General features: G+C 42.7%; 1 protein-coding gene and 1 long non-coding RNA gene across 2 annotated transcripts in view; both read right to left on the bottom strand.

The window, feature by feature from the left end:
• DLX6 (distal-less homeobox 6) overlaps window positions 1-1,802 on the bottom strand; it is a 4,157-nt gene extending 2,355 nt beyond the window's left edge. Inside the window, exons 1-2 of the mRNA XM_057549501.1 lie at window positions 1,364-1,802; window positions 1-116 (exon numbers count right to left, since the gene is read on the bottom strand). The exon at window positions 1-116 is cut by the window's left edge and continues 78 nt beyond it. Of these exons, the coding sequence (XP_057405484.1) occupies window positions 1-116; window positions 1,364-1,802 (555 nt within the window). The remainder of the gene's footprint in view (window positions 117-1,363) is intronic.
• Window positions 1,803-45,828: 44,026 nt separating this feature from the next.
• Window positions 45,829-66,864, bottom strand: LOC130708553 (uncharacterized). Its single transcript, XR_009008773.1, has 4 exons — window positions 66,810-66,864; window positions 66,144-66,464; window positions 49,120-49,241; window positions 45,829-45,906 (listed from the first exon to the last, which is right to left on the bottom strand). It is a non-coding gene; the product is annotated as an uncharacterized LOC130708553 (long non-coding RNA).
• Window positions 66,865-72,089: the final 5,225 nt, after the last annotated feature.

Genomic DNA, 72,089 nt, shown 5'->3' with positions numbered 1-72,089 from the left:
ATGGTTTAAAGCCTGGAGCTGCAGGCTGGAATAAATGGTCCGAGGTTTCCGAATCTTTTTCCCTTTTCCATTGAACCTGATTTCCCCGTTTTCAATCACTGTGGTTTTTTGTTGATCTGCAAACAAAGGATACAGAGGAGCGGTCACCCGTGAGGCTACTGCTGCAGTCTCCCTGAGCTTGGCCTGGCCTGCGCCGAGCCTTCCCAAAGCCAATAAGGGTTTCCTCGAAGCGTCCCCACGCCACCCTGACCTCTCTGGGTTCACAGTGCCCGGGTGCTCCCAGCGGCTGCAAAAGCCTCTTTCCGACCCTGACTCTGTCTCTAATAATGCGCGGTGGCTGTACGGAGGGAGCGCCCTGGGCCCCGGGGCAAACAGCCTAGCTCTGCCGCAGCGGAGGCGGCGCCAGCCGCTCTCTGGGGCGCGCGGCGCCGCTGGGTGGCTGCTCTCTCCGCGGAGCGGGGCCCCTCGGCCTGGCTGTACAGTGCCCTAAGGTGTGCTTAAGCCACCCTAGTGATTTTGCGGCCAGTTGGCTTGATGTCACTAGATCCAAGCCCGTTGCATCAAGATCCCTCCGTGTGTTCAAAAATGATTCTGCTGAGAGGGATCAAAACCCCAAACAAAACACAACGAGCCGCTCAGACCAGCACCCGAACAGGCTGAGCCTCACGCGGCAACTTTGTCCCCCAGGGGTGCTGAGCCCTGGGCTTCACCTCCACGAACAAAGGAGCAGCCAACAGTGTACCGAAAACCCAAGGGAGGGGGCCCAGTTAGGGGTGGGTGTGGGAGACACCTCAAAGCCTGCGGGAAAGAGCCCAGTTGTCACCAGCTTAACCAGAGCCGGAGGCCACGCCAGCTTCTGCCCGGGTCACCGAAGCGCACCGGGCGCCCCACGCAAAGTAGGCCACTGGCCGCCCAGATTAGGCTGGGGAGCAAAACACGCTCCCCAGTTCCGGCCCAGAAATGTCCCCAGTCCTGCCAAAAGCGGTTCACAACCCGGAGGGGTGGAGGGAGGCAAAGGGCGCACGGACCCAGCGGGCTGGAGAGCGCAGTGCGGACCAACAGGTCGAGCGAAGCCCGCGCCGAGCCGGAGGCGCGGCCCGAGCGGCGCGCCAGAGACGAGGCAGCGAGACGGGTCCAGCCGCGAGGAAGCCGAGGGTCCGCGGCTGCGGAAAGGGGCCCGGCCGGGCGAGGCCGGCAGGCAGGCGCCAGGCGAGCGGGCGCGCACGAGGCCTGGCCGGGGGCGCGCCGGGCCGCTTGGGGGAGGGGGCCGGCGGAGGCCCGGGCGTTGAGGAAGTAAACGGGGCGGGCGGGGTAGGGGGCAGCCGGGAGGCGGGAGAAGCGAGCTGCCCCAGCGGCCTCTCACCTGTGTCGTCCCCTCGCGTCTGGGCGGCCGCGCTGCTGTTGTGGTAGGACTGGAGGTAAGGGCTGTGCTGCGAGTGGCTCATGTAGGGGTAGGCGGCGAGCGAGCGGTGGTTGTAGGAGTTGCCGCCGCCCGATGCGTAGGGCGAGCCGTGGTGGTGGTGCTGGTGGTGGTGGTGGTGCGAGCCGGCCGCCGCCGCCGCCGCCGCCGCCGAGTGCAGGCAGTGCAGAGGGTAGTGCGCGCCTGCCATGGCCGGGGAGCTCTGTTGCGAGTGCGGCTGCGGCGGCGGCGGCGGCGGCGGCGGCGGCGGCGGCGGCGGCGGCGGCTGCTGCTGCTGTTGCTGTTGCTGTTGCTGCTGCTGCTGTTGCCCGAACTCCATGAAGGCGGATTTGGACGAGTCCTGGCCTTCCAAGCCGTCAGCCATCGTAGTCATGGTCATCATCAAAACTTTGGGGGCTGGAGAAAGCCTTCTCCCGGGTTTCCTCCACCCTCCCCCACTTGGCTCGCGCCGCTCTCCCCTCTGCAGCCACCTTAGCTCTTGGGATCCTTGCAAAAAAAATAAAAATAAAATAATAATAATAATAATAATTTTTTAAAAGAGAGAGAGGGGGCGAAGGTGGTTCTCCCTCTCCTTCGCTCTTCTCTAATATATATATATATTTAATATAAAGAGAGATAGTGAGCGGGGCCTTGTTAACTCAAAGGGAGGAGGAAGGGGGAGGGATGGGAGAGGAGAGGGGGGAGGGGGGAATCTGCTCTCCCCCCCTTCTTTTCCCCCCTTGGATTTTTTGGGGGCTGGTGCAGTTTAAGGCAGAGATTTTAAGGTGGATTCTGCGAAAGTTGCGCGTCTGCTTTCAGACTTGATGCAGACGCCACGAGTCGAACGGTTTGTCTCCAAAGGGCAGCGCCTCCCCATTGGTCAGTCGCCCCCTGACGTCACCGGCGCACGGCTTCCACTGGTGTGTGCGCGGCTCGCCGAGTTCTTCGCCTACCTTCGGCAACTCCAATCCCAGCCCCGAGCTGCAGCCGGGGGCCGCTCAGCTCCGCGCACAGGGCCTCCGGGGAGGGAGGTGCCTCCGCCCGGCCTGTCGCCGACGCCTCCCGCCGCAGCTCGCGCCCCCAAACCCGGAGCCTCAGTTCCCAATACCGCAGCCCTGGAACAGCCTGGCAGAGGGCTGCTCTCTCTCAGTCCCCTTGCACCCCAGCAGGCTGCCTGTGCTCAGAAGCAGTGTCCTCTGCATTTAAAGCAGGGCCCCCTCCCTTGACCTCCTCCCCCCGCCCCCAGTCCCACTGCAGTCCCGCGGGAGCGCCCTGTCACCGTGGATTTTTCTAGACGTACTTTATTGAAACCACAGAGGGAAGAAGAGCCCCCCACACCTGGGCCCCACCCCATGGGGGGGGGGTAAAGAAAAAGAAAAATCAGACCCTGTTCTGGCGAGGTTCCTGCCGTTTCAGGTCGTTATTTCTTATATAGTGAACAAAAAAAGGGGGGAGAAATCTTTTTTTCCCCAGAACGCAGCAGCTTGTTCTTAAAGCAAATCGTTGGAGGACTGACAGTAATGCATTTTTTCCTATTGAAAACAGAAGCTACTGTAATGCTTTCAAATATATGCAAATGATACATGCGGTTAGTGGTTTGGCAAATCTTGATTACAATATAAACTACCCAAGTAAAAGTGCCTTCGTCCTAAATTTGTCTCTCGATTACAATTCCAATTGATTTTATTTTATTGTCAACATTGTTAATGATAAAAATAGAGTCGTTTTACAGTTATTTTTACTTTCTGGAAGGAGGCAATTAGAGTTCTAATCAGGAATACACAAAAATCTCCCATGATTAACTGCAGTACTTTGTTCAAATTGCTGCTATAAAATTCAGAACAATTTGCCTGTAATGATTATGGACTGGGTTTATTTTGGGAGGTGGAATAAAAGTGGATATAGCATAAATTATCCTCTAATTATACACCAGTGTCGCCTCAATTATCCTCTTATCAAAATGGTTGTCTAACTGCCGCATTTAGTTTCAATTCTCTCCTTTTTTTTCTATAAAAAGAACTTCATACCTTGTTATTATTAATCCATTTATTATTTGCAAGGGGATTTATATCCGCACATCCAGGTGGTAGAACCACTTCTCTTTCAAAGATGGACTGGGGAAAGACATTAAGTTCGGAGCCGCCCAGGGCTGCGGATCTAGCCTTTCTCCCTCTAGTCTCCAGACCCACTGAGGTCGAGGCAGCCGAGCAGAGACAGAGGAGCCCCAGCGTGCCCGCTCAGGCCCGGCCACCAGGTAGGAGAGCTGGACTGGGGACCTGGCGCCGAGGAGGGCTGGCCGGGCCGCGCCCGGGTCCGGGACCTGGGACTGCGGGATGCTCCGGGAGTCGGCACTGCCAATGGACCAGGACTGGGTGGGCAAGGCATGCAGACCCCCATGGGCTCGGCGCCAGCTTTCAGTCTGCGAATAGATCCAAGCCGCGAGCCTTTGGCCACACCAAGAAATATACAATCTAACAACTCCGGGCCGAAGTGTCTAGAGGTTGCGGGGACGAGTGCGGGTCTCCCTTTGGGAAGACTACGGGGGCCTTCTTTGCACCCTATTTGCTTGGACTCCATAGGATGTGTGACCCAAGGAACCTGAGAAATGGAGAATTTAGTGGTGCCGCTTGCCCCCGTAACTGCAGAAAAGGTGACTGCAGATAGGCAGCTCGGACCCTATTTACAAGTTGCGCGGAGCGATAGCAGCTTATGCTAATTGATTTTCCCAGCTCCCAGCCCCGGGTCTCAAAGCGTGGCTAGACTAGTTTGCCTTTTTCTTCTTCTTTCTTTCCTTCCTTCCTCCATTTTATCAGATGACCTGAAACTCGCTGCCCGTGGGTTTTCTCCAGGGTTCCCCAGGCAGCAGCGTTTACTCTCCTCTCCCCCTCCCTTTCCTAGCCTGCCGCGCTTAACTTTTTGAGCCTCGGGAGCCGGTTCAGTAACTCTGAATTCATTTTTAAGTGGCGTGCCTTGTTCCCCTCCTTTTAACAAGAGGTGCACTTTAACACGCGAACCAGTAACCCGATCCATGCGTTTACAAATCGGCATTAAAACAACAACAAAAAAGGCTTCAAGGAAAATGAAAGGTGGGCTGGGTAAGGGGGAGATGTGTGTAGGGTGTGTATCTGGGGGGGTAGGGGGTGGAGAAGGGAAAGTCATAAAAAGAGAAGGTTTCCCCCCTCCGCTGGCGTGCTCTCGGTGCACCCGGGCTGCGCGTCGAGCTTGTTTGTAATGTCCTCAGAGCCAGCAGGTAGACGTGGCAGTTTTATTGCTTTATCCCCTGCAGCTTGCTGTTAACACGGTGAAGCCCCCCCGACCTCGCCCCCGCCTCCGTACATGTGTGTTTCTCTCTTTCTGCTCGCAGGTGCACTGCTTTCCTCGTCTACTTCCCCGACTCTGGCCTCACCCCAAGCGGGGCGAGTTGTGGCCAGGCCCCGGAAGGTCCCTGCACTGAGCACCAGATCCAGGGCGTAGCAGCCTCTATTTGCAAAGTTGTTGGTTTTTTTTTTCTTTTTCTTTTTTTCTTGTTTGCTTAATACCCAAGGAAGCCCGGAGGGCTGGAATCGTCCGAGTAGTAGTTACAGGGCTCTCATCCCTCCCCCATTGGATAGAGGATAAAATCCCAGGACCGTGTTCCAGAGGAGCAAGTATGCAGCTGCACCGAGGCAGCAGTTTTTGCATAAGGTAAAGACCTGCTGAGTGACCCAGAATGGGCTCAGACAGCCAGGGGTTGGGGAGTGGAGCGAACGAGGGCGAGGGGTCCTTCCCGGCTTGATAGAGGTCTCTGTGCGTGTTTGCAGGGTAGAATCCAAACTGCAGGCTTGAGCATCCGGCTTTCCGGCTAGTCGTGGGAATAGCTAGCGAGAGAGCTAGTGTGGTCCCACACAGTGCGCCAAGGTGGCCCGCGGCGAGTGGCTGCCACGTGTGGCCTCTGCCACCAACCTCGGTGCGAGGAGTTCGGCGCTCAGTGGCTGCTTGAGGCAGGGGGCCCGCTGCCCTCGGCCTCTTCTCTCCAAATGAACCGGCATCTGGGCTGCCAAGTCCTTCGCCCAGTGTCATGGGCGGCGGTAATGAGCTAAGGCGAGTTGCCCCTGGTTTGTTCGTCCAGCCGGCACCTCCAGCCCATCCTTGAGAGTCAAGAACTCCCGGATTCTTCAGGGCTTCGAAGCGAAGGCGCACACTTCAGGGGCTCCAGGCCCCTGCGCCCTGCTGGCCGCCAGCCGCCAGCCCGGTCCTGGCTCCAACCTCTTTGTCTTGCTGGCTGGGGAACCCGAGCCAGCCCTGGGGGGTGGAGGAGGAGGGCAGGTGAGGCCTAAGAAGTTTTTATCATTCAAAACAGAAGTAAAGCCAGCCATCTGGAGACCTAAGTCTCTTTTAGGGCCTAAAGTAGGTGAGGGTCATATTCACTAAAAAGTTTTAAGAGGCAGGGTTTGAGGCCTAAACTGCCTTTTGCTTTTTAAGACGTTGAGGTGTTGGGGCTTGTATTCCGGCCGTCAGTGTTATTTAGAGAGAAATACCAACTGATTGCCAACACTAGCCCCTGCGTGTGGGTCAGCGCACCCAGGGCCACCGTGGGAGAAGCAGTCTCTATGGGTGGAAAGTCCCCTGCCGTTCTATCTATGGACCAGTGTTTGCAGCGCGCATAGGTCAGGGGGTAGATTGGGTGCCGGTGGAGGGTTTGCAGCCTCCTCAGGCTGTAGAAGTACGTTCAAGCCAGGCAGGGCCTGGCTGGGTTTGGTTGCTACGTTAGGCTCAGTTATCACGTTAATTCTAAAGAAATTAGACCTGGATAAATAGCCTTTGAATTCAAAGAAATAACTCGGTATTGATTTACATGACCATGCTAAGAACCCCCTTCTCAACGGGAGACATTGGTGGAAAAAAAGAAATTCCTGCTAGTCTTTACCCCATTCAATGTAAAATGCTGTTTGTGTATGTGTGTAGGAAAAGAGTGCTCGATATCCTGGAAACCCAGGCACCTTTTCCCCCTCCCCCAACACACACACCTGGGAAAGCGTGGGGGGAGCACGAGAGCTGCCTCTGTCCCTTTCTTAGCCCAGGCCAGTGATGTCATCTTCAGGAGTAGTCAAAAGTATCAGACTTTTCAAGAAAGCACTGATATTATGGCATTGTTTTCTCTAGTGATAAAACTATAATGCCATATTAGCACCCTCCCCTCCCAGGCTCCCCCAAATGCAACTAAAAAGTGGTCCCTGTTTACTCCTCACTCAGAAAGAGGCTCACTGAAGTCTGGGGACAACATCTCTCTCATCTATCCAGTCTTGGGCCCAAGAACAGACAGCTAGAAAACCCCAACATGGATGGCAAGGGCCCACCAGGGCCAGTGATACCTACTGGGGGCTTCACAGACTTTTTCTAGACTGTCCAATTTGGAGAATATTAACTAAGGATGTTCCAACTTAGAGGCTCCTCTTCCAGGTCTTTTTGAACCTGGAGTCCAACCAGATTTTCAAATTCAACACCTTTTGCCTCTCCCTGACCCCATTTCCAGGCTGTGATCATCCAAAGCTCTCCTAACAGAGAGAGTCAATGTGCTGGGCCTAGAATGGATTGGGGTGGGGTCGGAGTGGAAAAACACATATTTCTACTTTCCTCATTTCTGAGGTTGAGGTTGTATACTGAGTCTCCCTCCTTCCCTCCCTTTCTTCCTCTCTTTTATCAAGCATAGGACCCCACTCTCTAATAATACACAAATACTCTTCTTTCTCTCTGTCCAGGAAAAAAAGAACTCAACAGTGTTTGAATACTTAGATTAGAACAAGATAAATGGTGCTGTTTGTCTTTTTAATCTGTCAGATAAACCAAAGCTGAGCCCCCCATATTTGCCCTGCTGGGAAATGTAGCTGGGGAAGGCGGAAGGCAGAGGTGTTACAAGTCAGCTTTAATCAAGCCAGTCTTTGGAAACCAGGACCCCTGACCATTGGAGGATAAATGCAGTCCCGGAGTGGCAGGGAGCAAGCATCAACAGGAAATGGCTGACTATTTTTAGGCATAATAAGGAGTTAATATAGCTGGCCAAGCATCTTCCTAAATGCCTCGAAGCATCCTCTGTTTTAATTCCTGCATCCCTTCATCAGCAGTAACAATAACAAAGTCACAGCAAACGCCTGAACATTAAGGGAGAGCCAGGTTTGGGACAACTCCTCAGAAAACCTGGGATGGAGCACATCCTCTTGCGATCATGTGAGTTCTTAGATGGTTCTCTAGTTACAATAGAAAAAGAAATGAAAACCATTTTTCATTATAGAGTTGTTCTGTACCTGACTACCCTTGAGATGTCAATGCTCTGGTGATTTTCATGCTCATGCCTGTACATAGGCACTTCTTATTCCCTTTATTTTCTAACATCCCAATAAGTGGAAAGGTAATTTATTAGGTTTTAGCAACACTTTCCTTAGAGGGCAACTAGTTTGAGAGCCCTTAGAAGTGAGGGTTGTTAAAACAAACTCATTCCCCTAACTCTGCCCTTTCTCTTTTCTTTTGTTCACAATAAAATCCCTTTTACATAACTCTAGGAGAAAGAAAGCCCTCCCCATCCCACCCAGGGGAGTGAAATAGTATTTTTCTGTAGGTTTCACTAATTTTGTGCAGAGAGCAAAAATTCTCCCTCTCTGTCAAGCGAGGCCCCTCCCTCAGAGCTCAAAGTCTTTGCTTCTTTACACACTGAGAGTTGTGTCCATTTGGACACACATCTGGGTTCCTATTTGGGTTCACCATCTTTCTTCCCACATTCTGTGTGGAGGTGAAACAGAGAGAGTGGAAAAGCAGAGGATACAGAAAGAAAGGGAGTTTGAGAGAGAAGGAAAATTAGAGTGAACAGGAGAGAGAATGGGTGTGAATCTGCTTCATTTTGAGATTAGCTCTCTTCAAGTTTTCTTTCCATCGTGTTCATTAGGGACCACTGCCCCACAGTGTTAGTTGTTCAGCGAACAAACAAAACTAAGGCTGATAAAAGCAGCCCTGTTTCCCCGCGGGCCGGCCGCACCTGTATTTACTTGGGGGCCTAGGGGGATGGCTAGACCCCAAACCTAGTGGCCCTCCCACTAGTTTTCTCTACCACTTTCTCCCCTCTGCCCCCTGTCCCTTAGCCTGCTTTCCCTTCAAACACCTAGACCACGTTGCCAAGTCGAAGCTGGAGGACCCTTTAAAAAGTTACAAAAGGGGTCACCCTCCCCGGACAAACGAGTCATTTTAAGAAGGAGGCTCTGGTGGCACAAAGGTCTTGGGCCCAAGAGTTTAAAAGCGAGTACAGCGATTGGGGATTTCAGGGCAGCCAACAGACAGGCGGGCGTCCAGGGCTCCCCTCGGGGCTGGGGTGAAAGAAGGGACGGGGGAGGACAGGAGCCGGAGGGCGGGCAGAAGCAGAGGGCGACAGGAACGCCCGCGCCCGCATCTGGCTCCCACGCGCCGCTGTCTGCAGGGAACGTGGGGCCGGATAATGGAATTCAGGAGGCAGAGATCCTCCCAGAGCCAGCCACTGTCTTGTACAGATTTGTAGAGAAAGCCTCACTGTAATTAAAACCGTACAGTCAGATTAATTCAATGTGCTGCTCGGCAGCGATTTTAATAGTAAAAATCCGCTTTAAAATTGAATTAGGGTCGAAGAAAATTTCTGCGAGACTCGCCGGGCTTGCCAGTTTTCACTGAAGCCAGCCCAAGCTGGACTTGGACGGTGGCTGCACGGTGTCGTCCCCACCCTCTTCCGTGGCCCTAGAAAAGGGTGGGGGGAGGGGGAGGGGACTGATCAACTTGGGGCGCCAGTTTGGGCGCGAGGCTGGGCAGCCTGAGCCAGGCCCAGGCAGAGGCGCAGGGCCTGGGATTAGCCTTCAGATCTCCAGGTTTGAGGCAATGCAGATTTTTGACACCCAGGGCTCCCCCTTCTCTCCCTTATCGCGAAGTTGACGGCTCAGGTAGGGTTTAGGGAAAGAGAGCCCTACTGTATCTTGAAACAATTTCCCACTGTGTGTTCTCGCGTGCGGGGAGGTTGGAGCCCTCTCTGTTTGGACGCTCCAGTGACAGACAGGAGAAAGCTGTGGTCCTCTCCATCCCCACCCCCTTTCTCTTCTTGAAAGCCTTCCAAAAATTAAGAGTAAAAATTCAAGCGCGCTTTCAAAATGTCTCCCAAGCTTTGATTTGGCTAACCGCCCCCCTTACCCTCCCTCCTCACCCCCTATCCTTTGCATCTCTGGTGGTGGTGACATAAGCGTTAGTATTATTATGTTTTTACCCTTTAAGGTTAGACACCTTAGAGCTGAAAACGTGCCCCAAAGTTCCTGGAAGAGGTGGCTGCCGAGGGCTAGCCGAGAGGATCTCGCTTGAGACCGGCTGGCGGGGCAGGGGGAGGGCTGAGGGAGCTGGACCCGGCTCTTTCCCGAGGACAAATGGGTTTTCAAGGGCCCAGAAATGGTCCCAGGCTGACCCCCGCCCCCACGGGCCCGGCCCTTGCAGTGGCCTCCTCGGCTGCTGAATATACGCGCGCGCACACGCACGCACGCACACACACGCGCATACACACAACCTGAGACGAAAATTCCCTAACGAGTTAGTCACATCATCAGACCTGTGAAAACAAAAACCACTGTGGGTCCCTGCTCCTCCGGCAACATGCGCAGACGCTTTAATTGCGGCAAATTGTCACTCTGTCCCCTTTTCATTTTCTCGCTCCTCCGTTTATTTTTAGTATACTTCGAATGCCTACACACTTCCCTAGTAAGGAGAGCGCGGAGCAATTATTGCCTCTGCCTTCAGGGTCTGTTTTGCCAATCGCTGAATGGGGATGGAGTAAACAGGGAGAAAAGCGCGGCTCGTTATTGGTCTTGCTTATTTCAGGTGGAGGACGGTAAATAACTCTCCCTACAGGGCTACCCCCTCCTCGTTTCGCGGGTCCCAATTATCAGGAAGAAAGGACATGCGTCCCCCTCCCTTTTCCTCCCATCACACCCCACTCCGCGTGCGCCAAGTTTTACTGGAACCCAGCAAATCCCGCCAGAATTGGCGGGATCCTCAGAGAGTAGTTAGGAAAAGAGAATCGCACAAGGGCCCAGCTCTTAATTCTGTATGGAATAGAGAGACGCAACGTGAGCAGGCTTCTTCCCCGCCCCCCCTCCCATGCAAGGAAATAGGGTCCTTTTTTTCTGAGGGCTACGTGGGTGTTAGACGCCCCCAGGTAGGTGACAAAGAGCCTTCATGGGGGTCCTTCTCCGTCCAAGGAAGCTTTGAGATTGGTTTGGAACAGTTTTGGACAGTCTGTTAGGACGGCTATCGATCAACATTGCTGATGTTCTAAATATTAGCCAGGAGTTCTTAGAGGAGAACTTTAACTGTCGAGATATGAAGTGCTGTCTGGAACGCTGCTGAGGGCCATTCTACGCCCAACCGTCTCTTCTCTCCAACTTCATGCGACAGGCACTGCGGCCTGGGGTGGAGAGGGAGGCAGGTGTCTGCAGCAGCAGCCGAAAGCGGTATCCGGCGTCCTGCAGATGGATCCGAAACAAATCAGTTCAGGATTAACTTGTCTGACTGCTGAATTGTCTCCAACTGCCAAAGCTGCTGGGCCGCGCCTGCCGGGGCGGGTTCGGTTACTCGCGTGTCCTGAGCGCGCTGTCTCTCCTCTGTCCCGGCCCACTGGCGGGCCGACCTGGGACCTGTCCGGCACCGGGGCCAGCTGGCAGGACGTTTTAAAGGAATGCAGCGAGTATGAACGGCTCCATTCTCTCACACATACCCTTCCTATTTCTTTTTTATGAAAACATTTACAAGGTACCTAATTTCAGATCGTGGAAGTAAATTTCATGCTAGGATATATTTTACAAAACGTGTACTCTTTCGTGGCCGGAAGATGTTTAATTAAAACCACACTTTGACAAGTTGCGTTTCAAAGTGAAGTCACACCAGCGCAGAAGGCTAATTCATATTCAGGATGCAGCCTGGCGTTGTTTGAAAACGCCAGCCCAGGCAACGTGTGCTCGCCCTGCTCTCCTGAGGACTGGCTTGGGTTAGCTGCCTAGTCTTGGGAAGATAGAAGAAAGCTTCCTGCAGCACCTTTAATGTCCTTAGAGTAACGCCTACAGCATGGTAAGAGGGTCCCAGGCGCTGGAGTTTAATCAGGAGATCAGACAGGGACTGATGTTGAGGCAGGGAGCCTGGAGAAGAAGTCTCAGTGGGACTGAGAGTCCCAAGCTCCCTAGCCACCTTCTTGCTCCCTGGCTGACCTGCACTAGAGGAAAGGGAATCTCCCCCACCCCTCTAACTACCTCGGTTCCCGAAGACCCAAAATACGAAGGAGTAGGAAGTTTCTCTGCCCCAGCTGACTTGTGGGCATAGCTCTCAGGGTTCTTACGAAGGAGGCAGCATTGGTTTCCGGAAGCCTTCGCACTATCAACTGCATTTTTGTAGTTGTCCTCAATAATCTTCCTTTTTACCCTCTGCCATTTCCCTATAACTTGACAAGTCCCAACTTAAGTAAGAGGGGAACAGTCCCACATGGGAAGGACGTGCTCCCAGCTCAGCTGGTTTACCAACACGCCAGCCGGCACAAAGTGCTAATGGCCAGCCTCACCTGCTGGGATGGGCAGGAGCTAGAAAGTACCCTAAGGTCAGCACAGATGGGAGACAAAGAGACTGCAGGGCAGTCTGGGTTAAAGCTGAGAGGATCCCTGGAAACAGCAGCTCCAGAGGCTGAAGCTGTGATGGAGGCTGGGCTCCAGGTCACTGTCCTGTCTGCACCTCAGTGTTTCCCACCTGACTCCCAGTCTGCTAGGCTTGTCTTTTCTCCAAGATGACAGTGAGTTGTCATCAAAGTTCTGGGACATGAATTTGAGACTTATGTTAGTTCAATTCTACCCAAAACCCCCTTCACTTATCACAGCCACTCCCAAGACAGGGATTTTGCTTCAACTGGGGGCAGTGAAAATTACTGATTGGCTGATGGACTTTTTTTTTCAGATTTATATTTTCTTTCAAATACACCATTATTTTCCTAAAGCACAACAAAAAGTCAGTTTAAGAAAACCCCAAATTTAGTGTTCAAGAAGTATTTTACACAACATGGCTATCTCATCTTGAAGGCTCTTTTGATTTTATTGGGCCAGTTCAGGAGAAAGCTTGATTTCTGCAAAGGCAACCCCAAAACACAATTGTGATAACCTGTTTTTCTCTATTCAGAGGCTACCAACCAAAACTTCTGAAGGTTCAATGGGTATCTCCTTCACAAATAGACATGGATGTTGGCAGCTAAATGTTTAACAGTATGTCAACTTAATGCTTATTGGTCAAATAATACTGATCTTAGATTAACAGATAAGACCTTGAAGTCACCCTTTAGTGGCTTGCACTTTGGAGGGCTGGGGTGAAACTCTGGTTCACACCCTCCAGGAAAAAAAAAAAAAAAAGAAAGAAAGAGGCTATGTTATAATGGAAGGGTCTGGAGGATGAGAAAGACCTAAGAGACAAACAGAGGCATTGCTGGGATGGTTTTAAGCATCACATTGTTTGAAATGAGCACTAAAAAGTATGTACCTGACCAAATGCATTTGAAGCCTAATCCTACATTGGAGGCTTGTGAATTACACAAAAGGGGAGAGGAACTGCAAATAATAATCCCCACCTGTTTTATTTCAGTGATATGAACAAGCAGTTTTCCTGTCACAGACAGAAGCACTCTAAGGGGTGTTGAAGGCCCATTTGTGGGTAGTAATTCTGGCAAGGATATATGGCGGGAAGAGTACAGGGTGGTTGGTAACTGTCAGGATGGTGCTGCAGTGAGGGCAGGCAGCAGTGTGCAGATGGGGCAGGATAGGTAATATTTCCCAGCTGGCCCACCCTTTCTGCAGCTCCAGAGAATCAATCTCATCTTTTCCAGCCTCAGAGCTTGGGTGGAGGTGGAAGAGGCCCAGCAGGTCTGGAGATCCATGTCATGCCTCTACCTTTCTAGCTCCTTCTGCCCTTCTATAATTAGCCCAATTTCACAGATGTGGGAGCTAACCCACGGATCTCGCCACGCAGACCACTTTGGTGTCTGGGAAAGGGAGAGGGGTGGAGTCACAGGTGTTCTGCCTGCCCAGCAACAATGAGGTCTGGGGATGGGGGTGGAGAAAGAGTCAGTTTGGGTTTTTTCTCAAGCCAGGCCTGTACATGTAATGTTTTTGCTTCTGAGACTCATTTGGTCAATGAGGTAGGAGTGATTTCCATGTGACCGATCAGGCTCAGGAGATAAAACACTGACACAAATCTCAGGACTCTGAAGGCAGCAGTCCTCAGGAATCCTTGACCTCCCGTCATTGCTCTTTGAACAGACTCCTGTCTTCTTTTTCTTAAATTCTGACTACTTTAACCCTTGCTTGTAGTAAATGTATGTGTAGTTATAAAATATGTCTATTTTCCACAGGAATCCAGCGTGCCAAGGCGAGAATCAATACTAAAACACTCCTTTTATTTTTATTTTTTTTATTTTTTATTTTTTTTAAAGTTTTTACTTGATTTTATTTATTTATTTATTTATTTTTGGCTGTGTTGGGTCTTCGGTTCGTGCGAGGGCTTTCTCCAGTTGCGGCAAGCGGGGGCCACTCTTCATCGCGGTGCGGGGACCGCTCTTCATCGCGGTGCGCGGGCCTTTCTCTATCGCGGCCCCTCCCGTCGCGGGGCACAGGCTCCAGACGCGCAGGCTCAGCAATTGTGGCTCACGGGCCCAGCTGCTCCGTGGCATGTGGGATCTTCCCAGACCAGGGCTCGAACCCGTGTCCCCTGCATTAGCAGGCAGATTCTCAACCACTGCGCCACCAGGGAAGCCCCACTCCTTTTATTTTTAAAGTGGGTTTCAAAGGCCTATTGTGGGGGGACCGCGTTGTCAATGTGACCCGGAGACGCAGGAAGAGCAGGATTCTATTGGCCGCCACCGCCGCCCCGGGCTCCGCCATACTTGGCTCACGTGTGCACCTTATCATGCAAATCCGACGACTGGGGCATGCGCACTGCTTCCCTGGGGGGTTACCCGCCTTCAGCTCGTAGTTGGGACCAAGGCTTCCAGATGCGCAATAATTAGGTTTCCTCATTAAGCAAAGGTTTCCCCATCATTGCCCTCCTCCCACCGTTCTCAGCCGCGGAGCTCCTTACAAAATAAGCTGATTACTCGCCGCCCCGCCCTCACCCCCACCTCATCTCTGCCGATCCCAACTTCGGTCCACGGCTCTTACTTCTTTTTAGGATCTCTGCATTTTAGGGTGCTTTACATACCTCTCCATTATTCTGTTTCTTTTCTTTTGACCTGCTTTAAAGGATATTAATATCTGATTCTCTCTTAGATCCCTTCCATCATCTCTCCCTCTCAACGAGGTAAAAAATCCCTAGCGATCGCTCTGAGAGGACGAGAGGGTCAACACCGCTGTTCCCCATTGCACTGGGCTTTGACAACCCCCGCCCCCGGGCCGTGGGGGTTTCAGTGCAAAGCGCAGGAGCGTGGATGGGCCTGGAACTCGGTAGGCTCTAGAGCCCGTCACCAGTCAAGCCCGACCGTCCACCCCCAGGCATCAAGCCGCTGAGAAAAACCAAGGACAGCATTTGGAAGCCCGCCTGGATGTGTGGGGTGCTGCTCTTCGGCTCTGAGCACCCCCCCTCGCTGGAGAAGCGTACAACTCGGGGAACTCCTCCAGGGTGTCCTCCGAACCTCTCCAAGACCGCCTATGCGGGCACTGGGACCCCAGGGATCCATCTCCTTAGAGCAGAATAGCCTTTTCTGGAAAGAAATCGCAGTAGGCGAGAAATAGCCACCATTACGTTCAAAGTCTCCCGCGGGAAAGCTCCGTGGCTCTCTCTGCTGGGAGCTCTGCTTGACCCGCGTGCGGCGTCGCGGCGAGGACGGCGCCCACACGCGCTCCCGGAGTCGCGGTCAGCTCATTCTCCCTGGTATCGCTCCTTTGGCTTTCAATTACTCTCAGCTTACCTGCAGGGCGAAACGGATTTGTATTTTTCCACCAAAAACCCTCCTGCCCTGGATTCCCCCAGATTCCCCCTTCCCCCTCATCCGACCTTAACCAAGAGAAGGGCGAGAGAGGGGTTTGATTCTCTGATATGACACGAATAATTGTTGCATCATGTAACTTCCTACATCTTGGTTTTAATTTGCAGTGAACCAAACAAAGATATTTGCAATTTAAAAGTAAGCACTCGATTTAATAAATGGGAACATTGTGCACGGAAGACTATGTTCCCCACCCCCCCACCCCAAGCCCCTTCAGAAGACGTTATTAGCTCTGACAGCATGCCGCTCAGGTTTGCGGAGAGGATTTTGTAAAGGGATGACAGACAGGAAGGCCAGCAATCATGGGCTCCTTGGGCTGAAGCTTTTTTTTTTCTTTCTTTCTTTCTTTCTTTTTTTTTTTTTTTTATCAGAATGTTCTGTTCGATGCCATTTATCCTTGATGATAGAAAATTGCGCTGTTGCCAGGACGCTGCTGCTGCCGCTGAAATAGAGGGCAGGAGCCACATTTCCATTTTCCGGCTTGAAAGCTATTCAAATGAATTTGCAGAGAGGGGGGGACGTCTAGCGATAAACAAATGAGAATAAATCGAGTTCCCCTTTCCATTCTTTCCTTTAAATGGGAAGCTCTTCATTTCCGATATACAGATTTTTATTCATCAGTGTTTGGGAATACCTGGGAGATAGTGTAAGCCAACGTACAATTTATTTTGATGCTCTTAAAGTGACTAACCACATAAACATTTTAAAAGAATGTATGTCTAAATATATATAAAGTATAAGAATTATATATACATAGATCCCGTACATACATGCCTTCACACAATTCCAAACTACAGTGGAGGATAAACTCTTAGCAGAGTTTCAATTGAATATAATTTTCAGGCAATGCTGGCTAGCAATGGTAGTTATGGACTTCTTACTAGTTTGCATATATGTATTGTTAGATGGGATCGATTTTAAAGCCCTCTCCCCGTGTTATATATTTTAGGACACTATGTAATTTAATTACCCTGTAGATCTTAACTGATTTAAACACCTTCCCTTCCCCCAATAGATAAAAGTCACCCTCTTTCTTTCAAGTTAATTTTCTAAACCTACCTTTGAAGTTTTGTTTCTAAGTTGGCAAATACAAGTCAAAAGAGCTAGTGCACAGCGCCTTTAAAGGATATGAAACAGAGAGAGACTGAAGCCTGCGCTTCCCTTCCTTAAAATTTAGATTCTTTGCTAGATTAAAAAGATCATATATTAATAGGAACTTAAGGGATCATGCCCAAAATATGACATTTTAAAAATGAACACTTCTTAAAAAAATCCAAACCACTAGAATACATATAAAAACATTAGCAATGTCCTGACAGAAACTATAAAACTTGTGGGACCACCACTACGTTTTAACAATTAAATAACTTTTATTGAATTCTAACTTTAATTTTTTTTCCAAAGTCAGATCCCGGCGTTTAGAAAATTTTCAGTAATATAAAGGCTTTTCAAATACAGCGACAAATTGTATTTAAGATTTCAGCTGGTACTTTAAACTTGAAAAATAGAAAACCCACCCGACAATATTTTAAAACTTAACACTGTTTAACTGAATCGTGGGTCTCTAACTACTATGTTTTTAGCTATAAGATTGTTTCCGAGTAATAGGTAACCGTTGGCCAAACCAGGATTGCAGAGAGAATAACAGTGTAAAATCAGAAAAAGAGAAGGGCGGAGAGTGAGTTCATACTGATGTTCCGAACTTTTCCAGTTGAATTTTCGGGTAACTCCCTCCACGCATCCTTGATTTCTAGTTACTGATTCCGAAACAATCCTAGTTCCAGCTGAAAATGTCCTCGTTAACAAATTCGCATGATAATGAGAAAACAATTAACAACGCCGTCAGATGAAGCTACATAAAGCAAAGAAACGGCCTAAGAAAGTCCAATTTGCTTGTGTTTGTTGTGGTTAAAGCAACTGGAGATGAATGTAGAGTGTTTAGGCACTGAAAGAGATTCTTTTCCCCTTATCCTTGGCCCTGGGAATTGTGTTCCGGACAAAAAGCTTCACGGGCCGGCTGCTTTTCCAGTTGAGGCAATTCACGAGGTTCCCCGGTGAATTCCCCTTCAGGTACGAGCTTGGGGCGGGCGGCGGGAGTCCGGCACCGCCGGGACGCGGCGTGGGCGCTGGCGCGGGGCGGCTGGGCTCCAGCAGAGGGGACTCCCACCCCCACCCCCACCGCCACCCCCACCGCCACCCCCACCGCCACCCCCGCACCCCTTGCTCTGGAAAGAGCCTGGCTCCAAGCTCCCCGCGGCTCCGCCGGGACTGGCGTAATGGACGTTACGCAGCAGGAGGTGGAACCCCTATGGGTGCCAGGGCGGGGGTGAGCGCGGGAAGGACCCCCAGTTCCCCAGTGTCGGGTGGTGTCGAGACCTCTCTCCCGGGTCCATCCTGCGGTGTCTTTGTCTCGAGCCACTTCCTGGGCTTTGGCCACGAAGCGTGGGCCGGTTTGGAGAGTGGCCTCCAGCCAGGGGCGGGAGGGGAAAGGGAGAGGAGGTGGTGAAAGCACAGAAATGGTCTTCGAGTGCTAACCTAGAGGAACTGGGAAGAGTGAACCCGATGGAGTTGCCCGAAGGAAAAAGCTGGGCTCAGCTGGGTGAAGGGGGTTTAGGTGTTGGGAACTTCTCGTTGTTTATGGGTGTATGTGTGCCTGGGCGTGCAGAGTTGCGGAAGAGTTGAGTTTGGGGTGAAACTGTATAAACCAAGAGGGGAGACCGTGGGGGTCACACCCGGGGCTGAGAGAGCCTCCGCTCCCACCCCCGCAATCCGGTTCTCCGCGGAGTACCGAGTCTCTGTAAAACTGCACGTTGAGCTACTCTCTGGCGCGCCCTCCTTTAAGTAATGCAGCTAAAAATCACAGTCAAGTTTGGAGGAGGGGAGCTTTTTCTCCCCCTCCAAGAGGTGTATACACTAAGCATTAAAAACGAAAGCGATTTTTTCCCCCTATACATTCTGAGATTCCAAGAATAGCGGACTTGCCTTTTTCCTCGACAAAGCACAAGCACTTCTGAAAGATGGTAGAAACACTCGCTCTTGAGGGTTTCCACTATCCAGGAATGCCACACGCGGTGGAAACACAAAAGCTCAACATTTTGGTATTTTAAAAGATTTTACCCTCTTTTAAATCCTCTGCATAAATGCCAGTTGTAAGGTGAAAGTGATTTCGTGTGAAAACATGCGGCAGGGTTCCCTTCCCTTTTCATGTGTACTAGCAGCTGCAAAACATTCCAAATGAGCTAGAAGGTCATTGTGGAGACTTATTAATATGACATTCAGTGCTGGCCTCATCAACTAGCCAAAAGCCTTGCCCCAGAAAAAAACAGAAAGCAAGTGTGCTTAAAAATACAAAGTACTCTAAATTCTGTATTGCTTCTCAAATCCCAAATAACTTTTCATAGCTAGCCTTTGCACTATTAACCCTCCCCATTCAAACTCCGTTTCTCCCGTGTTCTGGGGCTGCATTTGTACTTATTGCTTAGGTCTCCAGAGCTTTGAGATGTGCAACGCAAACAGTAAAGAATCACATTAATCCTGCTTTGATCTCCGAAGGGAGATCATAGCAGAAATCAGGTCACCACACAGATAGACACTGCTGTGAAAAGGAGCCCCCTGCTTTAATTTTTTTTCCTTTTTTTTTTTTTTTTTTTTTGTTTAAAGTATTTCTTCGAGATATCTCTCCTGGCTTCAGGACAACCATGGCCAGTTGGCAAATTGGAAAGTGTCAGTATGATCTATGAATAACTTTTTATTTAAAAGCTGGACGATTAAGCTTCTTATATAGAGCCATTTTTTGTCTTATAGCTCTGGATACTGGAGTTAAGGTACTCATCTTGTTTACCTGGTTATTTACAAAAATACCTAAGACCACGTTTCAAATACATGCCCCCAGTGCAACCTCCACAGGAGCTTAATTGCCTGGAAAAAAAAAAGCTGTATTTCCTTTGCTTTTTTTTACCCTGGAGTCCTGTAGGCATAGAATAATGGTTGTTAATCTGCTTAGATAATTTAAGATTTAAAGATTAGAAGGCCTATACTGACAATTTCAAAATTCAAGTCTGAGTGCTTTGGCTAAGGAAAGCTTAGGAGATGACAGAAGTGATAAAAGAACTGCCAAAAACTAGACTTTGTTAAAACTAAAAGGTGTGATGTTTTTGTGGCTTGTAAAGATATGCTTGTTATAATGCTCACTCAATCCAAATGTGTCCCTAAACAAACAACTACAGGGGTATTTTATTTTATGCTACCTGATATTTATGCACACAATACAGTATTTCACTCTGCTTGCATATATACACTCAGATCAATTTTACAGTGCTTTTCAAACACTTCCCATGTATATAAATAGAGTTAATCAATTAATTTAGTTAGTAGAGCTGAGCTACATACTCAAGACAAGTGATGTGTACATAAACATTTGTGCTATGTACACATCCTTATTTCTCAGTTTTCTGTCATAGCTTCAACATTATATTGCAAGAGGCAGCTTATGAAGTTACAGCTGCCACCCAGTTTTCTTCAGAACTTGTAGAATGGGAGGAACACATGCAGATATCTGAATTCATTAAAAAACTTTTTCTCCTTCCAGTCATCCCTATAACAGTTGATTTTCATTTAACCTCAGTGGGCCAGCCTCCTTGACAGCCCAAATCACACTGACACTGAGGCTACCCAAATGCTTTTACAAGTAGGACAAAGTACATTAAACTGCTTTACATCAAATGTGTCCTTTTAAAGTGATTTTAGACAACTAGCTTGGGAGCACAGCTTGGAAGGAAGACTAAAATGGAAAAAGAGAGTTCAGGAAGGAAGAGGGCAAGGAGAGAAAGGAGGTGAAGGAAAAAGAACCACAGGAGGGATTATTTAGGCAGAGAAATCTTTAGTGGTCATAGACTGTGTCCTGTGAATTGCTGAGGTTATTTTCAGACTCAGTGTCTGTTCTCACTTTAGTGGCCTTCCTTTTCCCTGATCCATTCCTCTAAATCTGCAACCATTAAAATCAGGTTCTAGAAAATTTGCTGTGGAAGCTACCACAATATTTCTTGATAGGATGTTAGAGATATTTTATTGGATACAGATACATAAAGCATTGCATTAAGCATCCCAGGAATGCTCATGTTGGTGATGTTAAGCTGAAAAATATGTTGTCACGTTCACATGAGATGATTTGTGCATTGTCTTACTTGTGACTTAACCTGCCTCTACAGTTCATTTTGTAAGCTAACTTTATGCATATTTTGAAGTCAAAAGTACTTTTTCTCTCTGGAAAAGCAACAAATGTTGGTTACTTCTCAGTCCTTAAAGATGGAAATCAGCATTATATCTTAATTATATTTAGAGTTTTGCTAAAAATTCTAATCTCTTCAATCTGCTCTTTTCCTTTTCCCAAAATCCCAAGAGCCTAGCATGTCACATGTGTGTAAAAGGAGAGAATAGACCTCCTTGTCTTTTTAATTAAAGTTTATGCAGCTTGCAGAAAGTAGTAATTTTCTAGAAAATTAGATCATTTTAGGTCACTATAGCTCCACTCTTCCATCTTTAACATGGTTCTAAGCAAATCTTGCCCTTTAAAAACCATCAATTAAAAGCAAAGAAGAAGTATTCAGATTTAAAGTACTTGGATTTAGAAATATGACCCCACCCCCACAAGAATAGGTATAAATGACGGACCCTACCATATATGCTCAGTGTGACAACTCACGTTGGTTTCTGTATGGCATATCAGAGTAACACGTGGCAGGTACCCATTCCTGCTTGTTGGAAACAGCAACACTGTTACCTTCTTCCTGATTCTGGGGTTTATGATTCACACGCACAAAAGGACCTTTTAAAGTCACTGATCATTTTCTAAACAAGGTAGAAATCAAATTCAGCCAGAAGTAATCAAGGTATTGAATCAACAGATAAAAAAACCCACAACACTTGGCAAAGAATGGGGGTCTTTTTCTCATAAAAAATGTTAGACTTACTTTTAGGGGATTCACCTAAAATTTCTAGTGGCTCCCCATTGCCTATAGAGGAAAGACGCACTTTGTAGTCTGCCATACCTGAGGAGTTTTAGAACCGGGGGTGACCATGGAGGGTTCTGGAGTCAGACTGCTGGATAATCTTGAGCCTCAGTTTCCTTTCTGTGTAATTGGAATAACAATAGAATTGACTTATCTGGTAATGGTAGAATTAAGTGAAATAAATGCCTATAAAATGCTTAACAAGGTGCTTTCTGAAAAGTAAATGTTCAAAGAATACCAGCTAATGCTTAACATTAACATTAATATAGAGCTTAACAAGGCCTTTTGGTTTCTGTTTCTGCATATGCTATCCCCTTATTCCAGAAAGCTCTCCCTGGCCCATCGCACACCTGGCTAACTTCTTACCTCTCCACCTTAGGTCAAGTAATACCATCCTGGGAGTCTTTTCCGATGCTTGAAATTAGGTGTCTATGTTTATGCCTCTATTTTGTAGGTTTTATTGTCATTGTTGATTTATTTATCTGTCTCCCTAATTACAGTATAAGCTGTGGCAAGCATAATATAGTATTTATCTTTCTTTCTCAGAGCTCACACTCAGCCTGATGGACAGTAAATACGCCATACATGTATGTTGAATGAATAAATATTCAATCTTTTCTTTCTGTTTTTCTTATTTGTAAATGAGTTGTAATTGGATGAATTCTTCTACATTTAGTTTTTGCTACTTAGTATCCCTCAAGGAGAGTGCTCAAAGGAAGATAACATTTATTCCTATAAGTAACTTTATGAAGTTTTGCTTGTGGACTCTGTATTTTCAGGACAAAATATCTTCAGTAAGTTTCCCATTTTAACTGAAGAACTCATGGACAAGTTGGGTTACCTGTCCAATCCTTAGACATTTGACCATACTACTATTCAACATATGGCATATGCATGTTCCTTGGATAGTGATTTGGATTATCTGTATGAGTGTTAATAGTTAGGTTTCAACTATCACAATGCCCTGGCCAAGTGGGCTTCCAATGAACCCAATTACTCAATTAGTTTAGAGGATATATGTAAAAGAATATACGTAAAAGTCATTAATAGAGATTGGAGGGGTCATAAACATCTTCAAAAGACCATATAGGCTTGTTTCACTGGTATCTTGGGTTCAACAACTCTTGAACAGAAATCCAGGGAAACCCTCACTATGGAAGACTAATCTGATGGAAGAGCGGTATAAACCATGATATACGAGAATATAGAATATTGTAACCTACTGTATAGAAAATATTTACACAAGCCAGGGACCAATACTCTGCAGCTGAGCCCTCATAACTGGGTCTGCTTCAATAAGTAGGTCAGAATTCTTTGTAATCATTTCATTAATTGTCAGAAACAGTTATTACTGGAGTGTTTGAAAGCAATTTGTTTTCTTAAGATTAATCACCCCCTGCAAAGCTTATTTAATTAGATTTGTAACCTCTCTTCCACGAAAGGAACAGTTAAGCTGGTTTGGCATCTTGGAATTATCAAATGTTTCAAAGGCACAAGGTCCAAATTAACTAGATTTTCCTGGAATAACAATAAGTATATGGGTTAAGTGATAATAATGATGATTCCTGCTGTTCTGCTCATGTAAACCACAATTAATGTTTATAAACTTTCTTCTAGTCCCCTCAAAAATAAAATAAAAGCAGGGACTTCCCTGGTGGTGCAGTGGTTAAGAATCTGCCTGCCAATGCAGGGACACGGGTTCGAGCCCTGGTCCGGGAAAATCCCACATGCCGCGGAGCAACTAAGCCCACGCGCCACAACTACTGAGCCTGCGCTCTAGAGCCTGCAAGCTACAACTACTGAGCCTGCGTGCCACAACTACTGAAGCCCGTGCACCTAGAGCCCATGCTCCGCAATGAGAAGCCTGTGCACCACAACGAAGAGTAGCCCCCGCTCACCGCAACTAGAGAAAGCCCGCGTGCAGCAACAAAGACCCAACGCAGCCAAAAATAAATAAACATGTAAACAAACAAATAAATAAAATAAAGCAATACAAAATTTAAAAATAAAAAAGGAATTTCCACACCACTGTGGGAACAACAGAATTTCCATTGATGATGAAGGGATATTAGGCTCTTCAAACTAAACAACAAAGTAAATATTTTTACTTGGTTGCAGGTCCAGAGAATGGGCCTCACAGCTGCTTGCAAGAAAAGGTCATGCAGCTTATGTTCTTGCACCCAGGCAAGGTACTCCTATGCTATCAGTCCTACTCAAAGCCCAGTGCAGCCCTAACCCCACGCTCACATGTTCCTATGAGGCATTTCAGTTACCTGCTCAGACAAAGGAGATCAAGGAAAGGGGAAAAAAAAATGGAGAGACAGGAATTTGTTTTTGCACCAGGCATAAGATGATATGGGGTATGGAATTTTAAATAACTAGTGAGGGAAATGGTAAGGTTTGCCATGGAAGTGGATCTTTCCATTTCTGCCACTTCTTTTGTGCCACTTCTTATTTATTTATGCTCCACATATTTCCATGAAGGATTTGAAGTGGCTTTAATAACTGACATATAAAATAAAACAAATATTTTACTCCTCCCACTCTCACTCCAGATGCACGCTAGGGAGTTGCTCACAGCAGGCTGACCAAGAAACTTTTGCCAATGGAACTAATCATTCACTAGTTTTATGATTAACACAGTGACATGCATAAAAACCCTTGCTTTCTTTTTCCTGTGTTGATAATATTGGTCCAGAAAAAGACAGCCTTCTTTCCTCCCTCCAAATATCAAAATCAGTTTTCACTACATAAGTATGGCCTAGCTGGTCCATCTATCAACTGTATTTAAAAGATATTAAAACTAGAGTCTACAACTTCTCTTGGAAGACTATTTCTTGTGGTTGCTGAAAGGATAGTGTGAAAACTTTTTATTGTTTCAGATTGGACCTCCCAAGCCTGACTGAATTTTTATGCCTGAGTACCTAAAAAACTCCAAGAAAAACACAGCTCAAACCACCACATTTTGCTTGCTTTCAGGTTCAAACCCTATAAAACCACCACATTTTGTATGGTTTCCACCCCAAACCATAAGTTGGCATGGGATCCCACTCGATGCTTTCTGCTCAGGTCTAATTGAAATGTTTACCAACCTTGACAACATTTTTGACTAACTTGTCACTAACTTGGAATGCAGTTGAAACAAGCTGAGTTCTCAGCAATAATTTCTTCATTAGGATCCTTTTACCCGACCCCCTGCCACCCAACTGGGGACACAGAGTCATTGCATTGTCCCTGGTCAATCATTGTTATTTCCTCTATGACATTCTACTCATGCTTGCCTTGCCTTGGACCTTTCTAACTCTTTTCTTCCCCTAAAAACGAACCTCTTCTGTGTATTATTCCATCACTTTGTGTACTTTGAAGCTAATCAGATAAATCAGCTTTTGCATTAAAGAGTTAATGGATTTAAAATTTTTTAGGGAATGCATAGGGCCCTAGATTGTAAGTTTCTCATGGTCAGGCATGATCTCTTGCTGACCATTTGGAGTTTCCAGGTCAAATATCAATACAAGATTTTTATTTGCTAAATCTGGCACACCTAGGACCGTTGTATCTCCACCTTCTAGAAACCCCCCACATGGGTTCTCAATAAATACTGGCTGACTGAATGAAAAAATGAAAATAGCAGGGAATATATACCTTGGGATCTTTTGATTCTCTCTAAATTACATTGCATAGGGAGTTGGCTTACCCTGTAGGCCTGGACCTATTTGGTACGGTCTTAGGTATCTGCGTTTTGAGAGAGATTGGGATAGGCGTGGTCTTGACTTTCTTCATTCTGCTTTTTTCGTGTGACCATTGTTCTAGAAGGGCATCCTTCTTCCTTGGAGGAGCCTGTGGGATAGAAAGGGGTGAGGGAGTGAACACCTGCTGTTAGCTCATAGCTCACCAAGGGAAGAGCAATCCTGACAATTGGATTGGGAAGTCTTGAGAGAGTGGGGACATTAACTGATTGCTTCCTGCTGCCATTCTTTCTCCACCAGAAGTGGAAGCTCCCTTGATAACCACATATACAAATAGGAGCCTCCTGGGAATCCATGGGTACTTGGAGTGGGGAGTAATAATAGCAGTTTGGGCTCACTAGAATCTTTTATAAATAGTCCTAATGCCCCCAAAGTCATCATCATGAGAATTCTTAAGGCCTCCGTGGAAGGGGAAAAACTGTCTCAACATGTTTATTTTATAATTATGTTAAATTATCAATTACATTTATTATTGAAACTGCTGTAAAATCATAAGGGTGCTTTTACATTAGGAGGTAGGGGCCATTGGACATAAAGGCAGTGTTGACTTTGTCTTCATTTTTGCATCTACTGTTTTCTTCAGGAAGTTCCAGAACTTTCCTAGTACTTTGATATACTCTCATAAAAATGTGACTTGGAAAGGGAAGAACTTGCATCATATGTTAGCACGTTGTCTGTTTATTTAGAGCTGTGACTAAAGTTCACGGGAGATCTATCTTCATATATTGGCTGCCCCTGAAAGACAAGGGAATGACTTTAACCTTGAGACAAATCAACTCTAAGCCAGACTGAACCCAGAATTCACACTCCATCCCACACACTCCCTCAAGTTCTGTTTTGTGAGTGGATTATCTCTGATGCTTGTTTATCTGATTTCTAGAATCTTTTTCTGGCCTTAGGCACTGACAGATATAGGAAACTATGTGCTGTCTGGCTACTGAATTCTGTTCCCCTAACAAAACAAGGTCAAAATGCCTTAAAGTCCTATCTAGGAAGAGTACTCTCAAAGGTGTGGAATTTTGGTTTTCTACACATGATGATTAAAAACGTGGGCTTCGGAGTCAGATCTATGTGGAATGGAATCCTGTATCTGTCTCTTTAGTAGCTTGAATCAAGTTGCTTTATTCTTCTAAGCTCCAGTTTTCTCATATACTAAGGGGAGATACTTATAGTACTTACTGTATAGGGTGCTTGTTAGAATTAAATGACCTACTGCATGGAGAGTCTAGCTCACATATAGTAAGTGCTCAACAAAGGAGAGCCATTACTGTTCAAAATCTGGAACAGAAGATTTTCTTTTTAAACAGACTCTCAGAATGTTTCTGTTCAACAAACACACCTGTATGGCCTGGATTGTGCTTGTAAGCCATGATGGAAACTGTGGCAATAATGTCCCTGCACCTGGTTGGCCGCATTCCTGGCCCTTCCCCTGAATGTCCAGCTTCTGGTTTAACTGGAAGTTGGGAGGCAGGGTCAGGACACTCTTGCGCCCTCTGACATAGCGAAGACTGGAGCCCTGTGGGAAAGTGGGTGAGGCCTCCCTGGTGCCAACCCAAATTGCCTCTGACATTCCTGGCTGCTGCTCTCCCCCCCGCCCCAGCTTTCTGGGGGGTTGTTTCGGGGATGGTGCATTCCCAGCACTGTAAAGGTGGTGTCTGAGCCTGGGGCTCTGCTGGGTTTCTGGCCCTGCTTCCAAACTTCCAGTGCTCTTCTGGCTCAACCAGAAGTTCAGGTGTGGGATGGCCTGGTGGTGTGTGTTGGCCTGGGAGAGTGGGTGGGGTGCAATGGAAAACACTTAAGCAATGAATTTAGAGGCCCTGGGGATGTTGGATTCTTTTTTTAAGTGGAATTTTACTTCATGCCATTTATCCTTTCTATCTACTCTTAGCTTTCAAAGGGTTCAATCCCACCAGGAGTACAAGGGCCATTGCAGGTGAGTTGTGGAAATAGATTAGAGGAAGAAGGAAGAAGTTGAGATGGGTTCCTTCCTTCAGCAGTGTCTCTTCTCCTGGAATCTCTCCAACACTCTTTCTCCTCCTAGCAGTTTTTTCCCCCCTGTTAGTCTTTCTAAAATGTCCATCCATTTCTGGCCATCCACAGAAAGAGAACTGAGGTTAAAGGTTGAGGAGCCTCAAAATTCTTGTTTTTCCTTCTTTGTTCACCCTTCTAGCCCCTTCCTTCTTTTTTGCTCTTTTTAGAGCATGTTAAAAGGGAGCTTTTAAATTAATACTCAAAACATGGGAAAAAACTTCAGAGGGAAATAAAACAGAGGGAAACAAGGCTAGTAAAGTAGGAAGATGGAGAGGAGGAGGAGGAGGAAGTGTGAGCCCCTCAATCCCAAGTTGACCAGAAATGGCCCAGGGTTAATACGGAGAGGGCAAGGCCTCTTGTCTGTCTTAAACTTCAGAAAGGAATTTGCTGAAATTTGGTAAAAATGGAAAGGAGAATTTGAGAGGGCGAAAACCTCACCCACAAGACTAGTGATTATATTGAACAATTCAAAGTGTTGAGGAAATCTAGCCATATGTCTGCAGATGATGCGTCCACATAGACCAAAAGGATTAGAATTATCTCCTGATACTGGTAATTTTTTTTTGGTGACGGATATGATGTATTTTATATATAAGGTAAGCGTTATAACTATAGGCTTGCTGTAACAGGCTTTATTTTTTTACTGAGCATACATTTAGTTCACATTTATTTATTTTGAGCATATTTGAAACATCCACCAATTCTGGTAGAGTCAGAGCAAAATAAAAAGATAATTCCTGTACTTACAGGAGCAATAAATTAAGGAGGAGACCCCCTGCAAATAGGAAAAAGCCAATTAACTTACGTCATGATGGGGGTGGGGGAAATAGGGAGGGGTTGGTAAAAAGGTCTGGGAATCTAATGTATAACATACTGACTATAATTGATAACACTGTGTTATATAATTAAAATTTGCTATCTCTTAGAGATATTTAAAGACCTTGAATGCTCTCACCAGAAAAAAAAAAAGATAAATATGTGAGGTGATAAAATGTGTTAATTAATTAGATGGCGGAATGCTTTCACAAGGTATACATATATCAAATCATCACAATATACACTTTAAATATCTTAGAATTTTATTTGTAAATTATACCTCACTAAAGCTGGAAAAAAAACTATTAAGAAGAACAAATGCTTTCCTTTCATGGGATTATATTACCTGTATGGCTTTATAAAATAAACTTTCTAAATGCTATTGCAATGGTAAAAGACCCCACTTGGAAAGAATCCCAGGTGTGTCATTCCTCCAGCAGAAGGTCAGGGAGTGGCCACATTTGTCTTTGTGTCTCCTGTGCTATTACAGTGCTGGGCACACACCAGTGTTTCTCAAGCCAAACCAAACTGATGGAGAAGAGTGAAGGGGGAAGTTATCTGTTTGTTTGCTTATTTCAGCTTTCTTATTCTCTTGTTGGTAATCTGGTTTAGGAACCTATTCCCATTTTTCTCCTGAGACTAAACTCCCAGAATATTCTAATTAAAAAATATTTTTGGCCCCTATTTGTTAAGCGCTTATTATGTATCAGGCCTTTAAATATCTTGGGTGCTCAGTACTCCTCACAGGTGATATCACCTAATGCTTGCACAGTCCAGTGAGACAGGGATCCTGACTGCTGTACACAGCACCTTGCTCATTCCAGCGCTCAACACAGCTTAAACAATAGCAGCAACAGCTGTGAGAGGAATCCAAGGACCAATTTGTTGGAATAAAACAAAACAGGGTTTTACCATATGGGAGATATATCTCAGATGGGTTTATTAGATGTAGGATGATTTTTCTTGTAGCCTAAGGGCTTTCTGGAGGGAATCTGAAATCTTTTCACTATGCCCACATCATTGCCAGATGTGGAAGTAGTGAAATAGACCTTATCCTGTGTGTGTGCGCACACACACACACACACACACATATGTGTACGTGTAAAAGTGGCAAATTCTGGCTCATAAACTGAATTTCAGTTTTTCTCACTCTCACTTTCTTATGCAAAAGTTTCTTCATGAACCTTCTAAATATGCAGCAGGACTCCTGCCCGCCCCACATTTGAATAAACTATAGGTCATACCATGTTCACCAATATGTAAAACCAGAGGCAGTAAAATAATGATAAACATGGTAATTTCATAAAAGAGCTTGTTAGTCTTGTCCTCTAATAGTAGGAGGAAATGGAGTGCTCCACCAAAACTTAAAAATTCATAATGATTATTGATACCATTAATCAGAATTTGCCATGTGAACAGCTCAGGGATCTGCTGTATTAAGCTGTCATGTGGTTGCAATCATACTTTTTAAACTGCCATCAGAGGTAACTGTCAGCAACACCATATCTTCTCTCAGTTACGGCTTCAGGTCCCCAGGGTTCCATCCTGAGTCCAGGGCAATTTGTATGGTTTGCTAATGACCTGCTGATTGTCTGCACAAAAGCAAAATTCAGGCAACACAGTGATTCCACACAAAAGCAAAGGACTGTCTGCTGTCAAAATAATACCACACTCTAACTTTGATAAAGGTTTTTTAACTGACTACAAGGTACTATTTGGTGCTAAAATGAGTGGCAGAAATAATGTTTATTCAAATAACTAACAAGTTGGCAGCAGGGAGGAAAATTTCAGGTGTGTGTGTGTGTGTGTGTGTGTGTGTGTGTGTAAAAAGGATACTGTTTAGATAGCTGTTTCTGTTCAGATTTTTGGTTCTGATTTTGAAAGGTACAGAAACTAGCAAATATCTGTTTCAACTGAATATTCATGTTGGTAATTATTAATATACTTTAAAATAATATGCCACCGAAGTGTTTTATTTCTAGGTAGTGAAAATGTGTGCTGAACACTACATTGATCTATCTACCTATTTATTTCTTGACCTACCTCTACGGTGTGCCTCAGGGAGCAGGTTTGGGGTCGTAGAGGGCTGGGTGAAGCCATCTCAATACTCTACATGGGTGTGTCTGCCCCACAGCGTCTCCCCTCTAAACCTGAGGACACAGAAGAGAATCATTTAAAATCCTACCCTGCTCCTCTTTTGCCCTGCCCCCATGCTCCACTGGCTCTGCAGGCTGGCCAGTATGTATGTGTGTCTAAGGGGCTGGTTCTTCCTTAGGGGACTTGTCACCAACTCATTTATCTGTTTAGAGATGGAGGAGAACTCCTGCTAAGACTGTGACCCAGTTTCCAAAGCTTTACTCCAAGACTTGACTTATTTGATTGTTCATTCATTCATTTGTTTATTCTTTCACTCATTCGGTGATTTTTAAACCTGTTATTATATATCAGGCCCTATCTAACCACTGGGACGATAATGATGAGCCTCAGCCCTTAAGCCCCTTGTGGACCTGTAGGAGTCAATTGGCAATTACCAAATTCTTGATAAACTGTCAAGGATCCCTTCTCAGCTCAGTCTTGAAAGGATTTAAAGAGAATGTGAGTTGCAACATGTTGGCAAAATGAAAGCTCCTCCACTAAACTGTAAGTTTGTTTAGGGCAAGAAGTGAGCCTTGTCCTTGGAATTATTTATAGCTCTGAGCACAGGAAGCATATACATCACATGTCTAAAAAATATCGGTGAAATTTTTGGAATGTGTAAGAATCTTCAGCAATGGACAGTAAATTGCAAATGTCAAGAGTAGGGGTTTTGGGGTCAGTTATGGGTTTGGCTTCCACTGATATAGCTTCACTTAGTAACTTGTGATGGCCCTTGCCTCATCAAATTATTATCCATTTCAAAACATATGTGTTTAGTAACAGATACACCAGTGCATGTGCTAGGTGTTGTGGATTCAAGAGTGAAAGAGATAGAAACAGGATCTTTCCTCCTGTAACTAGCTCACAGTAGAGGAGGTGTAGGGGTCTCAGAACAGATACAGATAATTCCAATAAAATGTGTTAAGTTTTGTGAGGAACGAGTACTACTGTTACCTAGACTACCTAAAAGGAGGGGTCAGGAGGTCAGGGAGAAGAGTGCTCCAGGCATTAGGGACAACGTGCAAAGGCCTGGAGGCGAGAAGGATCCATGGTGCATTCCAGGGACTTAAATATATTCAGAGTCATTGAATTGTCACCTGCAATGAGAGGAGCTTGAGATGAGGCTGGGGAGGTGAGCAGGGCCAGATCCTGAGGGACCTTGTAGGGAATGCTAAGTAGTTTGGACTCCATTGAAAATCAAAGGGAATTTATTGAAGGGATTTGAGTAGGGCAGTGCCACAATGAAATTTGTTTTTGGATGATTGCTCTGGCTAGGATACATATTGGATGCAGGATGGAGAGGGTGAGCTTTACCAGTTGGGAAGGCTTTTGCAGTAATGTGGGTGGCAGATGGCCCATAGTCAAACAGTATGGTACAGTGGAGAATGCATAAGCTTGAGAATCCAACAAGACTTGGCTCTAAAACTTACTGTCTATGTGATTTTTAGCAAGTAACTACTTTACATAGTTTATTTTACACTTTCTCCTGCAAAATGGAGTAACTTTGACTGTCTGACATGGGACTTAAATACTGTACATAAGCTGCCAGGTATTATATGACACACACTTCAGTAATGTCCCTTTCTGCTGCTCTTTCCTCTCTCCTGGTATTTCTTCCCCTTTAATGTACAACTTTATGCCTTTTTTTTTTTTTAATAAATTTATTTATTTATTTATTTATTTTTGGCTGTGTTGGGTTTTCGTTTCTGTGCGAGGGCTTTCTCTAGTTGCGGCGAGTGGGGGCTACTCTTCATTGCGGTGCGCGGGCCTCTCACTATCGCGGCCTCTCCTGTTGCGGAGCACAGGCTCCAGACGCGCAGGCTCAGTAATTGTGGCTCACAGGCCCAGTTGCTCCGCGGCATGTGGGATCTTCCCAGACCAGGGCTCGAACCCGTGTCCCCTGCATTGGCAGGCGGATTCTCAACCACTGCACCACCAGGGAAGCCCCAACTTTATGCTTTTAAATAGGACCTTTTGTTACTGTTGTTGTTGGTCCTTTTTATCCCTGGACCATGTATATGGTGAAGGCTCCTCCTTTTAAAAATTCTGCCTTTGTGACAGCTGCAGTTCTCCCAGAATGTTCTGGCCTATCACAAGTTTACCTCTGAAGAAGCTGGTTCTGTTGAACACTTTATTCCGGTCTGGGCCATGTTATAACCAATGAAAAGCAAGCTTGGTAAAGATGAAAATTTTCACTCCTTTCCCTTTTGGAACTTTCTGGTAACTGCATTCTCCCCCTCAAGCCCTTGGAATGCAGCTTTGGTGTTATCTTTGGCCATCCTCTGGGCTGCTTCTTAAGCACTTGTGGAGAGAGAACTTTGTATTTTTTACAGAACAGACCTTATTTTCACTCTGAGAATATTCCAAAATCCTGTCATATTTTCCTTTCTGACATCTCTAAAATTCTTCTTTTCCCATTGATCTCCAATAACTAAAATCCTTTTCCATATTTTGGCCCTCTTTTTCTTCCATTCCTTATAAATACCTCTATTGTGGTCTCTATTCTTGAATTCTGTCTCTGTTAAAGCAATCTCCTTGCTGCCTTTATTATAGCATCTTTTTAAAATGCCTTCCCTGATATCTATCATCGGCATTAAATATGGACTTTAGGGACCTTCACCGATCTTCATTGCCCGATTATTTTTTTCCCTGATGGTTCCCTATATATCTTCTTAATTTCTTAATATATGACCTCCTTATATGTGTTTTTATTTTTTTCATTCACTTTTTGTTTTCCTAGGCAGTTTTCAAGCTGTCTCCTCCCTAGCCAAGTACATTTTATTTCCTTTTTACATGCCAAACCCAGCCTCAAACAAGTTTGTATCCTGAAACCCCTCTTATTTCTCCCATGGCTCTCTTCCTCATGTTTGCTGTCTCCCTCTTCATGATGATGGTCTTTTCTTTTTTAAAGAAAGCCATGTGGAGAGGGCTTTTTTTTTTCTTTTTTTTTTTTTGGCTGCGTTGGGTCTTCGTTTCTGTGCAAGGGCTTTCTCTAGTTGTGGCAAGCGGGGGCCACTCTTCATCGTGGTGCACGGGCCTCTCACTATCGCGGCCTCTCTTGTTGCAGAGCACAGGTTCCAGACGCGCAGGCTCAGTAGTTGTGGCTCACGGGCCTAGTTGCTCCGCAGCATGTGGGATCTTCCCAGACCAGGGCTCGAACCCGTGTCCCCTGCATTAGCAGGCATATTCTCAACCACTGCGCCACCAGGGAAGCCCAGATGGTCTTTTCTTTATCGAGTGATGCTATAGCTATGTGATTGAGTGTACGTATACTCTCTTTTGATACAAGCAGATCTATCATTTATTAAGGAAGGTCTTCGCTTAGTTGATTTAAGTCCATTCTCTTGCTTTCATTGCCACTGCCTCGGTTTGGGGCTGACAACTGGTCTCACTGCCTCAGCTATCTTTCCCAGCTATTCTGTCCTTCACATGGATCTCAAAAATGTCTTTCTGATTTGGTCCCTTTCTCTTCTGAAACAGAAAACAAAACAAAACAAAACAAAACCACACAGCTTCTGCTTTCCCTAGCTTGTAGAATGAGATTTACCTTCCCCAGGTGTGCATCAGGAGTTTTCATACATGGCCCCTCTTCATCATTTTAGACTCATCCTGTCACTTTTTTACCCTCGATCCTAAATTCCAGTCACAAAGAATTGCTGGAGGAGGTCATTTACCTTATTTGGAGGTTTAGAGTGGACTGCTACAGGACAAATATAGTCTGCGGAATTCTTTGCCATTTTTTTAAAACCAAAAGATTTCATGTAAAACTCTGTTTTTCTGGCTTCTCTCAGAAAATAGGGCAGTACTGCACCATATACACACCTGGCAACAAAGAGTTCGAGTTGAATGGTGGCTGCCCCTTTAGATGAAGTGTGTTCTTTCTCCAATTTGCCACTGTTTCTGTCACTTCCTTTTGTGTCCCCAACATTGAGGCAAAGTGTCATTTGCCATTTATTACTGCTCTTGTGCTTTTTTCTGTCTTAAGTATTAAGAATATTAAGTATTAACAGTATTAAGAGAGAATTGTACCACATCTCTATATCTACAGACTTACTGATAGATAAATAAAAGATGGGTAGATACTGTTTTGCATTTCAAGAAACATATGGGGCCCACTTCACTCTTTCATCCTTAGACCCCGTAGGAATCTAAGTTTGGATCTCTGACAAAGTGACTTAGCACTAAGGGTCTGTGTTCAAATCCTGCCTCCATCACTTACTAGCTGTGTGGTTTTGGGCAGGTTACTTTAGCATCCTCTGCCTTACTTTCACCTCTGCAAATTGGGGATAACAGTAGCGTGTACCTCACAGAGTTTTTATGAAGATTATATGAGATAATCTATGTAGAGAATTTAGTAGAGGGACTGGAACATGGAAAGCATTCAATAAATCTTCACTACATTGTTATCACTATTATTATTATTTTTACTATTATTCTATTTTCCCCAAATCTAATGGTGGGAATATCAGATCCATGAGGGACATGGTTTTGGGCAGAGTCTTTTGGTGCCTGTTTAACCACACCTCCCTAGCACTCAATTTTGCCACTTATTAGCTATGGGCCTAGTCAAGTTCTTTAACCCCACTGTGCCTCCATTTTATCATCTGTAAAATGTTAACAATAACAGTATAATAATAGTATCCACATCTTTGGTTCTGATATATCATCTAAGATAACTATGTACTATGTATTATGGTGTCTGCCACATAGTAAGTATGCAGTAAATGGTAGCTGTTATTGTCATCAGCTACCCTGGCAAAATTTTGCCTTTGTTTCCCTGGAGATGTCACTTGATAGTTGTAAGGAGCCAGGGAGCCAGGTGATCCACCTGTATGTGATATGTGGGGCCCATACTTTTACATGAGCTTTTCAATAATTGAGATATAATTCATATACCATAAAAATCACCCTCTTAAAATGTATAATCCAGTGGTTTTTGATATATTCACAAAGTTGTGCAATCATCACAACTATCTAATTCTAGAATGTTTTCATCATCCCCCCAAAAAACCCTGTATCCGTTAGCTGTCATCCCTCAAACTTACCCCCCAGCCCTTGGCAAGCACTAATATGATTTCTATCTCTAGGGATTTGCCTATTCTAGATGTTTCATGTAAATAGAATCATACAATATATGGCTGTGTACATTGGCTTTTGCCTGTGTGTTTCCCTAAAGAATAAAGCTGTACCCTTTTCCAGAAAACAAATTCCTACTGGGAAGATAAAGGAAGCCCTAAGCAGGAAGTAACAAGTAGGAAGATAGCATAGGCCAAGACTGACCTAAGAGGAATAAAACCAAACAAACATGCATCTAGGGGCCAATTTGAGTAGGCTAGGAATGTTGAGGAGCTGTAAACTGTGACTATAAAGAGCAACTAAGCTAGATTCCTTTGGATTCTTCACAGTCAGCCCTCAAAAACAATATAAGGGTCTCAAATGCCCATCTGTGAATTCACCTGGGAGTTGGTTCAAAATGCAAATTCTGGGCTTTTCCTCAGGCTCGCTGAATCAGAATCTCCAGGATGGAGGTTTAGGAACTGCCACAAGCTTCCGCTAGGCAGTGGGTTTGGAAGTCATTGGACTACGTGGAACATGCTTGTATGACACTGAGCTGTGTTACTGTGTTCCATTTCAATGATACTGCTCTGTATTGTTGATGCTCTTCTTAAGTATGTATGTTGATCTTCCTTTTCTTTGTGCATCTCAGACCTGCTGCACAATGATACACAAAGTAGGGGCTCAGCACATTTTAGAAGATTGGTCATACAGGAACCTTGAGGGTATGGCTGGATTATTGCTGGCCACAAAGTCATTAAGGTCAACAGGGCCTAAGAGGAGACCTTTCTGGCACATTCTAAGCATTCTTTCTTTGAGATTTCAAGGCTGGGGTTTGTCTTCAGGGCTCTGACTTGTGCCCCAATGGTCAACAGCTCTTTGATCTCTGGGCTCCAGAGGATGTCCCCAGAACAGACCCTCAGGGGGACCTTCCAGCCATATGCATGGTGCTGATAGGTAGAGGAGTAACAACAGAAGCACGGGGTGGTTCCTATACCTCACGGATCAGAATCCCCCAGGGGACCTGTTAACATTCCTATGCCTCCCCCAGACCCACTGAACCAGATTGTTGTCCAGGAAGGGGAAATTACTACTCAGACACTACCCAAATACTGCTGTAGAGTTTGAAGAACCTGATCCTCCCGCCTGTGTCTGGAGCTACAACAGTGGGTTGTGCTCATGGGGATTTACTTGGGCAGGGCAGTGGACTAGAATTTGGGAGATCTAGGCTTAGTGTTGGCACTACCATTTAGTTGGTCCCTGTGTGACACTGGGTATGCCACTCACCTTTCAGTGTGCTTCTTTGTAAAATGAGGGATTTGGACCAGGAGAGGCATCTAGAATGCAGACATGATCATTGGTATCTGTAGGAGGCTTCTCTAAAGGCTTGGATGTCAGCTCTAAAGGATCCTTTTCTTCATGTGCTCTGAGGATAGACCTGCTATCTCAGTCTGGAGTTAGCCGCTGTTCAGTGTCACTGGAGGCAAAGTTGCTGAAGCCCACTGTTTGGAGGCTGGAGGTTGGTGTGGAATGGTGGTGAGATTAAACAAGAAGCATGAAAAGCCCTACCCCTTTCCCTGCTCATCCTCTCCTCTCTCTTCTTCCCATATTCCAGTAATTAAGAGTTTCATGTATATAAGTCCATTTTTAAATTGAAAATATCCCATGGGAATGTTAAAGCCACCAATTGTTAATACTCTAGTATGAAATACTCAAATCTAGCCATTGGAAGACTTCCTGTTTAACTAGTATTTGTGGTATTAAAGAAATTTGAGTGGATGGGTAATAGCACATGCACTTGGGTTCCTGGAGCCTGAGGCAGGGGACACAGTGGCACAGCAAGGGAGGGGATGGCAGCCAAAGATAGTCGTTGATTTGGTGGTTTTGCCTAGACCTTGGCAGTGGTGCGACAGTACATCTCCTGTGATGCTTTGGGCAGAGATGCCCTAAACTAGTGATGCTTCACCTAGACCATCTTCGGGTGAGGTTCTTATCACTCTTATTTTGTTAATTATACTGGAAAGCAATCATTTTGGCTGCCCAGGAATTGCGTAAAGCTTGGGTCACTGTACTTCTCACTTTTCATGGGATCTTAAATCCAAATTTATCCCCAAATACTATTCTTTATTCAACTCTCACTCAGGTTACAAAATCAAACTCCATTCAGGTGAGCCCTGTGAAACACTGTGAAGAAACAGTGGCTGGTTTTGGATTCTGTGGGCTCTCTCCTTTTCCCCCAGTTTGTCTCTCCCTAGCCCACTCATTCTACATCCTTTCTACATGCGGATTCACTTGTATTTAATAGCAATTATAACTTTTCCTCTTTCTTTGGTTTAGCAAAATAAACGAAGGAACAGAGAATCCTTAGGCATACTTTGTGTGTTCCTGTAGTCTCTGCCCCATTGTCTGAAAAACCAGACTTCATTTAGATGCCAATGAATCCATCAATGGGTTTTGTTTAAGCCATGTATTTACCAAGATCCTCACTTGAGCAGTGGCTTAACTTTTTAATCTTTGATTTATAATTTTACAGTTGCTGAGACAGAAAACCCACTCCTTTGGAGGAGCATGGCCTTTTCCCATATTGCTTCCCACCGCTGCTTCTGAGCTTCTTGAACCCTGGCCCCTGGACACCACCATTAAGAAGACCTTATGGATGGGCTATCTACCGCCTGAGAGAAGAGGAACATCAACTGCAGTTTCTAACTAGATTGCCTTCTTCATTTCAAGTGACGGCTGCCATCAGGGTCAAATTAAAGACAGACCAGCTGGACAACGGCTTGGAGGACTAACCCATAAGGGCACTAAAATGTCCACAGTGTGCTAACACATCTATGGAAATATAGGGAGAGGAAAATAATACCAGCTGTTCTTTTAGGGAGAACTCTGTGTGGGGCTGGAAGAAATGGTTTGAAGTTTCTTGGTGGTGGAAAGCAGGTAGTAATCAGAATATAGAGGAGCATGGGGATGGTTTACTGCAGGGATCCTGTTTTTCCTACTGGGATATATAAATTGGGTGCCCCAGCTGGATTGTTTGTGACCATGGAGGGTAGGCAGACTACCCCAGTGGTCCTCCTGCTCAATTCTTCTCCACACACAGCTCAACCTGTCCTCTAGTAAAGATCCTGCAAGCAGTGGTTTGAAGGAGACACCAATTTATTAGCGTACACATCTCCATTCTGCACTCCAGGGCTTGTAAATGAAGACATAGTCATAGACTGTCTCTCTTCCAGTTCTAGAATGTTAGCCCTTAATGTGCCTTCATTTACTCGGGGGTAAGGGTTGTTAGCTAACAGAGCAGATCAAGTCAAATGGAGCTCGAACTCTTGTGGGCTGGGTGATCAGATCCTGTGTTAACTAGACGGAGACCAAGTGGGATTGAGATTTTCAAAAATATTTCGCTGAAGGGTGGTACTGTCAATTATTTGCAAATGAGGACATCAAGGAACATTCTTGGAATCATGAAATATAGAACTTGTGGTCGTGTTCAATAATTTAATAGATAGTTAAGTGCCTAGTGGACACTGTGGAGACTTAAGACCAAGACAGACATGGTTCCTACCCTCATGGAACTTATATTCTAGTTTCTCTTGAGTGTGAAGAGCAGTGGCTACAGCAAACAAGTGGCCACAAAGATATTCTCAAGTCCAGGATTCCAATTAATAGAGTACTTTCTCTTGCCTTAATCATGCCTAGTGACCAAGCTTTTACAAGAATTATAAGTCTGCATTCTATAAATGCTCGGTGAACCAGCGTGAACTGTTTCCCTAGCAAGCTGAAGTCCCATGGTGTCAAGGGAAGGGTTTAGGATTAGTAGGATTTCTGGAAGGGGAGATATTAAGTGACTTGGGTCAGGAAATATGAAGGGATAGAACCAGCAATTGCTTCTGTCCTATGTAGGAAAACTGCAGTGTGAGACATGCTGGGCTGGAAACTTTGAGACCCAGGCTTTAGTCTTTATTCTAAGACTATCAAGCTATGTGACTATGGTCAAGTCACATTACATTCCACTTGGAGGTATCTTGAATGACTTCAAGATCCCTTCCAGCTCTAAAAATGTTAACATCAGGCCCTGGACTATAGGACAACTGTCTAGTTTCTAATTCAACTGTTCCTAATCTGTTAGGTCAAATAGATCTGCAATAGTCATTTGACTGTTATTTTTTGGAGGGGTTTTTATCAACCTTGTAGGATACAATGAGTCTGTCTCTCCCCTTTGGAGTTGAGAAGGTTCTAGAAACATACCCTGTAGAGCTCATAGAGGCTTTATTCCTTTTTTCATCCTTTCTTCTCTCCCTGCCCTTCTCCCTCTCCTTTCCTTCATCACATTTCTATGGAGCATACACCACATGCTTTGTACTGCATGTGGGCTAGGTTTGGAGATACAAGGTAAATCTGACATATTCCCACACTCCAGAAGCTTTCACAGGAGAGGGGACAATACTCTCCTTCCTTTCATCTGCTGGCTTTCCTTTTGATGATGTTCCAGGGGAGTGTGCTAGTGGGTAACCGGCTACAGGCAGGTGCCTCATTCTGCTCAAGCAATTTTGAGGTGCCCTGAGATACACATCCAGGTAATTATTTCAGCCCAGGGTCATCATGACAAGATCTATGTGCAGATAAAAGGAAGAGATGACTTTTCACTTCTTGGAATAAATCTGAGATAATCCACTATACAATGATGGTCACTGTCTACCCCATCCTCTGCAACCCATCTTTGCTCAGGTGGGGAGACTCTAGGTGACTAGTTCCTAAACTTAAAAAAAATCTCTCTCAATAAATAGACATCTTTCTTGTATACTGTGTTTCATATATTCACTATGGCTGGTGGCCTCTTTAAAAAGGAAAGGGAAAACACTAATCAGACAAAAAGATATTGTTATATATTCTTACCTCATTGTGAATCCTATGTAAGTGACTTCTCTTTATCTTTCTTCCATCATTAGCAACTCTATTTGACAGTTATCTCTAAGTGCAGAAAATATTTTATGGAAAAATAAATCAATGGAATTTCATATTCAGAATTGCTGACATAAACTGTTTTATTTGAGACTTTTATCTTGGGAAATAGTTTTAGGGACTTCAATGTCTGGCTTAAACGCTGGAATTAATTACTCTTGACTCTCAATTTTGCCTCCCATTTGAGGTCAAGGAATGTACTGACACCTCCAGTTAATGCTTATACCTCTCTGTGGCCAAGAGCTTTAATTTTCTCTATTGCTTTCATTTTTTTTTGCAACGGTACTGCATTACTAAATGGATTGATTAATGCTTCATCTCTTCTCCTTGTTCTTACTTTACCTCTTGTAAATATACTAAAAACAGTGTAAGGTTCACAACATCAGATGGCTGATAGGACTTACAAGAGAAACAAAGGGCCTGATAACTCACATAAATGGAAAATCAACCCTGGAATAATTGACAGCATATTCAAATATCTTAGTGCAGTGTTACTCTCATTAAGCAGAAGTGGTATCAGTAAATCTATACAACTCTACATATTCTAATGAAAAGGGAAATTTTTTTTTTTTTACATGCTGGAGGAGCTGTAGCAGAAAAGGGAATATTTTGTCAAACGTCTCATATTTCCAAATATCTGGATATTGGCCATTATGAAGAAAAAATACAAATGATGGACTATCTCTTATTTGCCTACTCCGAAGTCTTGTAGCTCCAGCCATTGACTCTAAGGCAATTTACATTTGTTTTCTCTGTCCTTCTTGAGAGGAAATGAAAATCTAATTTTTTCAAGCAACTAAAATTCTTTTGCTTCAGCTAGGATGAAAGAATTAGGAGTTCTGTCTCCTTGTACATAACTGTATATTTCACCTTTCTTAATGATTGACAGAAAACAGATAAACTGAGACATCTCTGAATCGGGGTTGAATGTACTCTCTTGGTGGCCCCATTGCTAATCTGTTTGACTATTTTGCAGGATTTCTTTACTCTGTAATGGAAAGGTTTATTAAATATGAGGGGTGCAAAGCTTTCTGAATACAAATGAACTTATTTGCCAAAATTTAAATGCTCCTTCTTGTCAGTGAGTGCCTGTCTCACTTAACAGGATCCAAATTGAATAATAAAGAAAATTAGACTATATTGTACCTCAAGAGAAATCGTGCATGAATTATAACATAATAGTGAGGGGGAAAGGGGTCATATTTTTGAAAAAAGGGTAGATGATTTGGATCATATAAAAAATGATTAACTCAGAGAAAATGAATTCTTTTCAAAGAAATATACTAATTCAATGAGCAGGATTTCCCATGCACAAGCAATCTACACCTTTGGCTAGCTTAGAATTTTTTTTGGCTGTGCCACACAGCTTGTGGGATCTTAGTTCCCTGACCAGGGATTGGACCCGGGCCCTCGGCAGTGAAAGCACCAAGTTCTAAACACTGGACCGCCAGGAAGCTCCCAGGCTAGCTTAGAATGAAACTCATAATCATATGGAAATGCATGGTAGGTTTCAGTGGTTACAATTTACTAACCTTATTCCATCATATACCTGTGATGGAGTTGGAAATCCAATAAACATCCATTGAAAAATGAACACAGATCACCAGAGAAGTACAATAGGGAGACAGAATTTGAGAAATTGCCCCAATTCTTTCTTTAATCATGGGGTAATGAGGCTGTCCCTTCATCAGTACGGTTATTCCCATTGCCTTGATGTTATCACTAATAAAGCTGATGATCACAATGCCTTTCCCTTGCCAGCATTCGAGGGGAACTGTGGGAAGAAGAGGGCAGCCCTCTTGACCAGGGAGACAGGCTGGGAGAACTTCAGCAGCCACACAAACTGTTGACCATGCTCACGGATGGAAACAGAGTGCATGTGTGGAGTCAAATAAACTGGTAGAGGGGAAGTGAGGAAGAACATAAAGGTGGGACTGTGCAAAGACAGGAATTGGTCCCTGTCATACACTTGAAATAGGAAGGTACCTGTTGGAAAAGAATGAAGTGAGGGAGGATCCTAAAGTAGAGAAAATAAAGGGAAGAATGATTGTCTCCAGAGTTTGCTGAAATTAATTATCCTGAGATTTCAGGAGGTGGAAAGGAAGATCAAGAGAAAGGAAGAAGGCTCTGAAGCCTGTGAAGTTTCAAAAACAAAAGAAAACGCAAACAAAAAAGTTAAAAAAATAAAGTCATGCTTTTCTTGGAGAAGAGACTGAGCATTAACAGAAAGTTTGATGACAGCAGGATTTGTATTTAGGGGTTTACTTTCAATCTAAGAGAAGTTTTACATGACACAGATGCAAAAGACATTAAAGTCTTTTGGCCATGATACTGGGCTTCAATTGCAAAGGGGAAAAAGGATGATCAGCACATCTCAGATAAACACCAACTGTGCAATACTTCATTTGAGATTTGTATTATCTCCAATTAAGTAAAAAAAAGAGACCTAGTGAATTTGATTGCCTCTGTAGGAAGGCTTGAGAATTAGAAACCTAGATTTCCCACATGGGATGATAATTTGATATTAAAAATTAATAAATAGAGAGTCTGGGGACATTAAGATTCATCTCCACCATTTCAAATCATGATCCACACCTTCAGAAAAAAAGAGCTTGGGACTTGGAAAGTAGAAAGGAGAAGGGAAAGAGATGACTGATAGGTGGGTGAGCAAGAAGGGGGAAATGAATGCTGCAAACCAAATAACTACACAAATTGTGAGAAAACTAAATGAACAACAGAGTTTGAAAGATAAGTGGTTAATGAGGAATATGAGATAATAAGACATTAAAAAATAGGAAATTACTATGGAAAGTGAGGATGAATGATGAATTACATGGGAGATGATTAAGGTACACAGGAAGATAAGGAAGGGAGGAGGTAACTGGGATGGAAAACAAAACGTGACTAATAGGTGGAAAGGGCAGGCTTGAACTCTCGACGGCATGTCCCCCAACCTCTGGAGAACGTGCACAACCTAGAAATAAAGGAGGAACAGATGAAAAGAGTTCACGGTTAACATGAAATCGTGAGGACAACAGAGGAAGCAGTAAGTGTCATTTGTCCTCAGGAATGAAAGCATTTCTAGAGAAATGTATTAGTCTGGGTTGTCCATTCATCTATGAGTAGAATTGTCTTCATCTACTTCTTACAAAATGTTAAATTACAAAATGAGTGCTATTAAAGAAATGCTAAGCACTGTCAGAGGAAGTTGAAGAAAAGATTGCATCTAGAACAACTGAAGTGGGGACTAAGTGAGCAAATCTGTTCACAGTCTTTTATATATAAAATTTTGAAATTCAGCCTCTTAATGAAAAAAAACTGGAGAGAATTTATCCAAATAGAAATGTGGGCAGTGATGGGGGAGGGGAGAGTTTTAACTGTTGTAAATATTTTAGAATATATTCTTCTACAATATTTTTTTTTTCCTCATCAAATGAGTGAGATTAAGCTAAAAAGCTCCTGGGTATTGCTTTAAACACACTGGATGAGAGGGTTTACAGCAATGTAAAGTATTCCTAGTAGTAGAAATAGCATAAATTTTTTAAGAAGATTAATATCTGGAGCAGGTCTAAATGCTTGTGATTATCCTTTCACTTTCTCGTGTTTGTGCAGGGGATTCCTTTCAGCGAGACAGTACCAGACCCCCTTCAGAGGGAAGCTGATAAAGTAATTTAGGTGGAAAGGCCTAATGAGATAATGATGTTAAGGCCAGTTAACACCTAATAAGAACATAACCACCAGGGATGATATTGTTGCTTATTAATTATAATGATGATGTGGAGGAAAGAGACAAGGTGGCACTCATTTAGCAGAGAGCACTCAGGAGTAAAGCTGTTTTCTCAAAGGGCAGGTTGCAGGCAGTTAGAGTTAGAAGTAGGGCAACATGTAGCCGAGTTTGAAATTTATGGCCGTTGGGTTATACTGGCGACCACAGAACTGGAGGCCAAGCAGGAGGTAACAGATGCCTTCCTGATGGTGACCAAGACTGGAATGGAGACTGCTGTGGTTGCAGGGCTGGGCCATGCTCAGAGTCAGAGACTCCGGGCTGAGTTTTGGGGGCTGTCCTCTTGCCTCAGATTCCACAGTGGTCATTCGTGGGCAAACAGGCAGGTGTCCAGAACTGGACTGGGTGTGCTTCCAGTTCTGTGACCTTCCCCTCCACTCCACTTGGTCCTGGGAATCAGACCCATAGCATAACTCTTCAATTGGTGATGGTGCCCTTCCCTGTTGAGGGAGCCCAGAAGATCCTTTGGGCCTGTTTTTAGAGTCACAGACTTGATCTGTTGCCTTCATCTGCTGACTTGAATGTAAGGTTTCTTGGTGTTAGTCACTGCCCCTGCTCTGCTTCCTGAACTCCCCGTGGGTGTGGTTCATCCAGGGCAGGGGAATTGTATAAGTTCATGGCAGATACACTGGTGTCTGTATTAGTCACCGAGCAGGAGTCGAGGATGTGAGGAAGAAGCAGCCATGTGAAAAAACTTGAAGCTTTTGGAAATCTTGAGAGTCCTCAAGGGAGGCACAGCAGCTTGAAGTCCAGGAACAATCTGGGGAAGCAGATTTGGGGCCGTTAGGGATATTGGAAACTCTTCTCCTGATTCGCTGTCTTATGCCTCACTACGTGGGTCTCTATCTGGGTCCTAGAGCCTAGGCTGTCACTCACTCGTCTCTGGGTCTTTGGATGCCACCTCTGCAATAATAGGACGTAGTTTTCCACACCTTCCTGTGCTATTAATTTTATTAGCTGGATGAGGGCCATCTCACAGGATTTTTCTTGTTCTATGTGATGATGTCACTGACCCTGCCATAGAAAGGAAATAACTTTCACATCGTTAACTTCTTAAAGCAAGTATTTTTATATTTATTATATGTGTGGTTTGAGAGGCAGGAAGTGAAGAGTGCTGGACAGGAAGACGGAAGATGTGGCTCTAGTCCTGACCCTTCGACATATCCCTGTAACCTTGGATAAATCTCTTGCTTTTCTGAGCCTCAGTTTCGCCATCCATAAGGTGAGAGTTTGGTGAGGGTAATATTTATGGTTTTAAAGTTATTTCCAGCCTTAAAATTCTACATTTAAGTGTATATGTGTGTAAGGATCCTACCTCTATTAAACCTTTACGAGAGAATGACAAATATCGCCTTAAATCCATGGTTCAGAGTGGACAATTAAGGTTGGAGTTACTGATGAAACAATGGCATAACTATTTATTGAGCACTAACTACTTACCTGGTAGCCACAACCTTAAAGGCAGGTGTTTTACAGGTGAGGAAATGAAGGCTTCAAAAGGTGGAAAAGATTGTTTAAAATCCTATAGTTAATGAAGGAGTGGGGCCAACATTCAACTCCGCTCTTCCTGAAACAGAAGTCCTTGACCTTAATCAACGTGTGCCCATCTCCCACTCTTTAGAACCCAATACTTATGTCCCATACCTGCTGGAACCAGTCACTGAATTTTTCTTCAGTTACAGTGGTTCTCAACAGGTGATGGAAGGAAGGAGCAACGCAGGGAGTGGCTTGACAAATCTCCCCAGTTGATTCTGATACACACATCTCGCTGCCTCTAAACCCACTTTGAGACATCACCAGGTCAGAGTCATACTAACATGATGACAGAAACAGTACCTTACTGGAAAACTTTCTGCCATGTGCCGGTTCTCATTTCTGCTTCTCTCAGCATGGCTTGGGGGGTGGGCAGAGGTGCCGGACACAATTATTTCTCTTGTCTTCCAAATGGGAAATTGAAGCAAAGAGAATAGAATAATGCAACTTCACACACCCAGTGGTCAAAGAACGACATGAGGACTCATACCTTAAGACTCCAGCCACCACAGGATATTGTCTTTCTAGACAATTCAATTAATAGTGTATTTTATATACAGGGAAAAACATCGCTTTTTTCCCCTTGGAGTTTCCTAGTAGATGTGTCATTTCAGTGACATTAATTTATTCAGAATATCTGTAAAACCAGCCTCTATGAATAGTTTCAACTGTAATAGCCATTAACAAATACCAAATGGAGGAGAATGATTTCTTAACCAGGCATTTTTATGAACAAAAAATGACTCTCTAGACCTTCACTGATTGGTCCCAGAAAAATGCTTTATCAGGGTTGTTAAGAGGGTTCAGGCATTCAAAACAGAGAGATGCTCTTCATTGTTCATATCTTCTTTGAAAGTAATAAAAAGATGAATTCCTTTTTGAAAATAAAAATATTAGCACCTAGAATTTCAAATTACTTTTCAAGAATTAATTTTAATGCCACATAGACAAAGCCCCAGACTTAGTTTTAATCTACAGTTCTTTATAGTTTAAAATGCCTTCTTTTGGTCTTCCTGTATTTTGGTTTCTTCTCTTTTCCTTTGCTGAATAAATTCTAAATTTTTGCTCACTATGGTTGAATTCACTTCATTGTGAAAAGTTAGAAATATCCAGCTATACGATTTGATTAAGTAAAGATAGAATACAATGTTGCCATTTAGAAGAATGAGGCAGCTCTATATGGAATGATGTCTAAGATATATAGTTAAAATTTAAAAAGCAAGATATACAACAACATGTATGGTAATCTACCATTTATATAAATACAACATATCTGTGTTTATTCACATTGCCTAGCTGTGAAAGAACATTTAAGGATCTGGTAATAGTGGTTGCCTCTGGGGAGAAACTGACTGCTGGGAAATTAGAGTGAGATTCTCTATATACCCTGTTGTCCCTTTTATATAGTGTATCATGTTCATGTATTATCTATTCATATTTTTTTTTATAAAGACAGAGGTAGAGCCTTTTTTATTGAGATGGAAAAATACAAAAGACATGTTAGGTATAAAAAGCAAGTTGCAGAATAGTATGAATAGTATATGATTCTATTTTTATAAATTAATTATACATACATATATGTATGTTATAAATACACCCATATACATCTCTAAGGATATGCACCAAATTAACAGTGGTTCCCCCTAGAGAGTAGAATATGAGAAAGAGTGTGTATGTGTGTGTGTGTGTGCGCTTTCATTTTCTTGCCCTATGTACTTCTATATTGTCTGCTTTTTTTTTAACACAAACTACATACTAATTCACAATAAATAACTTAAAAACTTATAAACCTAACCAAAGGATTGCACTTGACTTCTACACACCTATAATCAAAATTTCCCAGAACAGCCCTTCCAGTCAGCCATTTTTTGTTTTTTATATCCCACAGATTCATTTCAGATCTCTTCCTTGAAGTTTTCTGAACTGTCTGTTCCTTTATCTTTGCTCTCCTACATTCCCCTCTATGAGTAGGGCCCAGATAAGGTCATGACCAAGAAATGATAGTAACACTAGTGACAGTTCCTCTCTCAACTTTCCCTTTAAATCAATCCAGAATGATGCAGCTAAAATCCCCCTCATTCCTACTTTAGAGACTTCAACCTTGGGTTAAATCTAACTATCTATTTCAAGAAAATTTCTCTGCTTTCTGGATCAATCCTATCAGCACATAAATATGCTATAGCTCCAATCTCAAACAAAAACAAAACTCTTGGCTTTGTTTTATTTTGTTTGCTTAGTTTTAGTGGTGAAACCTCCACTCAACTCTCTCAACTCCACACCTTCTCCAAATACTGTTCCATTTCTCTGTGCTCCTTTACAGCAATTTTCCTTGAAAGAGTTGTCTTGCCTTTTGTAAAGACACTTCCTCCCCTACCATTCATTCTTTTTTTTTTTTTTTCCCATACATTCTTAAAACCACTCCTCTCAGGCTTTCTGCCCTACCACTCTCCCTCAACTGTCTTGTCAAGGTCACTTAGGGCATTTACTTGCCAAATTCAACGGTCAATTTTTAATCCTCATTTTCTCTCTCAACTCATTTACAGTTGATCACTTTCTCCTTCCTGAAACGCTTTCTTCTCTTGGCCTTCTGGACACCTTTCTTGGATCTCCTTCTACCTCACAGTCTGCTGCTTTGTCGTTTCTCCTTTATCCTCTTCATCTTGAAATATCAGGACTGCTCAAGGCTCAGTTCTTGAGTCAACCTGCCTTCTCTATTTAAACTCATTTTCTTGGTGATCTCATCTAGCCTCTTGACTTTGAATACCATTTCCATGCTGATGTCTTTCAATTTTTATGACCAAACCCCAACCTGGCCCTAAACTACAGACCCCTTGTCTTCAAGGCCTATAATGCTTCCTGTACTCACACTACATCCCTGAACTCATCCTCTATCACCCCCTTCCCTGTTCTCAGGCCATATTGACCTTCTTGCTGCTTTTTGAACATGCCAGGAATACTCCCACCTCAGGACCTTCACACTTGCTGTAGCATCTGTCTGCAATGCTCTTTTCTCAGATACCCACATGGCTCAGTTCCCTCCCTTTATTCTGCCCAAATGTCACCTTATCGGAGAGCCTTCCTTGAACACTTTTAGAATAGCACTTGTCTATCTTGCTGTGCCCCTTTACCCCTTTATTTTTATTCTGAGCAGTTACTATAATCTGAAGCATTATGTATCTATTAGACCATTATTTGCTCATTATATATCTGCACTGGAATGTAAGCTCCATGAGAATAGGAACTTTATTTTGTTCACCACAGTATTCTCAACATCAAGAAAAATGATTGTTATAGAGAAAAGGGCTCAAAAAATATTTCCTGAATATTGAATAAGGAATGTTGAGGGATTTACTATAGTTTCCTTTAGTGTATTCAAATTACATGAAATTTGTCTTAAGGCAGTTTATTTCTCCATCTCAACTTTCTCACTTTGTTTTCTTTTTAAAAATTTGTTTAAACTTTTTACTTTGAAATAATTATAGACTCATAAGTATTTGCATAGTCCAGGGAAGTGCCGTGTACCCTTTACCCAGCTTCCCCCCAAAATTACATCAGATATAACAATCCTTTTAAAAAAATTATTATTAGTTCCTTGGTGTCCTTTCCTAAAGTTTCACCTGTTCTCTTCTATGAGCTTTTCTATACAGACTTCCAGAACTCTTCATCTCTTATTTCTTGCCAAGCCGTCGATGAGTTTTCTTCAACACCAACATCAAATCCCTTCTCCAAGATAACCGTCCTAAGCATGGGAGGGATAGAATACTTCAATTAAGTGTGAAAACCGGGTTTTGTTTTATTTTTAATACTAACAAATAATCCAAAAGAAGAGAAAAACTGTTTCATCTCTTAAGCTTGCAGGATCTATGGAGAGATACTGTCTCCTCTGTAAGTTCTGAATAGCAACCTGCTTTGCTGTGATTTTTAAGGACGTGCAAAATGATAATTTGTTGACTCCAGTGTGTACTTTTATCTTGTTTATGCAACTATTTAGAAAGAGTTGAATAAAAGCAAAGATATGATTTTCTATATATGTATTCATATTTCTTTAAAAAATTTAATTATTCTGCTGAGTACATGTCATTCACTTATTCAACAAATATTTATTGTGTACCTACTATGTGCCAAGACTCCATGCTAACAATGGTCTTTTATCCCCCAAGATGATCTGGAATAAACATTACCTTTAAGACACGACACGTCCAAAAAGATAGATTGAAAACTCCTGTTTTCCAGATAAGTAGGTTACTCCCCAATGGAATGGGCATTCATGTTCAGGAGACAAGGGCATTATTATGCTCTACTAATTGGTTTTCAGGGTTAAAAAAAATCAATGTCCCTTTTAATGTGTCTGAAATATATAAAATAACCTACCATTTAATAAGATAAGACTCACTGATTTAATGATCAGTACAAAGAGGATATGACTGGGATATCACCAACCTCTATAGTTAAAATGAGCATGTATTAAACTCCTTTAAAAAATGCCTTTTCATATTAAATATTAATTAGAAACCTGCCCCATGTCAGTGTTCTTCTCTTATAATTAATCCCCTTCTCCTTTCTAGTATTAGTACGGTGATCATTTGTCCCGTTTGCCTGAAATGTTCTAATTCACACCTGTTGTTCCAGCATAATTGTTAATTGCACCCCCTTTCACTCTCTAAAAAAAAATCTTGGTTTGGACGATAAATTATACAGTCAAATTAAGTATTAGGGTCTCTGGGATGAACGATCAAGGCGCCATTCCTATTTATTGGTATTACCTTGTCACAAGCTGTAAAAACAGTTTTTCTTTTGATTGTTTCTTCCTGAGTTGTCACAAAGACCTTCACATAAAACCACTCTGTCCCATTAAAGCAATTATTGAAACCCCCTTCAGTAATGACCACTTGTTTTAGTTTTCCTCCTCAGATTCCAAAGATGAAATGTAGACATTGCTTTTGCTGGGTCAGCATCGTAATTGTTCAGAGGCACAGCCTTGTACAGGGAAAATTTTGCCTATCTAATCCACAAGAACCTTAAAGAGACATTTTTCCTTGGTAACATTATCTGGTAGAAAGAGTCTGTGATTGACTACTAATTTTAGCCCAAAGAAAGGAAAACCCAACATACTTAATTTCAATGGAAAATATGTATTTCTGGACCAAGATACCTAATGTCTCTAGACTACAACCAGGGAATGAGTAATGGAAAGGTGAATTTGGGTGGCCTCCTTAGATATAATCTCCATTAAAACTATTTAATCTCTGTGGTTCACAAGGAAAGCTTTTCTTGAGTTGATGAATGGAATGACGTTTCTGAGATTAAATGTTTCTATAACTATATTCTTGGCTGATTCTAGTAGCTGCACCACCATTGATTCATTATTTAATTTTGGAAAATTGATCACTTTTTTTTTCTTCTGAGGTTGTGTCCTCCTAGCACCAAAGCACTCAATCAATTCAATGTATTTTTTTTTAAAAAAACACATTTTAAAAACATGGGGGGACTTCCCTGGTGGTGCAGTGGTTGAGAATCCACCTGCCAATGCAGGGGACATGGGTTCGAGCCCTGGTCTGGGAAGATCCCACATGCCGCGGAGCAACTAAGCCCGTGCGCCACAACTACTGAAGCCCGCGCACCTAGAGCCCACGCTCCGCAACAAGAAAAGCCACCAAAATGAGAAGCTGGCACACCACAACGAAGAGTAGCCCCCGCTCACCCCAACTAGCAAAGCCCGCGCACAGCAACGAAGACCCAACGCAGCCATAAATAAATAAATAAATAAATAAATAAATAAATAAATAAATAAAATAAAATAAAAACATGGATCATGAAGACAAAACAACTAATGAGGGAACTAAATTGTTTTTCACCTGATTGTTTGCCTGTTTCTTAACCCATCTGTAAACTGTGGATAATTCTGTTGATTTTTGTCTTCCTGATGCAGTTGCTATGAGAGTAAATTACATACTTAGGAAAACATTAGGGACATTTGGGATAACAGAGGCTGAATGACTTTATCATTCTTGTTTGTAGTTTGCCTGAAAAATTCAATTGAATGAGATGAAGTGGCTAAAGTGTGTTTTTCACTTTTCTTTTTTTCTCCTCTACTTAAAATGAAAGTACGTCTTTAAAAAATATTATTACTGATACAGCTTTATCGGAAGACACTGACGGATCCTGAAATGTCAATGACACTCCCCTGTTGTTGTTGTTGTCGTTGTTTTTAAATCCATGCTTTTATCAAAATTAAGAAGGTATCAGGAAAACCAGGCTCCTAAATTCCTTCTTAACCCAAGGGACCGGGTTGAATAGCTAAAGAAATATTTTCCTGATAATTATCTCTTTCCCTATTTCAGGCATGAACTCTACCTCCTTCACCCTACCTCATCTGTACCTCTAGAAAACGCATAACAAAACCTGGAGCGCCCCCTTTCTTATGAGTCAAGGCAGCTCCTTTCCCACGAGTTCCAGGGCCTGTTTGTGAAACATGGCCTGGGCAATTTCCCCAAGAGTCCCACAGTCCTGAGTGGATAGGGAAGTCCCATGATTCGGAAGCAGTGGCATCGAGTGGTTGGAGGTGTGGTGATAGTCCAGGCTTCTGGTCTTCCAGGAAACCAATTTCATTGGTATAATCTTAACAGGTCCTATTATATATTATATACTAAAACCATCTGCAGTTCTCTTAAAGGATAAAGACTTGCAAAAAGAATTGATAAGATAGTAAAAGATATATATATATTTTTCTGATTAAAAACAATGACCTATTCCTGACTATGGAACTACCAGATAGGAACTACCAGAAAGTACTGTATCTTCTTTTGACAAGGTTATGCTGAGTAGCCTGTGTACATTTCTACAGTTCTCAAGAGGTTTACTTGTGGTGTTTCAGGCAACAATATAACAAGGATTTATTGATGTTCCAAAGTGAGGGCTTGGGTGTCAGAACTGGGAAATCTGAGATATAATCATTTGGTTGAAGAGCTCTAGCTTCCTTGAACATTCTTGTTCCTCCAAAAAACCTTGGAGGCTGCCATAGCAACTATAAGTTTCCCAAATGAGAAACTGGGGCAGAGGGACAGAGTGGGGATGGGGTATTTGTTTATGGTGGAGGGGTGACATTTTTTCACCATATATTTTGCTGGAAGGTCTACACTCTAGCAGCAGGACCAGCCTTAGGAAATGCTGGTAAGTGGTTCTTTGGCAACATTTACTTATTTTGGAATGGCTCTTCCTCTTTCCTACTTCCCCTGCCTAGAGGTGTAATTCTGTAATCTGTTTACCCAAGGTCCCCTCATTGTGGCCCTCACCTGAGCTGATATGCTCTGGACCTTTTCCACTTCTCATGTTGACCAAATTTTCTATCAAATTCTACCTGCATTGTGCCCCATTCCCACTGGATATTTACTTCCACTTTCAAGAGAGCAGGGCATTATCTGGTAATCTAATTGGAATGAGAGTAGAAAGGGTAAAAGCAGTTTAATACACCACCCCTCTTACTATGGATGATTAGCATTAACTCAAAGATGTGAATTTTTAGTGGTGAAGTTTCAGAAGCTATGTTGCAAATTGATGGGAGTAATATTTTAGGGACATAGACACATTTTTTAGCACACCCTTAAAATCATGCACAAAGACAAATACCTAGTCTGAGCAAGGAAGGCCCAGCCCTCGAGCCTGGCACAGTCAGAGTACCTGTTTTTCATAGCCCGGTCTCATCACTGGTGAGGGAGGAAGTGCTGGCAGGGAGCAAGACAGCAGGAGAACATGCCTAACTCCTCTGTCAACAGGTAGACCAAGGACTGTGCATCTTTCTCCTGGGGGCGGGGGGTTGGCACCGAGAGAGGGTGCTCAGCACCCCTCCCACGTGCACATGCACCCTCACCCAGGCATTCCCGGCCTCACCCCGTGGTTTGCCTACAGGCTGATTCCTAAAAGATCAGAAAGACAAATGATTCAGAAGTGCCTGCAGCTGATTCCTACTTAGAATATGTAATCTCACAATCCGTGCCTGTTTTCTTTTAAGTGTTTATATGCCTCTGATCAAATCTTCACTCTGCTCTCTATAACTGTCCCTTTGAAAGCAGCAGCAATGCTTTATTTCTGATTACATGATGACTTAAGCCAAATAACTTAAAAAATGCCCATGGCAGTTTTGATTTGACACTGTTTATGTTTCATTTTTGCTATCCTAATCCAAGATTTTCTGAATATCTTCGTAGCCTAGCCGGGACACATTTGCTGAGTTATTGAGTGGGCAGGGCTCTGATTTAAGCTCTTAGGAAAATTTCCCATGTGACTTACAGTGATTTTCAGTGAGAATCAAGGGCACCATTGTTGGTTCCTAATAATTATGTGGTTTCTGTATGTAAACGCATGTCTTTCACATACATAAATGCACACAGGGCATAGGATTTCCAGTGCTGGCTCAAGTGCATGTGCCTGTGCCTACACACACAAACACCATGAATCGCTGGTCTTCATTTACTAATTGTTCTCTCATTTGACATAACTTCTCCACTGCTTCTATAGCTATTAGATAATAACAAATACAAAAAAAAAATGCTTAAGGAAAACAACCTAAAGCCATAATTTATCACTTTTAAGAAAGAATGGCATTGCAACTAGACACACAACTAAACAGGGATTTTTCTGGGAAAGTGATGAGGTAAATACATTACAGAGCTACAGTAAACATCATCTGCTTTATCAGCAAAAGAGTAAATAGGTAGTTATGGGACTTCCCTTGTGGTCCAGTGGTAAAGAATCCGCCTTCCAATGCAGGGGACGCGTGCCTGCAGCTGATTCCTACTTAGAATATTCCTACTTAGAATATTAACCAAAAATATAAGTTAAGCGGGTTTGATCCCTGGTTGGGTAACTAAGATCTCACATGCTGCGGGGCAACTAAGCCTGTTCACCACAACTACTGAGCCCATGCGCCTCAGTGAGAGAACCTGCGTGCTGCAAACTACAGAGCCCATGTGCCCTGGAGCCCGCGCACCGCAACAAAGATCCCGCATGCCAAAACTAAGACCCGATGCAGCCAAAAATAATAAATAAATAAATTTAAAAAATATATATATTAAAAAAAAGAAAAAAAAAAGAGTAAATAGGTAGTTTTATTATTCCTTTAAATGGTGATAAAACATGAAGAAATGCCATTCAGAAGGTTTTGGGGTTTTTTTTCATATGCAATGCATATCTGTGTGTGTAAGCCCACACCATTCCTTTCATTAAAACCACAATATTAACACCGTCTAGAGATTACTACAGTGGTGCACAAGGCTGCAGTGATGCTGCATTCACAGAGTCCTCAATAAACCTGAGCAGGAGGAAGTATATATGAAAAATAAACAGAAAATTGAAAGAATTGTAAATTAGGTTCAAGGCTATTCCCTGCAGAGAGGAAGCTATTGGTTATCATGATTGCACCACATTTAAAAAATTCCCATATCATGTAAGTCTTTAAATAATAATGGCAGATAATTTTTGAGTACTGACTATTTCAAGCACCATGCTTAGCACTTTACTTGCTTTCTCATCTGAGACTTATAATTTTTCTGTAGATGAAACTATTAACATGCCCATCTTATAGATGTGTTTTAGAAACATGTACGTGTAAATGCCAACACCTAGAACACGTGAATCTGAAATCCTCCCAAACAGACCTACATGACTTGGGAGTGGTGTTAGGCTATATAGAGGGGGTAATTTTTTTTTCTTGAAGTCACTATTGATGGGCTCCATAGCATCGTGATGTTTCTATGCATGTGCACATGTGCAAAACACATTTTAGGTTTTGTCACCAGTTTTCCCCCTTTTTCTATTACCTTCATATTTATGATGGACAAATCTCACTTTGAAGTCTCTTGCCTTGGAATCTCTTTTCCAGTAAAATTTCATGGTAGTTCACATTTCCCAGGAAGTCACCTTTAGAACTTTCAAAGGGATATTAACTTTTTAAAACACAAACATACAAAAAGTCTTACACTCACCATGAGAGAAAGGTTATGTCTCCCAGTGCATCTTCCCAGTTACTGCATACACCCTGAAGGCTAATATCATTTAAGCCAGGACCCCACCCTGTTCCTTTTCTGTCTTTCTTGTGGCTTGGGGCCTTTACAGCTTTCACATCTCTTTGCCTGGCTTTGAGATCAGGCTCTCTGACACTGTACCTCTGTGTTGCTTGGAGAGGCAACTTAAAATATACAATCTCCAGACGGGAATGATTTAGCAAAATTAAAAACAGACAGGGGGCAGAAAAGGCGGGAGGTGTCAAATGTTCCTTCCACCCCACTATCAGTTTGATGTGGTGGCCTTGTTCCTACCTAGTCCCCCTTCATGCTGTCCACTACCCAAAGTTAAAATGCCTGAAAGGTTAACAGAATACACATGGATAGAGATATGGATACCCTTTCTTCTGCCTTGTAAAGCAACACATGGAGTTTTAATTGTGGCTTATTTCAACTTAATTTTGCTTCACCCTTAGGATGAAAGAGACTTGTTTCAATAAGTCTCAAGAGGTATTGTAAAACGTATAAGTACTTCAAGAATCTGCCAAGCCACCTCAAAAGAATACTGGTGGATACTGAGCACTTGATTTTGGAGGGAGCTTCCTTCCTCTTTCCAAACACAAACATGGTCATATTGATGCATTGATATCAAAGTTGCAGAATGTATAACACACACTCTTATTCATTACTAAAACACATGGGTAAATAAAAACTCTGCTTTGGTTAGAAACAAATCTAATAGAAAACAGGCAAAAGAGGTATGGATAGAGAAGCAGTATCATGTAATGTATCCTTTTCCTCAGTCCCTGCCTGGGGTGAGATAAGGAATAAGGCAGCTCAATAGGGCTGGGAGGTTTTATTACAAATGGAGAATTTCCCAGTTATCCCAGATCTTGAAATCAACCTGGTTCAACATGACCCATTAAGCCATCATTAGGCCCAAGGTAAAGACTCACATGGGGATGGGATGGCTATCACCGAATGCAGAAATGCATTGCTCCACTGTTTTCAGATCTTATGTTCATTTTAAAATCCATACCAGACAAAAGGCTACTACAGGTTAGGTTGTGTCTAATCTCTAGCATGACTCCTGAACAGGGTCATAGTATATACTTAAAGCTGTGTTAGACTGTGACCAACTTTCAAAGTGGTTTCAAGCATAATTTCTGAGTTTTAGTGGGGATGAAAGCCCTTGTACCCTGCTCTAGTTTCTTGTTAGTGTCTTGCATGACTTTCTGCAAGATATGACCCATGGAATTCTGCAGCACAAAAACGATAAGATGTTTGCTATCTTTCATTTTCGTCAAATAGTCTGTATTTACAATACTACTCCAGTGGTTTCTGACTACTGCTTAGGGCGATTTTGCTTAGCCTAGCGGAATGTCCTGGAAACTAGTGGCAGTGATTTAGCCTCCAAAATTGGAACACATTGGTAGAGACAGAAAGCCTATGAACAAATAGTGGGCATGTGCCAGAGTAAATAAGTGTGGTTCATGAGCTGCGGTTAGAAATGTCTCTCTTTCAGTATGCAGGGCAAAGCTTTTGCCAGGATTTGCCATAAAGTCATCACACAAAGCAGTTTTTCCTCTTGGTAAGACGGACTCAATGAAAGAGGGCTTCTAGTTTCACAATCTACTGTTGGGGCTGCAGTCATAGGTCATGCGAAGGAGACCTGAAAGGAGGAGTCCTTTTTTCAGCTAGCCTTTCTCACTCTGCCTGCTGCCAAACTTCCGTGAAAAAAGAATGAAACCCAGGAGGGGCTGAGGAGGAGGTCGGAAGGGTTGGAAGAGGAAAGACTCTTTGTAACGCTCAAAGCTCCTCCCAGGATCTCATAACAAACCACAGAGTCAGTTTGCTTCCTCTCTTTTCCAAACCCAAACTTGGCCCTTACTGTATAACTCCTTCGAAGCACTTGGTGAGGCTATCATTACTGGGTGAAGCATTAAGACACCTTCCTCGGCAGAGTCCTGTCAGAGAGGCTCAGAGGCTGAAGGAGACAGACAGATATGGTTTCCACGTTAGGCTGTTTGCATTTTCCTTTAGAACTTAACTCCTTGACCACACAGTACAGGAGGATTTTGTACATTTGGATTGGAATAGCATGATTTCTGGTGCAGTGTGCATGCTTGCCCTCTGAGCTTGGAGTCTGGTTTCACACAGTTTTTTTCCTGTATAGACTGCGCAGTCTTAGCAACCACTGAAATCCAAGAAGAAACTGGTTTTTCTTTTAACTGAAGAAGCCATTAATCAATACTCCATGAGACTCATTCATTGTGGGAATATTGTTGTAGGGGCATGTATAGTTCACCTTTTAAAAAGGAACATAACGAGAGATGTCATTTTACAAAGTCTTCTTACGATCACCACTGTCATCATACCATAAAAGAGTAAAATATGGATAAATGTTTTAGAATCACCTCAGATATGATAACTTTGGAAATAAATCTGAAATATCGTTTCTGCACTAGTTAACAAATTTCCTGATTTATTCCCATAATTATGGATCCCACAGTTGATTTCAACATATATTCATTGGATACCCACTATGTGTCAGGCATTATTCTAGGTACCAAGAATATAGAGATGAAGGTCTCAGAGACTTATTTGCTGAAAAATCCTATATAAGCCAATAGCACTTTGTCATATATATATATCAAATATACATTTGACTACAGAAAGTTATGCTTCATTTTTCTTTCATCTGAAGATCTCCAAACCCTTTCCTCAAAGTCTCATAACCAAGGACTCTGAGGTCCTAACTGGAGTCATAACTAGACTTCACATTACTGAATAAGTTCATTCCTCAGCCCCAAGAATCAATAGGCTTTTGCCATAAGTGAAGTTGGGAGACAGAATGAACTAGTGGGATGAATGTGGGCTTTGGAGTAGATGAATCTGTGGTACCTTAACATCCCTGCATCTCAATTCCTCCTTCTTCAAAGTGGGATAATAATATCTATCTCAAGGTTTTGTGAGGATTAAATAAGTACGTGAAATAGTTGGAACATGGTAGCCATTCAATAAATTAAAGCGCTTAGCCCTTCCCTTAAGCACTAGTTACATTGATCCATAATGATCCCAAATTTTACTTTACTGTACTCAAGTCTCCTTCTTACAGGAATTGATGCCAAGAAGTAAAATAATCTATGTAGGTATTTAGATATCAGAACTGAAGTGACAATGAACAGAAAAGAAAGAATCAAAAAAGGAAAATGGAAGGACATGTACACTTACCACATTAGCTGATCTGGCAGTTCAGGGTTGGCCTGAGTACTAAATGAATGGTGTGCTAAGTGGAACTGTCAGGGGCTAACTAGGATTTGCTTAAATTTGAAACTGGACATTGTAGTCTTGCTTTGCTTGTTTTTCAGACTCCTAACTCATTCCCCCTAAATTTTACTCCAACAAAAGGCCAGCACCTTTCCCTTCCAGTGTCCCAGTTCCTTTGATGCTCAGATTTGTGTTCTTTTATGCTGGCTCCCGAAGATGCAGTAGCAATTTTGTCAGCCAAGCTTTTACAAGGAGCACTGCAATCATATATGGCTTCTTCACCTGCTTTTCCCCTGCCAGTCACAAAGAACAGGCATTCAAAATGCACAGGCAAAAAATAACAACCAATTACTGCAAGGACAAAAAGGTTTCATGGTGTATATGTCATTCCTATCCAAGGTTCTGAAAAATGATGCTACATTGTCACGGCTGTATTCCCTGCTATGGCTCCACCCTTCCCAGCAAGGGATAAAAGCCTAGTTTAAGAATGGAGAGATGCAGTCCACATAACAAACATTCACTTCTCTTCAAGATGCCTTAACTTTTTGATCATTCTCAATTTAGTGATTTTTTTTTACCAGTAGAAACACTTTTTCCTTGTCCCATCAACTGTTTTCTAAGAATTTCACATTATATTACATATTAACAAAGAATGATAATATCTGATAAATTATGGCAGAGTCAAAACCTAGCCATCATCATTATGATAATCTCAGCCATACCCTATGAACACATTAAAAATTGGTTTGATGAGTCTTTATTTCCTTTAAAATCCCCCAAAGCTATATGTGAGAAAAGAAGATGCTATGGACCCTGGTGAAAGCAAATCACCAGACTAAACTAGAACAGGCTAAATAACAGGCTTTTGGTTTGGTCAAACTGGAGTAAGCAAATAAAATTGTTTTGGCAAAGGAGAATTCCCTCTCTCTCTCTCTCTATCACACACACACACACACACACACACACACACACACACACACACACACAGAGGTCTGTAGACTAAGTTTCTTAACCTGTATTTGTTTCCTCTATCTTGCCTATCCTTGCCTGATTCTGCATACTTCCAGTATTTAGGTTATCTAACTTTCTATTTATTTTGGTAAAAAAAACTCTTATGTTATTTCAAAGGCATAAGAGAAACACAATTGAGAAATGGTGTAAATCAAACGGATCCACCTTTCTAACTTGCGATGTGGTCAGGGTATCTGGACACTGTCAGGGCATTGTAACCCACATCCCAAAGTGACTTTGTTACATGAAAGTAGTTGAATTTATTTCCTCTTTGTAACCTCATGAAATTTCCACATTAAAAAGCAATCACATCTTTCAAACTAGAAATGATTGTGTTTGGCACCATGGCCTCTGGTGTAATGGGTTGAGCTTGTTTTCACTAAAACGAAATCAGCTTTCAAAATAAATCATCTGTAACAACATTCTATTCCCCAAATCGTATAATCCTATTAACAGAATTTCATTTTTTTCTTTTTTTTCCATTGTCACCGGACTGACAAGATTGGCCAAGTTTCAACATGGAGAAACAGAAAGCCTTGGAGGACTTGGCTAATGCAAGCAGAGCTACCCAGCTTCTGCCAGATCTTAATAAGCCCTTAAATGTAATCATCTGTGTTTCACCTCCACCTAATGTGCTTCGTGGGTAACACGGTTATCCAGTCACTCAGCAATTCAAGCCATTCCACGAATAGTCCAGCTGGGACAACCAAAGGACAGTGGGCTATCATGGTTATCCCAGTGAATAAGACCTTTATCAAAATTACATAAGAGTGCCAATGGCTGAATGAAAATGTATCCCAAGTGGCTGCTGGGAGAATCTTTGCCAGAAGTGTAAATTATGTGGCAATATCTAAAAGAGCATGTTATAATATCAGATTTCTCAGGAAAGTGTATTTTTCTTTGAGGGTAAAAAGAAGAAAAAGAAACATCTTATAATAACCAACTAGATTTGTTTTCTTCTGCCAGCAGGAAGAAAGAGCTCCTAGAAAATGTTTAGGGAGTTCCCAGCCAAAAGGTACTGTTCAGCTTGATCTTTGCCTCTTCCAAACAGTATGAAATACTATTTGCATTTAGGTTTATCAGTCAGGAAACTGACAGTCTGTGAGTGCAATTTCTTATTAAAATAACCCATCCAAAGCAGCTGGAAGCTGTGGTCAATTTAGAATTTTCCATAGTAATTGACAGGTCAAAAATATTATTAACCTAACCAGGGTCCTGTCCTGCATAGGCTGCTCCATTTGGGGCTGAAATCCACAGACCGTACACCTCATCTCCCTGGAGAATCCCCCTTCTAGCCAGTCCTTGGGGAAAGCTTTTTTCTTAAGCCACTATCTTCCAGCACAACATTTACATGTAGGTTTAAGAGTAACTCAGTTCTCCAGTCAATGCAAACTCGATGTTGGTCTGATCTTGTCCTTTGGAAAGCTTTTCCCGGGACAGAGGCTCATGTGAGACTCCTTGGTTTTCAGTTTTTCTTACTCTATTGGAGAATTGCTAACCCTGACTCTAGAACACAGTTCTGGGTTTGGAGTCTGTCTCTGCTGCATATTAGTGTGACAAACTTGGCCAAGGTATTTAGCTTTGTTAAGCCTCAGCTTCTCCGTCAATTGAACACATATAATAACATTACCTGGCTTAAAAGATTATTGTGAGGACCAAACAATAACTGAAAATTAGCAGTTATCCCTCTACCCCTTATAATAATTGTGAGGCCATTTTGCATAAAATTAATTCCTATATGAGTGAAAAACAGTAAATAGTAGAAATAAATGATTTTGTAATTTCAAACATAAAAGCATTTCACTCAAACTTTTATTATAATAAAAAGGGTAATTAGATGCAAATGGAGGGTTCTAGATGTTCACCATTTGCCTCCCATGAATCCCCTAGAGATATAGTGGTCTCCTTATATTACAGATTAAACAGTATTTGAGAGTTGATTGATTTCTTAGACCATGAGAAAAGCAAGTGTTTTCTATGGGAAGTTACTTTTGGGTCTGAACTAGTTTTAGATAAACTGGCAAGGATCATAGAGCTTGAATGCATGATAATTGGCTTTTGTAAGGTTTCCCGCTGTTTAAAATTTTATGGTCATTATTTCAAACCAGTGAAAACAGAAGTCACATTAAAGAAAGAAGGATATTTCTCTTTCAGCCAAAAGTTTAGTAGTTATGCTGAAATGGATGAGCACTTTTTCCCCCTCTATGTAAGACATCTAGCCCTAGGGAAATAGGCCATATTGCTTATTGAGATTTCAATTAAAAAAATTAAGTACTATCTTTCTCTGAGGGAAATTTATATAAAGAGTTTTATCAGAATACTGAATAATTATACTTAAAGGGATGGACTTTCTGTGATCATTTGTGAGATTATTCTTATTTTCATTCTTTCTCAATGACTGAAATACTTGTTTATATTTATGCTGTCTAGATCTAAAAGATATTCTCTGTTTAGTTGGAGATATGAGAAAACAAATGTTCATCTTGATTTAAAAATGGTTAGTTGTACATAAACCAGGTCAGATTTTGACAAATAATTTCTTATGACAAATTGGGGCATTTAGGGGCCATATTAATGCCATATTTCTTCAAGACTGATTGGGCTGGGAATAAAGGTAATTCAAACTAATTGTCAAAAAATTCAACACCTATTTATGATAAAAACCCTCCAGAAAGTAGGCATAGAGGGAACTTAACTCAACATAATAAAGGCCATATATGACAAACCCACAGCCAACATTGTTCTCAATGGGGAAAAACTGAAACCATTTCCGCTAAGATCAGGAACAAGACAAGGTTGCCCACTCTCACCACTATTATTCAATATAGTTTTGGAAGTTTTAGCCACAGCAATCAGAGAAGAAAAAGAAATAAAAGGAATCCAAACTGGAAAAGAAGAAGTAAAACTGTCACTGTTTGCAGATGACATGATACTATACATAGAGAATCCTAAAGATGTTACCAGAAAATTACCAGAGCTAATCAATGCATTTGGTAAAGCAGCAGGATACAAAATTAATGCACAGAAATCCCTTGCATTCCTATACACTAATGATGAAAAATCTGAAAGAGAAATTAAGGAAACACCCCCATTTACCATTGCAACAAAAAGAATAAAATACCTAGGAATAAACCTAAGGAGACAAAAGACCTGCATGCAGAAAACTATAAGACACTGATGAAAGAAATAAAAGATGATACAAACAGATGGAGAGATATGCCATGTTCTTGAATTCGAAGAATCAACATTGTGAAAATGACTATAGTACCCAAAGCAATCTACAGATTCAGTGCAATCCCTATCAAACTCTCAATGGCATTTTTCACAGAACTAGAACAAAAAATTTCACAATTTATATGGAAACACAAAAGGCCCCGAATAGCCAAAGCAATCTTGAGAAAGAAAAATGGAGCTGGAGGAATCAGGCTCCCTGACTTCAGACTATACTACAAAGCTACGGTAATCAAGACAGTATGGTACGTGGCACAAAAACAGAAATATAGATCAATGGAACAGGACAGAAAGCCCAGAGATAAACCCACACACATATGTCACCTTATCTTTGATAAAGGAGGCAAGAATATACAATGGAGAAAAGACAGCCTCTTCAATAAGTGGTGCTGGGAAAACTGGACAGCTACATGTAAAAGAATGAAATTAGAACACTCCATAACACCATACACAAAAATAAACTCAAAATGGATTAAAGACCTAAATGTAAGGTCAGAGACTATAAAACTCTTAGAGGAAAACATAGGCAGAACACTCTATGACATAAATCACAGCAAGATCCTTTTTGACCCACCTCCTAGAGAAATGGAAATAAAAACAAAAATAAACAAATGGGAATGAATGAAACTTAAAAGCTTTTGCAAGGCAAAGGAAACCATAAACAAGACGAAAAGACAACCCTCAGAATGGGTGAAAATATTTGCAAACGAAGCAACTGACAAAGGATTAATCTCCAAAATATACAAGCAGCTCATGCAGCTTGATATTAAAAAAACAAACAGGACTTCCCTGGGGGCACAGTGGTTAAGAATCTGCCTGCCAGTGCAGGGGACACGGGTTCGAGCCCTGGTCTGGGAAGATCCCACGTGCCATGGAGCAACTAAGCCTGTGCACCACAACTACTGAGCCCATGTGCCACAACTACTGAAGCCCATGTGCCTAGAGCCCGTGCTCCACAACAAGAGAGGCCACCGCAATGAGAAGTCCGTGCACCACAACAAAGAGTAGCCCCCACTCACTGCAACTAGAGAAAGCCCACACACAGCAACAAAGACCCAACGCAGCCAAAAATAAAAAACAAAAATACCCAATCCAAAAATGGGCAGAAGACCTAAATAGACATTTCTCCAAACAAGATATACAGATTGCCAACACATGAAAGGATGCTCAACCTCACTAATCATTAGAGAAATGCAAGTCAAAACTACAATGAGGTATCACCTCACACTGGTCAGAATGGCCATCATCAAAAAATCTACACACAATAAATGCTGGAGAGGGTGTGGAGAAAAGGGAATCCTCATAGACTGTTGGTGGGAATGTAAACTGATACAGCCACTATGGAGAACAGTATGGAGCTTCCTTAAAAAACTAAAAATAGAACTACCATATGACCCAGCAATCCCACTACTGGGCATATACCCTGAGAAAACCATAATTCAAAAAGAGAGGGGCTTCCCTGGTGGCGCAGTGGTTGAGAATCTGCCTGCCAATGCAGGGGACATGGGTTCGAGCCCTGGTCTAGGAAGATCCCACATGCCGCGGAGCAACTAGGCCCGTGAGCCACAACTACTGAGCCTGTGCGTCTGGAGCCTGTGCTCCGCAACAAGAGGGGCCACGACAGTGAGAGGCCCGCGCACCGTGATGAAGAGTGGTCCCCACTCGCCGCAACCAGAGAAAGCCCTCACACAGAAACAAAGACCCAACACACCCCAAAATAAATAAAAAAAAAAAAAGAAAAAAAAGAGACATGTACCACAATGTTCATTGCAGCACTATTTACAATAGCCAGGACATGGAAGCAACCTAAGTGTCCATCGACAGATGAATGGATAAAGAAGATGTGGCACATATATACAATGGAATATTATTCGGCCATAAAAAGAAACAAAATTGAGTTATTTGTAGTGAGGTGGATGGACCTAGAGTCTGTCATACAGAGTGAAGTAAGTCAGAAAGAGAAAAACAAATACCGTATGCTAACACATATATATGGAATCTAAAAAAAAAAAAAAATTGTTCTGAAGGACCTAGGGGCAGGACAGGAATAAAGACGCAGACTCAGAGAATGGACCTGAGGACACAGGGAGGGACAAGGGTAAGCTGGGACGAAGTGAGAGAGTGTCATGGACATACATACACTACCAAATGTAAAATAGATAGCTAGTGGGAAGCAGCCGCATAGCACAGGGAGATCAGCTCTGTGCTTTGTGTCCACCTAGAGGGGTGGGAGAGGGAGGACGGGAGGGAGACCCAAGAGGGAGGAGATATGGGGATATATGTATATGTATAGCTGATTCACTTTATCATACAGCAGATACTAACACACCATTGTAAAGCAATTATAGTCCAATAAAGATGTTAAAAAAAATTTTTTTTAAATAAAAGGGGTAATATATGAAAAAAACCCAAAAAACCCAAACTAGTTGTCAAAATATCTAAAAATAGCAGATTGGCTATTTATTGTTTATTTAACAATATTGTTTATTGTAAACATAATTATTAATGTTTACTGGGGCAATTTTACATACTGTAAAATCCTTCCATTGCGAGTGTACAATTATGTTTTAAAAGTAGGGTTATAGATTTGTGCAACTATCATCGCAATCCAATTTTATGACGGATTGACCAATTATTGATCCTGAGTTTTTGATTGTTTAGACAGAGCCTCAATGATGTGCATCCAAACTAGAAGGGTCCCCAAACAAGTTCACCATTCCCAGGTTGTATTACTAACCTTTATCATACAATGATGAAGTCATATGTACACAGGTCTGTGTCCCTGACCAGCTTCTGAGCTTTCTTGGGGTGAGAATATGGCATAAGGAAATACTTTAACACATTACCTTAGAATATCAAACTCTGGAAATGTTTCTCTGTAGATGGTATCCAGTACCAACGGCAGCCTCAATGTTTGAGGCACAAAGGTCCAGCATCAGGCCTGCTCTCCTGGTTCCTCAGGTTCTCTAACTTCTGGTTACCTTTCTTCAGTGTGACTATGCCCAGTACTGGAAATGTTTTTGGTGAGTGTAAAATAGGTAAAGCCTTCCCACCACTTTGGGATGCTGACTTAGCATTTCTGAACTGCGGTTAAAAGGACTTCTTTACCAGCAATCAAAAATGGCACTGACCTGAGAAGGTGGACATGGGCCAATTCTGAATTGCAGGGCAGTGGGCAATCTGTTGGTACACCTGGTTCTCTGAAGCTGCTGCTCTCGAGGACTTATCCTGTAGCTCCACTGTCATCTCAGTCAGTATCTTCATAGAGCAAGGGATATTTTGTAAATATCATACAAAACTTGCAGTTGAACTTTGCTGCTCTCCGAAGATAATCATTTTGCTCCCAAGCAAACAGATGTTGAACATGGCGCTGCAGCCATTGAAACTAGCCTCCTTCACTCTGATGACAATAGCATTCAACCAGGACAGCTTGTCTGATCCTCCTCTGCAGGCTGCCAAAACATTTGGGTGAAAAGTAAAAATGGAGTCAATCAATTCACTGCCTTGATATATGATGGATCCCCCCCCTCATCCCCACCCCACAAGGCCAAACTCATTTGAATGGCTTTTCTTAAAAAACTGGCAGCCATTTTGGCAGCTTGTACAGAATAGAGAGAGCCTCAATGAAAAATACTATGCAGCACTTACTGGCCTCATGAAACTTGATGATTTAAACCTTATGCTTCAGTAGTAGTAAGCACAGCTGCAGGCAGGCCAGGTAGTCTCATAACACAATGCCTGACAAATCTCTCTAAACAACGTAAGAATTTATTATATTTGTCAGCAAAGACTCTCACCTCTCAGGGTCTCTTTTCAGAGGGGTGTGTTCGAAAGGGAGATGTGTTTGTAGCCTGCCGAAAAGAGGGACAAACACTCCATTAAACATTAAATCCTTTGGTCCCCTTCAGAACACTAAATCCTGACTGCTATAGACAAAAGACAGAACCTATACTCAGAGTTTACAAAGTAAATGAAGCTCTGAGCTGAAGTAAGCAAGGACATTACCCCATTAACCTTGGACAGACAACTGGGCTTATATCATGGTCTGGAATCTCGCCCTTAAAATCCACAACTGCTGTGTCTTACATGATCTCTTGACTGCTAACAATTACTCCCATGTGGTAGAATGACTTTTTTCTCTTGCTCATAATAATATGTCAATTTCCCTGGGGCACAGGTGTCATCCAAAGAAGGCCTTATCTTCTACAGGAATTTTTTTTTTTTAGAAGTTGGCCAGGCCAGATGGCTACCACTTACTTCAGTGCCTCTATATTCTCACTAATATTTTCTGGCCCAAGTATGAATATGTAAAAGAAAAACAGGAGGGGACATTGGGCTTTTAACACTTTGGTAGAGTGATGGATCAAAGGCCAGAAATCATGTAAATAAGACTTTTCACTTCTGAGAGTGACATGAATTTTGGCCAGTTCAAGATGGCAGCCTCTTCACTTGAGCATCTAAAATTTCGAGATCATAAGAAAGGGCCATAGTGTTATGCTGGCTGGCCAGGTTGAAACAGAACAATGGGCAGTTGAGGTGAACTCATCAACCTTAGAGCCTCAGATTAAATTTGCATCACAGATGGCAAAATATACAACATTTCCCCTTAGCTCCTATCCCATAATACTCTATGATCCAATGGTGGAGCTTGGGATGCATTTAGACACTGTGCACAGCTGTATTAGATATATTGCTGTCCCTTATGGTCACATATTTATATGACTGTCTTCTCTATTAGACTGTGTCTCTGTGAGGACAAAGCCTGTATCTTAGGCATCTTTGAATCCCCAGCTTCAAGTTCAGGGGCACAGTAAGTATTTGTGAATGAATGAATCATGGCAGTGTAAAGAAACTATAGGCATGAAGGGATACATCTTGAATGACTTGGTGCTAAACTTAGCTAAAGTTCTAGGATTGGGGATTTTCCTAAGTTCAGATCATCATGTGACGAATAATTCATCTTCCAATTTTGGCTAACTTCAGCCTAACTTTAAGCTACCATGTGTTTGTCTTCCTTTATGAAACTTGGATCAAACATAATGTAAGATCACCTTTAACAGATATTACTATAAAATCAAATTAATTAGAAATATGCTCAAAATATACTTCCAGTCTTTAAAATCAGCACAAAAGGCTAGAGACACCATTAGTGACTGCCATCTCTGACTAACAACCACAGAAACACTGTTAGGTTGCCACTACCTTTGACAGAAAGATTACACAGATTTACATACGTCTAACATCAAACCCAGAGGTTTACATTTCTATGAAAGAGATTGTTATTGCATAATCACTGACTCTTCTTAGTTATTAAGGCAACTCAAGGAGGAGTAAAGTTAATTTTACCTGTTTAATATACAAGATAATGCTGCTCACATTCACTTGTGTACATAATGGGGTGGCTTGGGATTCTTGGGTTTTAGATAACTTTAAGTTTTACATAACTTGATTTCTACTCGATTTGTGTTTAATAGGTACCTTAAAACCTGATTGTGTATATACTATACTTAATTTACTATACTTTTTACCCCAGGGAGCTCAGAGTGGTAGGTCAGGTATCATTTTATTCTTTCCCACTACATTTCAATAAAGTGGCAATATTCTAATGCTAATTATGGCTTTGAGGAATTGAAGGCAAAGATCAGAATAGAAAAAGAAAACAGAACACAGAACAGAAAAAGTGTTTAAATTCCTGTGCTCTCTCTATCTAGCAATATTCACATGCCAAATATTTATAACTTGTGCTAGTTAGGATAACACTAGCTGCTATAACAAGCAGGTACTAAAATGTGTAAGGGTTCACACACAATAGAAGTTTGTTTCTCGCCCATAAAATGTCCTGAGTTGTTTAAGGCAAATGGGGAGTGGGGAGGAGGGGGTGTTCCTCATCATTCAGGGACCCAGGTATTGATATCTGGAGTTTATGCAATCTTTAGCATTTAGTTTCCAAGGTCATCATAGTGGTTTTTTTTTTGTCTGGTGGCTGGAGGAGAATAGGGCAAGTGTGGGAGGTTTTACGAGTGGGCCTAGAAGTGGCACACATCACTTCTACTCATACCCAGCCCCCACCACCCCCCGTTAGCTAGAACTCAGGTACATCGCATTGCCAAGATGCAATTATCTTCCTGGCTAAGAAATTATCTTCCTGGCTGCACAACCTATGTTGCCACAACTCCAGACCATGAAGGGGAAACAGATTTTGGGGATTAGTTAACTGTCATTGCCACATAACTTAAGTCAAAGCTAGGCTTTTCTGACCTTATCCTTTGAAGCCTTTCACCAGTCTGTCCTCTCCCACTGGGGTCACTGGGGTGATGATTTGATGTCAGGGCAACCTGGGCTCTTTTGGACAACAGCAGCCACGCTGAGGGTCACGGTTTACATGTGTTTGCTACTTGACCAATTTCTGTTAATTAAGCCTGGGGCTTCCCAGGCTTTTTAGCTGGTGCTAGTCTAATGCCTGGGTCTATGTAACTGGGGTTCAAGCTCATTCTGGTGACTTTCTGTGGTATTTCCTAAGGCATCTGCATTAACTACAGACCAGCTTGCACCCCTGTCTATTGTGTTGGTGGACCCAATAGTGTTTGTTGTGTATCATTTAAAACTCCTTTATAAATAGCTGTCTCTTGTGTAAAGTGTAATCATCTCCTACTTTTTGCTGTTTATTGTTGGAAAGTCTCTTGGGAGCTAGAAAATAACAGTTCTTCATTTTGAAAAATGTTTTTTTTCCTACTTCTAGCTCTGTTCCCCTCTCCCCCTACTTCTCATATTATATCTTCTGATGGCTTGAAAGTACCTTGAATGTACCCACAGGATCTGTTTTGACTATACCCATGAGCCAAACAGGAGTTTTTCCAGGATGCTGAATGACTACATAAATAAATTGCGGAAGAAAACCCCACCTGATTCAGATGTCAATAACTACGGCTAGCATTTATTGAACATGTAGTATTCATACTTGCCAGGCAGAATGCTGAGCTCTCTATAAACATCATTCTATTTAATTCTTATATTCACTTTTGAAGTTGATATATTAATTGCACTTTATACATGATGAAACTGAGGTAGAGAGGGGTTAAGTAACTTGTCTGGGATACACTAGTGGTAAGTAGTAATACTATAAACGGAGCCAATATTTGCATAACTCCAAGTCTGGGTATATCACCATTCTGGTGTCCTGCCAATAGATTACATTCTCAAAGTTCCTATTTTCCTTGGGTTCTCCATGTATGAAAACTATATAACTCATTCGTATTCTTGGAAAATAAACGGTACACTAAATAAAAATAGATATTTCAAGACATTTTTCGTTATCGTCTTGTTCCTCCCATTAAATTATACGCACTAAAGAAGAACAGACTTAGAATCCAGAGCACATTTCCCACCAGATGAGTCAAGATTTGCAGCTATAACTGTAGTACTTGACAGCATTGCTTAATAAAAAGATTTAAATCCACCTACTACTTTATACTCAATAACAGATTATACCATCCCTAAAGGCAAAACAGTGTGAGAAAAATGATAATGTAACTGTTCCCTAGTGGGTATTGATTAAATGTGAGCATTATGAGCTCATTACATTGGTTAATTTAGGTTGGGATTATTAACGCAAGTTAAGTTCAATTTAGCACAACTGACAAAAATCCACGAATATCAATGGAAGGAATAAATGACACATGTGAGCCATAATATTTAAAATTTTAAGGCTTGATTTATCTTAAAGATATTTATTTTCATTTACTTATTCTAATACCATCTGGAGTCAGAGAGGTCTGACACCGTGTGTGACTTTGGGCAAGTTACATAACCCTTCTATGTCTCAGTTTCCTCATGTTTAGAATGAAGATAATAATAGTGCCTAACTCACAGGGTTTATTATGAAGATTAAAAGAGATAACGCATATGAAATACTTGGTAATCACTAAGCAAGAGTGAGTGCTTGTCTTAGTTTGCTTGGGCTGCCATACAGAATACCACTGACTAGGTGACATAACAAATTTATTTTCTCACAGTTCTGGAAGGTTAGAAGTCCAAAATCAAAGTGCTGTCAGGGTTGGTTTCTGGTGAAGCCTCTCTTCTTGCCTTGCAGGTGCCTGCGTTCTGACTGAGTTCTCATGTGGCCTTTCCTCTGTGCGTGGGGAGAGAAGAGAGTTCTCTGATATCTCTTAAAAGGACGCTAGTTCTTATAAGTACACCAGATTTATTGGATTAAGGTCCCACTCTATGGCCTTATTTAACCTTAATAGCCTCCTTATAGGCCCTATCTCCAAATACAGTCACACTGGCAGTTAGGGATTCAACATATGGATTTCAAGGGGATACAATTCAGTTCACAGCAGTGCTCAAAAACAGCACAATTATTTTTTTCATTACTTCATTTTTATTATATATCCACTCAGTATAAAGCTTTATTTCATAGGGATATGAGACTGCATTAATGTTTTCAAAGTTAAGCTCAACTTAGATTCCTTGAGGGAATCTCCAGAGCAAAAGTAGTTTAGGAATTGATCAGAGTTACTGACAGAGTGAGATATTAATTTGATCTCCGAGACATGCGGTGGTGGTGGTATGTTTGCATGTGTATGTGTGTGATGCTATCTAGAGAGCACACCACAAATAGAGTCTTGAAAATATTAGTTCACTAGAACTGAGATTTTAGGATATCTTGCATGATTAAGGCTCTGATGAAAAACGAATGCTTCTTTCCTTTCCTTTTGCCATTTTTTTCTCTAGTTAAAATTGAGCCAGGTCTCTGAATTCCCATTTTGGTTGAACTGGAAATCTGGAGTTGATGCTCAACTAAATGATTTTTTTTTTTTTTTGCATTTTGTACACTGCCTTCTTCTTTCTGCCTTATCCCATCCAAAGCATCTGACAGGTGGTGGGACTCCCTATCTTGAAGAATCAAACATATATTCTAAAGTTTAATGCTTGAATTTTTCATTTGGATTCTGGATTTGGGGGTCATTTTGCTTTGTCAACCAAAGATTGAAAACACGGAGCAAATGTCAGCAAGACAACAGGCATTGGCTTCTTAGTCAAAGCAATTTTGAAAGCAAGTCCTAATCTTAAAAAGA

The sequence above is a fragment of the Balaenoptera acutorostrata genome, chromosome 7 (assembly GCF_949987535.1).
Source record: "Balaenoptera acutorostrata chromosome 7, mBalAcu1.1, whole genome shotgun sequence".
Lineage (NCBI taxonomy): Eukaryota > Metazoa > Chordata > Mammalia > Artiodactyla > Balaenopteridae > Balaenoptera > Balaenoptera acutorostrata.
Note: the sequence above shows the minus strand (reverse complement) of the source record. Positions and strands in the feature narration are given on the sequence as shown.